Below are 55837 nucleotides of genomic sequence, written 5' to 3' on the forward strand. Positions count from 1 at the left end.
AATCTTTCGCAAAGGATTCGGGAGTTCAGCTGAATCCGAAGTAGTGGTGCATCCCTAGTGCCAACACTATTTCCTATATGTAAAAAAAAAAAAAAGACACACATTTGCCCAGGTGCAGGAACCCATAGCAACCAATGATATGAGCAGTAAATGTTACCTGCTGACTGGTTGTTAAAGGTGATAAGAACTGTAGCAAATATTATTTATTATACTGTATTAGGTATATACCCTGATATAGTGTTAGGTACCACCTAAGGCAAATCAGAAGTACAGTAGAAGTCCTAAACAAATTCCAATGACACACGGCAATGAATGACACACGGCTACAGGACAATACTACTATTTTGAACAGACTCCCAGTCCATTAATTAGTAAGCAATCAATAGTTGATCTTTATCAACCTTGGGCATCATAGTATCAGTAGAACCCCAATTTTACATTTCCCAGGGGACTGTGTCAAAAAAACATCAAATTCCGGTAAACTGTAAAATCCAGGGGGAAAAAAAAGATGCCACGAGATCACGAAAAACTGACGTCCATTCCAGGAATCCATAAAATCCATGAAACCATAAAAGTTCTGTGATCATTTTTACATGGTCTTCTGCCATGTCTGTGCCATAAAACTGCTGCTGCTATTAGAATGTTTGTACATAAGAAAGACTCGAATAACAACGTAATTGCCACTGGAACATTTTAACCCCAGAAAGCTTAAACATATCAACTGCTGTTAGGAGGAACTGACCCATCGATATTTGTACATTTGGGGAGTTATTTATTACACTACGAATGCCAAAAACCTGAAAAATGTGTTTTGTTTTTTTCTTTAGTATAAAATCCGAATCTTTAGTGGAAAAAAAAAACCACAAATTTTTCAGGATTTATTATACCCCGAGGATGTAAAAAGTCCATATCCGGAAATCTGACATCTCAGACCTGCCGAGGTTGCATATAAGTCAATGGGTGAAGTCCCAAAGATTTTTTGATCTGCTCTGGGTTTTCGTGGAATAATCCAAAGATTTCGTGGTTTTCGGGCAAAAATCTGAAAAATTTGTACGGTTTGTTATTTTTTTTTTTTAACAATTTTTTTTTAGGTTTTTTCCTGCAAAAAAAATTACCGGAAAGTGTATTAATAAATAAGGAGAAAAACATGTGCGGATTTGTTTTCAGAAAATATTGAGATAACTTCGGATAAATGGGCATCTTTGTATACAGTATTTTTGGGAAAGGAAGACTGGAATCTAAATAAATCACTCCTATAAATACACCGTGACCCTTGTATACATTGAGCCTTAAATGTATCTCTATCATAATAAACTTTAGTCATAAAATGATAACCCATTCGCATGTCACTGTTAGTTGTGTTGGGAGGACTAACCCTAAATATGTCGCTGCTGTTGCTACTCTCTGGTTGATGGAAAGACTAATTCATCAACACAATGCTTCTTTTAATAAACTGTCCATAGGAAGGGCAGAGTCACAACCTTCACATAGTTTGGGTCAAAATAATCTGCCCATAAACCTTATTGCTTCAGTATTTCAAGTCTTGGCCCAAGAGGGAATTACACTTACAATTATAAATGATCCAGTAGATGTGTACAATAGTCCTGGGTTAAATCTGTTTGATATCGGCAATGGATACACAAATACAGGCCCGGACTGGCCATCTGTGGGTTCGGGCAAATGCCCGGTGGTCCACTTGCTTTAAAATGAAAATTGGCCGCTCACCTAAAAATGCACTCTATTTATCAATAAGTAGTAGTTCTAGTTAACCTTGGGTTTAAAAATATTTATCATGCGTGCGAATACATGGGCTGCTTGGATACTTTTGCCAGGGCTGCTTTTTCCTCCCAGTCCGGCACTGCACAAATACATAAGGAATATGTAACGATATATAGACACTTTGGAATAAACACTCATAGATTAACAAATGCACACACATATGTAAACACCTCTTTGCATAACATTATACATTTTTACTTTTAGGGGGTTATTTATCAAAATCCGAAATTTTCTCAAAATTACTACCAAATTTGCACATACTCCCTCCCCCACACAAACACCCCTATTTATAAATACATTTTCATGAAAAAAATTTTGTCCGGGAAAAGACTCGATAAAATTAATAAAAAAAATCAAAATTGCATGACTTTTTCAGATTATCGCCTGAAAACCACAAAATCTTCGGATTATTCAACGAAACCCAGAGCAGAGATCTTCAATTGTAAATGGTACATCTGCCATTGACTTCTAAATGAACTTGGCAGGTCTGAGTTGGAGTATTTTTTTATTCTGATGTTTAACACCATCGGGGTTTAATAAAACACGACAAAATCGTTTTTCCCTTTATAAGCCCGACTAGAAAAAAATGGGACTTTAATAAATAAACCTTAGGGGCACATTTACTAAGGGTCGAATATCGAATATGAAATTCGACCCTCGAAGTAAAATCCTTCAACTTCGAATATTGAAGTCGAAGGATTTACCGCAAATCCTACGATTGAAGGAAAAATGAAACGAACGATTCGAAGGATTTTCCTTTGATCAAAAAAACCTTAGAAAAGTAATGGGGAAGGTCCCCATAGGCTAACATTGTACCTCGGTAGGTTTAAACTACCGAAGTATGTAGTCAAAGTTTTTTTAAAGAGACAGTACTTCGACTATCAAATGGTCGAATAGTCGAACGATTTTTACTTTGAATCGAATTCGCAGTCGAAGGTCATAGTAGCCTATTCGATGGTACCCAAAAAAATTGAATCCTTCACTCGAGCTTAGTAAATGTGCCCCTTTGTGTTATAAAGTCACACAAAATATATGATTTTGTTGGCATCTGCAAAGTAACAAAATAAGTGTTTTTCCCTAAAAGCAATGTTTAGTGCTTTATTTATACAATCTATTTTGTAATCGGTCCTGTGATAACATCATTATTCATCATTATTTTTACCTGCAAAGAGTCTATAAATTACAGTACATTTGATTTCTTATATAACATTCCTACAGCTGAGAGTGTCCTCTTGAATCAATATCTAATATCTATATCTTAAATTTATATCTAAAATTTCTGTGCCTAGGCACATATTCTTCATTTAAGCCTAGGCAACCTTCATAGAGTACATAGAGTATTCTGGGAGTTGTCATTTATAGGAACTGTTTGGGGAAAACTGGCCGCTTTTTACCCACGTGATGGGAATCTTTGGTCTGATTTAATATAATGTATTAATCTGTGCACATAATTACTCAAAGCTCATTTAGATCACTGGTCGCATGTCATTATGAAAGGATTAAAGCTTTCTTCTCATATATTATATATTTGTATTTCTTTTTTATTTCTGTACACTGCGGGGCAGATTTATTAAGGGTCGAATGAAAATTCTAATTTTTTTTTTTTTTTGGTCAAAACTCTCAAATTCGAATTGTGAATTATCCAAACTCGATTTTGAGTTTTAATTCGAATTTTGAGATTTATCATACTCTGGCCTTTTAATAACTCGAATTCAACTATTTGCCACCTGAAACCTGCTGAATTACTGTTTAAGTTAATGAGGTCCAGGGACCGATTTGGTGATGTTTTTCCGTTTTTTCTGCGCTCCCCTGCGTTGCGCTTTCTTCTGTTCAGCCGCAGAGGAGCGCAGGCGTAGACACACTGAATTATTGTCAAGGGGGCTGTATTCACAGATGCATGTAAGCGGCAAACGCAGGTGGGACACAACATGTTGCATTTCACCTGCGTTTGCCGCTTACATTCTGCACTGAAATCCGTTTCTAAAAAGAGCAAACCGATTTTGTTATATTTCATTTTGAAATTTGACATGGGGCTAGACATATTGTCAGTTTCCCAGCTGCCCCCAGTCATGTGACTTGTGCACTGATAAACTTCAGTCACTCTTTACTGCTGTACTGTGCTGTATAGTAGGTCCCTAAGCTCAGTAAGTGACAGCAGCACAAAGCATGTGCAGTGAATCAGCAGAAAAGAAGATGGGGAGCTACTGGGGCATCTTTGGAGACACAGATCCTTACTACTAAAGGGCCGTGGTTGCCTTGGGCTGGTACTGAAGCCCAAAACATAATGTACAACATTTCTAGCTACTTCTTTAGTTAGGCTTTAGTTCTCCTTTAAAGCTCTGGCTATCAAATGTTGGAGGAAACGCTTCCTGTTGTATGAGAATCTGCACAAGTTTATCTATGGGAGGGGAGGCCGAAGGAAACTGATAGCCCAACTGGGGGCTCACTGTGGGGACTTTTCTAAACTGGTTTTCAACATGTATTTCTGCCTATGTTTTTGCACAGACACAGACCACTATAATCACATGACCTGCGATATCATTCTCATTTTGTTCTGTGATATTTTTATGCTAATTCATTAAAATGCAAAGTTGCGTCCTGGGAGCCGACCGCTGGTGACTTTTCGCTAGCGTACCTTCGGCAGTGCGTTTCATAGCGAAATTACGCTAGCGATCGATTCTGCCTATTCAAACTTACTCTTACACTTAGGTCAATTTGAATAGGGCGGGTACAGTAAAGTTGTATGGACGTCTTTATTAGAGATGTCGGTGCAAAAGCTTGAAGTGGCCACTTATTATTACAAATGTCCAAGGAACCTGAATAAAGACAAAAGAGATCCTCTAATGTCCTACACATGAGCCCACCCTAGAACGAATGTTCCATGAACCTCAAATGTCTGGAGAAAAATGTTAACCCAAAAAAGTTTAATAGTTAGGACATCTGCAGGCAATCAAGTTGCCCAGTTAAGTCCTGCTACTTGCCACCAGACACCTACTTTTTCACATATACAGACAGCGCCGATTCGCCGGCTTACCTGTCGGGAGGGGAGGAAGGAACACTAGTGCAGAGACCGCAATTGCGCTCTCCCGCAATAGTTGAGCCTAATTTCTGTTTCTGGTTTAAAAACCGGAAGTTCGGCTCTTAAAGGTGCAGGAGCGGCTTTTTGCTGCTCCTGGAAACCTCTCTGGTGCTGCCGCCTGAGGCGAGCGGCTCGCTGTATACAGACGTCATAAATGGAGCCTTTATACAACATTGCTAAACACTGGTTTGCAGGGCTCCAGCAACAACTTGGCCCATGACTGATTTAGTAACCCAGTGTCGGACTGGCCCCCCGGGATACCAGGAAAACTCCAGGTGAGCCCAGGTGTCAGTGGAACCTCATGCTGCTAAACATTTGACCTATTTCATGGCCATTCCCTATTTCTATGAGAACAACGAGGCTAAATAGATGGAATAATAGATTATAGTATGTAATGAAAAGAGACTAGGAGAATAGAGGTTGAGTGAGGAGAGGAAGAAAAATAGTACTAAGAGTGGGCCCACGGTCTAGGGTTTTTGAGTGGGCCCCTGGTGTCCCGGTTTTAGGGGAGGGACAATCCTTCTCTGATGGTCAAAAATAATGAGAGAGTTATAAGTGTGTGCAAAATGTGTTCGATGCTGTATGTTTTTCCAAAAGGCTCCACACATCTAATACACTACATTATATATGCCTCCAAAAAGTCCCATTTTGAGCAGGACAGTCTAGATTTTGACAGCTCAGCCGGTAGTCCCGGATTGTTACTGAAATGTCTTTGGGGTATATTTATCAAAGAGTGAAGTAAGAGATTGCCACAGTCTGCTAGCGTGAAATACTGCCTCTCTCCATTCATTTCTATGCTATTTTTAAAGGCGTATTTATTGAAGGGTGAAAGTGAAAGTTCACCATTTGATAAATACGCCTAAAAAACTCATAGAAATGAATGGATAGAGGCGGTATTTTGCAAAGATGTTTAACAAAGTTACAAGATAGTGACCCCCTGTGGCCAACTTTGAAAGCATCAATCATTTGTTTGATTAGGCTTGTGGTGCAGTAAGTTCATGTTTATGTTTAGTATACAAGATACAGCATTTCTAGCCTTATTCTATTTTAGACTTTACTTTCCCTTTAAAGGGCAATTGAAAAACTGTAATAACGTATATAAACCAAAGAAATGTGTTCAAACTTTAATAACCTGCTAAATTTTGTAAAATGAACATGTTAATTAGGGGCATGGCCACAAAAATAGGGCAAATCTTTTTGTTCCTCTCTCTCTATTTCAGAAATGTTCGGAGGTATGTATATAAAAGTAGCCACGACCACTGCTGTAGATGGAGGCAAAGAATCACTGATGCCTCATTAGTTTACAGCATTGATCTATTACTAGTGATGGGCGAATAAATTCGCCTGCCACGAATTTGCAGCGTATTTCTGCGTTTCGCCATCGTCGAATAAATTCATGAATCTCCCACGAAAATTTGCTGGGGAAAATTCGCCGGCGTTAATTTCTGATTTTTTCGTGAAAACGTTCTAATTGCTCGTTTTTTTTCATGAAAACTTATGAATTGCTTGATTTTTCCGTGAAAACGTTAGAATTGCTAGATTTTATAGTGAAAACGTTAGAATTGCTCAATATTTTTGTGAAAACGTTCGAATTGCTCGATTTTTTCCGTGAACTTTCTATTTTCGCAAATTTTTTGCCGTTTCGCAAATTTTGCTCGAAATTAAAATTTTTCGCCGAAACGGGGAAATTTGCCCATCACTATCTATTACTGTGTATCCTCTCACCCTGATTAGGTCCCCAAAGACCTGACATGCTGCTTTCATCCCAATCACTCAATGACTGCCCAGCAAAACTGAGCTTTTCAACAATGTCTTTACATGGCTCTACATATCCGCCCCTTCACTCTCATGCAGCCATGCTGGATTTCTGATCAGAAATTCATAAAAGAACTGTGTTTTTGCGCTGCGCCGCCTGGGCAAGTATGCCGAGTGGTGCTTCACCTCACAGTAGGTAGTGGGGGACCCTGGACAGCAGTTCCGGTGGGCCCCGGGCCCCCCAGTCCGACCCTGTGTCTGTAGATGAGCCCTCTGGTGTACAAGGACTCCTGCTTCTTATGTAATTCTCTAGAAATTCCACTAGAGGTCAAAAGTGTGCAAGGTTACAGAATGCTATGTCTGTGAAACAGTTCTTCCACCTTTAAAAAAACTATTTTGCTCTCAAAACAAATAAAACCTCATAGTTCCAATAATGCTAATGCAAATACAATCAACTCCTTGCCTCCATTAAACCTCTGACCCCACAATGGTTATACTAAACAGATTATGCTGATTGGAGCAAGATTCCATGGGGTTGTTCACCTTTAACTTAACTTTTAGTATGATGTAGAGAGTGGTACTCTGAGATAATTTACTATTGGGTTTAATCTTTTATTATTTGTGATTTTTGAGTTATTTAGATTTTTATTCAGCAGCTCTCCGGTTTGCAATTTCAGCATACCTCCCAACATTTTGGAAGTAAAAAGAGGGACAAAATTTTTTTTCATATGTAGAAAAGCGAAAGGTTTTGGCCATGCCCCTTTCTGTGACCACACCCCCTAATTACCATGTTCATTTTAAAAAATTTGGCAGGTTAGGAAAGTTTGAAAATATTTCTCCTTATCTAAACAGTTTTTTTGTTTTTCAAAATTGTTACAAAGTATCTTATTTGCACCTGTTAGCTGTTCTGTGCTGTCTGCTAACAGCCAATTAAGTGAGAAACTTTTTCTTTTTCTGGCTGTTCAGTGCAGAGAAAATAGGGACTTTCCAGTACAAATGAGGGACTGCAGGTTGAGCTGTCAAAAGAGGGACTGTCCCTCTGAAAAAGGGACTGTTGGGAGGTATGAATTTTCAGCAATCTGGTTGTTAGGGTCCAAATGAATTTAGCAACCATGCACTGATTTGAATAAGAGACTGGAATATGAAAAGGAGAGGGGCTGAATAGAAAGCAGAGTAATAAAAAGAAGAGATCACAATTAAAGTGTAGCCTTACAGAGCACTTTTTTTGATGGGGTCAGTGACCCCCATTTGAGAGCTGGAAAGGATCAGAAGAAAAAGGCATTATTAAACTTATACACAACGTAGACCAATTGCAAAGTAGCTAGGAATTGGACATTCCATAACATGTTAAAAGTTACCTCAAAGGTGAATAGGGTTGCCAACTTTTCCTAAAATTTTTACTGGCCGTGGGGGGCGCGAACAAAAGAGGACGGGCCGTGATGTAAAAGGGGGCGGTGCTGTGACTTAAAAGGGACGGGCCGTGTCACGGAGATCGCCGGAAGGAGGACAAAAGTTAAGTTTCCAGGGGATTGGGGTCGGGCCAAGGGGTCTTGTTAAGGGTATTACAAATTTACTGGCAGCTACATTGCCTTGGCAGGTGTTTTACCGGCTAGGCCGGACAATACCAGCCGAGTGGCAACCCTAAATGTGAACCACCATTTAACCCCAAAAAGATCTTTGTATAAGTCATTCTGAATTGAGAAAGCCAGGCAGATGATAAGCAAAACACCTTTACGAGGAAAAAATACAGCAAGTCCAGTTGATCTGACTTATTACTGTAGAATTACCATGACCTGACCATTATCTTCACAGACGCACAGTAAGGTTGTGTAGGAGACAACTGGAATACCCAGAGGAAACCCACACAGACATGGGGAGAATAAAATACCTGCAGATAGTGGCCAAATTGGCATAGAACTCGGGATCCCAATACTGCTACTGAGCTTTATTACTGAACAATATTAGGGAGCTTTCTATTGAACAGTGTCAGACACTGACGGGCCAATTTATTAAAAAGCAACTTTTTCAGGTTGAGCTTTACCGAAAAAGCTGTGGGGAAAAAAAGCATGACTTCTGGGTTTTATTATGCAACAAAACCGCGACCATTCCAAATCCGAAAATACTCCCGCTAAAAACATGTAGAAATCAATGCAGATGTCCCTCTAACAACTAGAAGATCTTTCTTTGATTCATGGTTTTAGAGGTTTTGTGCAACAATAAGAAACAGTTGTAGTTAAACTTGTGGTTTTCGTGACTTTTTCCATTTGTGCTTTTTCACTTTCAATAAATGTTATGACATTCGGGGAGAAAGTGAGTTTAGCCTCGGCTTAAAAAAAAAAAAAACTAAAATGAGTAGTTGATAAACATGTCTCTTAAGCTGGCCATAGATGCAAAGATCCGAGATTCGTACGATTTTTGGACCGTGTGTGGAGAGTCCCGACATTTTTCGACCCAGCGGAGATCAGCCGTTTGGTTGATCGGACAGGTTAGAAAATTTCTGTCGGCTGCCGATAATATCTCTGCATGTATTGCCGATCGTACGATTTTCAGTGGGAGACTGTCACCAGCTTTGTCTATCGTACGATTGCTGTCAGGGTCATCGGCTGATCTGTTCTTTAACTACTTTATTTGATCTGACTGGTAAGACTTTGATCTGAATGGTTAGTGGTGGGTCGGGAGATGGAGAAGTCCGATCGTACAATGATCTTTGCATCTATGGGCAGCTTTACTGTATCCCTGGCTCATTCTAAGCAGACACATGCCACAGGCCTCTACACATTATTCTGTTTGTGAACACACAAGTCATGTTTTTAAATAGTGATCTGAAAACATCCACTGTGGGAATTGACCAAGAAAAGGTCCAATCCTTATTTTTGTTGGAATTGTCTTTAAAAATTACAGAATGACCAACCTTATAATGTGACTAGGGCCATACTGTGTGCCCCCTGTTGTTTCATCTACCCGGAATTATGGCTGTTAAAAGCCAGTGATAAAGAATTTATTGCCCGTTTGTCACATTCCAGTAAAACCAGTATAACTAGTGAGAATTCCTCACATTGCCGCATCTGAATGCTATTCAACTGTATAAACAGCCCCAATCCATCCTGATTTACTCAGACTCTGAGACTAGGCAAACAGGCTGACACCACAAACACAATTATACATGTATTATCTGCAATTTTATAAAAGCTGCAACATGTGCATTGCTGGACAATACACATAGAGCATACACAACAACATATACAAAGAGGCTAGAGCTGGTCAGAGTTTGTAATCATCATACGGAAGATGGGCTTTTTGGATGAAGCTGGGCTTTATGAATAAATGCACTGATCACCAGATGATACGCTTAAAGGGAAAGTAAAGTCTAAAATAGAATAAGGCTAGAAATGCTGTATTTTGTATACTAAACATAAACATGAACTTACTGCACCACAAGCCTAATCAAACAAATAATTTATGCTTTCAAAGTTGGCCACAGGGGTCACAATCTTGTAACTTTGTTAAACATCTTTGCAAGACTGTGCACATGCTCAGTGTGGTGTGGGCTGCTTAGAGATCATCATAACAGGGAAAAAAACGAAACTGCTTGAGTTCTGCATGGCTGGGAAGTAAGGCGGGGGCTCCCCCTGCTGTTCATAAGTATGATTGTTTCCCTACTCTGCAGTTAGGGACCATCTGACAATTCCTATCCACAGCAGTAAATGAAGGAAGAATTTCACTGCATACAGTCAGGTTTCTTTTAAAAACAGTACACATTTTTTAATTAAAGTATATTGGAGATAGGTTTCTTTTTCATTAAAGAAAGTAAAAATGGGATTTTATTTTTTTTGTCTTACATGCCCTTTAAAATGGAGAAAGAAGGGAGAAAGTAAAAATGGGATTTTATTTTTTTGCCTTTACATCCCCTTTAAAGGGGACCTGTTGGGCAGAAATATCATCAGGCCTGGATTTGTGGAAAGGCCACCAAGGCCCGGGCCTAGGATGGCAGGATTTTAGGGGCGGCATGCTGCCCAACCACACCCACATTGGTTTAGAAACACTGGGGACGTACAGGAGATAAAATAGCTTTTAAAATTTCCTCTGCACCAATCTCTATTTCTCTTTCCGATGATGAAAATTTGTTACCCGGTTCGGGTAAAAATGTCCCGAAGCGGCAAAAAGACCCGAAGTTGCGAAAAACATCGAAGTCCAGAAGCAGCGAAAAGACCCAAAGTTACGAAAGGAGGCAAAGTTGAAGTCCTGAAGCCACGAGTTCAATTCTACTGAACACCAATTTGTGTTTTGTTTTTTTTTAAATCCCCTGGCCACCAATGTATTTTTTTAATATTCTATAGGCCCCAGCCACCAAGGTTTTTTTAAAAAATATATTTTGGGGCCCCAATTTTTTTTAAGTTGTAAGGGGGGCCCTGGTGCCAATGTTTTTTCAAAAAATATTTTTTGAGGACCCATTTTTTTTTTCTTGTAAGGGGGGCCCTGGCACCACTGGTTTTTATTTTTTTTGTGATTTCTAATGGCGGCCCTGGTGGGCTCTATTAGCTGACACCTTTGGTTGGAGATAACATTTTTTTCCCAACATCTCCCCTTTAAACTGTTATTGCATTGCACATTTTAATTGCACACTTGAAGTACTTGAAGGTCTTGTAATCTTTTGGAGCAAACAGTTTTCAGCAAGAAGTTTCATTACATTGACTGAGCGCTGGCCCAAACGATAACATTCACAAACCTTCTTCCACGGTAAAAAGAGGTGGCTAAACAGTGTTTGGGTTTGCAAAAGCTATATTAAGTATGTGCAAAAAAAATTTCTTTGCAGAAAGGCATAACTTTTCGCATTGTGAATATTTTTTCTGTTACTGTTTTTATGACATTCCCCCATAGAGCTGGGTACTTTCTAACTTATCTTCCAAATCAAGTGAAATGAGGTCATAGCAAAAGACAATACTGAAAAGCCCAGTAGATACAATTAATATCCATCCAGTATAGGTGGTAGGATTAAAAATATTACCTGTATTCAAGAAAGCCTTGGGTTGGCCTAGGATCCTTTTGAGGATGGAAGAAAAGAAGGGAACATGGATATTAAAGAGCTAAATTTTGTGATTTGTCATGCGCTTTTCCCTTCTACCTTAAAGCAAAAAAACACATTTAAATAGTTTTGTCATATTTAATTAATAAACAATCTCCTTTCTTCCCTCTCCTTTTGCTTTACAGGCAAGCCAAATACACAATATGCACACATGTCACGTCCCGAAGAGAGAGAAGGTAAATCCTAGGGACAGTAACACAACTGAATAATAAAGCTGATCTGTTTCTTTTTAAACTTCACTTAATATGGTTATGCGGCATAATGGATCCAACGTGTTAGTTTTCCTTGTGAAACTGTTGTATAAACAGAAGAATAAATCTAAGGGGACAAGAGGTGATACCATTTAGGGATATAAAATGGGTGGCACAGTGGTGCAGTGGTAAATGCTGCCTTGCATCTCTATTATAATAATCTCTATTATTATTGTTATCCTTTATTTATATAGTGATGAAACATTTACATATTTAGGGAGATTATACATAATTCACAAACGCCCTTGCCCCATTGGAGTTTACAATCATAAAGTTCCTATGTACACACCCACACATACTATGGACAATTTACTCAAGACAAGAGGTCCTCTGCACACCATAGAGACATTTTGTGCCTTAAACTACTAAAAATGCTTTACCCTTTAAACAAAGCAGGGATTGTTTGTCTATATATCACAATATATTCAAGCTGGCCAACTGCATCAAAGTCATCTCTGGTCTGGCCAGTCCAACACTCAACTTTCATCTGATTCATTAAGAATTCTATTACTAATTGTTTAAACCTAATTCAAAATATATGGCATGGAATCTTTTGGGTGTTTCTGACGCCTGGGGTCACCTTCACAGCGCGTCCATATGTTCCTCGGATCCGGGAGCTTGTATAGAGAGACACTAGCAGGCAGTGAGACTCATAACAAGTTCCCGGATCCGAGGAACATACGGACGCGCTGTGAAGGTGACCCCAGGCGTCAGTAGCCGGTTACCCCAACACTAATGGTTTCAAATTTAGTAGTGAGCACAACTTTCATTTACTATAGTTTATACAGGAGCAGTGACCAGCTCCATGTTGTAGCTCCCACACTTTCCAGCTATAGTCAGGTGATTTCAGTGGTGGCCAAAAAAATGGCAACCATGTTTGGGAGTTTTAACTTTGCAAGCGAGCAAGTTGCAGGTAAATCTTTAGGTGGCCATACACGGGCAAATTAGAGCTGACAATATTGGTCCTTTAGACTGATTAGGCAGCTTATCTGCCCATGTGTAGGGGCATCTGACGTGTCTCCCAGATTGATATCTGGCCAAATATTGGCCTGATATTGATCAGACAGGTCAGATTTTTCCTGCAATCGAGGACCAAATCGTATAGTTGATGCGGTCCTATGATCAGTTGGCGCCCGATTCCTTCGTATAATCCGATTGTTTTGCCCTAGGGCCGAACGTTCAGGTTAACCCGATATTGCCTTGCCGTGGGTGGGCATATCGGGGAAAGATCTGCCGATATTATTGTGTATGGCCACCTTTAGTCCATGTGTAAAATGTATAATGAAGCAGTAGAATTCTTAAAGGAGAAGGAAAGGCTTGCAGCACATGGGGGTGCCAAACGTTAGGCACCCCAAGTGATTGTATTTACTTACCTGAAACCCCGCGCTGGTGCTCCAATCAGCAGAAAACTGCACCAGCCCGGGGTTCTTCCAGCAAGAACAAAGCGATCCTCTTCCGTCTTCCTCTTTCTTTGCGCGGCTGCGCATGCACAGTAGAGCGAAAGGCCAAACTTCAGCTATTTTGTTCTACTGCGCATGCGTCTGCCCCAGGTAATTTGAAGAAAGAAGAAGCAGGAAGAGGATTGATACGTGGAGCTCGGTGAAAGAACCGGGGGTTTCAGGGAAGTAAATACAATCACTTGTGGGTGCCTAACATTTAGCCTAACATTTAGCCTACCAACACCTATAAATTCTATATGTGACTGTTGTGGCTGATAATCATTTTCAGACACTAGTGCAGTCTGTAGCCTAAATCTGAAATCAGACCAGTCCCTAGATCAACTTGTACTATGCGCGATCTTCCATAACCCTGTATTCCCTCACTTGCGAAAAATGAAAGTGTGAAGTAATGAAAATATAATGCACTGTACTTGTACAACTCTATGTTTGCAGCAGATACTCTACAATAGTTTGTATAAACAAGCTACTGTGTAGCCATTGAAGTGGCCATTCAAAGTTGGAAAGGGAGAAAAGGCACAGGACACTCAACAGATAACAGATAAACTCTGTAGTATACAATGGGATTCTTCAAAATGTATCTGTGATCTATTGTGTATCCTGTGTTTGAATGGCTGCCCCCATGGCTGCACAACAGCTTGTTTATATAAACTATAGTAGTTTTTCTGAAGAAAAACACACCCATTTTACCAGTGCAGAGCAACAGTACATTATATTGTCATTCTTCAAGCTAATTTATCAGCCTGTACGACGTCCAATTCTACAGCTCTTAATGTAAACAACTCTTTCTAAATACAAGATGAAGCCTCCTTTCTCCTGATCTCAGTGCATGCCCTCCTGTCTGCTGAAAGGACCTATAATATGGATCATCAGACCAGAGGCCTCCCCTTTAGACTAGAGGAAAATAACTTTTATTTGAAGCAACGTCTGTGATTCCTCACAGTGAAGACAGTGAGGTTGTGGAATGCACTGCCGGGTGATGTTGTGATGGCTGTTAATGCCTTTAAGAATGGCTTGGAAAATTTCTTGGATAAGCATTATATCCAAGAAAACCAGGTACACTGTAGCACGCCACATACTTGAACATTAGTGCATCAAGGTTGCTTTATTGGCCCCAAAACAAAAGTAGATACATACAAGGCAACGTTTCGGATCCCACTGGGCCCTGAGTCATAGTCTCAGCCGATATACCCAGGAGAGGAGGAAATAGACTAATGTTATTGCACAAATTAGAAATGCAATGGATAAACAGACTGGACACAGTATGTATGTAGTAAATAAGGAATACACTGCACCCATGTTCATATACCCAAACGCAGGCATATAGATAATAAAAAGTGACTTTGAATCTGTTTTTCATCTACAAAAACAAAACATTAACCATTGTTCCCCCCCCCCCCTTTTTTCCTTTTCTTAAGGTTATTAAATAGAAGAACGGGAGTTTCTGAGTGCTAACACTGACACCGGCAGGCACATTCCATACAAGGTAGAGGTGCAGTGTAATGAATAATTCAATATGCAGCGTCTCAGAGGTACCCGTTCTATGATAATATAAATATGATGTATATTGTATGAATTATATATTTATTTTTTTCACTGGACACTCACATTGGGAATCAAATGGACTTTTAATTAACAACAATTGACTACAAACATTTTTCCCAAATGGACTTAACATTTTTCCACATGAACTTAATTACCTTAATTGGTTTCTACCCACAACACCCTTCCCCCCCCCTCCCTTTTTCCCTCCTCTCACACTATGGCAAATTTACTAAAGGGCGATTTACTATCGGGTGCTGGTGTAAATTCGCTATTGAAATGGACCTACTCTAGCACTACTTACACCAGGCAAAATTGCGCTATGGCGAAGGGATGTAACTATGCTAATTCACTAACTTGCGGATTTTCGTGAACATTACCTCTTGCGCCAGACTTTACTTCGCCACCTCAGACCAGGCAAAGTGCAATAGAGTAGATAGGGATGGTTCAAAAAAAGTTTAAATTTTTTTCCAAGTCTCAAAAAAACACTGGCGTCTTTTACTTTTTATAGGGTGATAGGCTGAAAAACATAAAAAATTTTTTTAGGGTACCCTCCTTCTCCCCAACATTTGATAACATATGGCACCTAAACTATACAGTAGGCACATGTGTAGGGCATTAGAACACATTTATGTGTAGTGTAATGTGTTTTCTGTTGCAAATACGTCCATTGTACTTTAACTGCACGCCGTATGCAAATTTCCGATCACTTGCGTAACCTCGAACTGCTGATCGTAACATCGCTAGCGCAACTTCGCAAACGATCAGTAACTTGTGCACAACTTCGGATCTTCGTGAATTTGCGCAGTCCTGCCGAATCTACGCCTGGCGAAGTGTGGTGAAGTCAACGCTGGCGCAACTTCGGAGGTAAATGAATTTGCCCCTATATCACTAGGTGTGGTACAGGTCACAGATAAGCATTATATCCAAGGCTATAGTGATACTGAAATCTACAATTATATTGGTACAGTAAATATAGTTCAAGTGGGTGTGTGTATGGACGCTGAGTTTCATTTGGATGGGTTGAACTTGATGGACTTTGGTCTTTTTTTCAACCCAACTTAACTATGTAACTATGTAATAGAATGTAGCTTACAAAGCAGCTGTTTGTGTGTTGCTAAATGTGACCTTCAGTGTGGCAACTGGAATGAATCCAGTAGAAGCCTGCTTGTATAATTACTAACACATTCACAGGTGGTTTCCTTCCAGAACGAGCGCAGCACAAGTCTTCAAACCCAGATTGCACTCGTAAACATCAGACCACACACTACTGAGATCTTTTTTCAGTAGGGCTCTCTGCTGGTTATGGTAATATCTCCAATATACTTTAAAAAATGTGTACCGTTTTTATAAGAAACCTGACTGTATGCAGTGAAATTCTCCCTTCATTTACTGCTGTGGATAGGAATTGTCAGATGGTCCCTAACTGCTGAGCAGGGAAACAATCATACTTATGTACAGCAAGGGGAGCCCCCGCCTTACTTCCCAGCCATGCAGAACTCAAGCAGCTTTGTTTGTTTCCCTGTTATGACGACCCCTAAGCAGCCCACACCACACTGAGAATGTACGTAGTCTTGGTCTTGCAAAGATGTTTAACAAAGTTACAAGATGGTGACCCCCTGTGGCCAACTTTGAAAGCATAAATCATTTGTTTGATTAGGCTTGTGGTGCAGTAAGTTCATGTTTATGTTTAGTATATAAAATACAGTATTTCTAGCCTTATTCTATTTTAGACTTTACTTTCCCTTTAAGCACAGCATTGTATACAAGTGAGTGGGTAAAGCTTAGTGCTTGAAATGGCAGTCTTTCCATTTTGGGAAACACAATACACAATCTTTTGCTATGGACTGCTTTATGTAATTTGTATACAGTATGTATTTGTGTATATATATATATATATATATATATATATATATATATATATACATACACACAAATAAATACTGTATACAAATTACATAAAGCAGTCCATATTTAGTTTCCCTTTCTCCCTTTCAATGATATTTTTGTAAGAAAGCATAGCAATATGTGGAAGTACAGTATGAAGTAAGCAATTTACTTTTCTATAAAAGCATATTATTGCCCTATGGTATGCTGTTATATACAAAGCAATGCAGTGATCTGAGCGTATAATGTAACAAGTAGGGGAAACCATGCAGCCCAGGATCCATATGAATTTTTCAAAATAAGGTCAAATCTTTAATCAAAATATATCCTCTAAAGAGGAACAGGGGACAAGGAGTGCGGATGAGGGACAGGCAGAGCCAATACCATTCAGGCAGAGCAGTACAAAATCAGGAGTCAAGAACAAAGTCAAGGTCACAGGCCGGGTCAAATCCAACAGTATCGCAGTACAGAAACAGGATCCGAGAGAATGGATCTATGAGTAGGAAGAGTAGGCATGTGCCTAGGGCACAAAGCTGGGGGGCGTCAGGCACGTACCCAGAAACGTAACTAGAGGGAGGCGGGCCCTGGCGCAGGACGCGCAGCCGGGCCCCCGCCCCCCTCCTTCCCCCCGGAACTGGCCGGGAATATGCGCCGCACATCGGCACGCGGACTGCCGGGGGGGCCCTGAGGGGGTGCGGGCCCTGGCCCGCTCATACCCCCTGCTCCCCCGGTAGTTCCGCCACTGCACATACCTTCTCTGCCTCCTACCCCTAGTCCAGTCCCCTCTCATGGCAGCTGTTCCCAGTTGAGGACTGTGCGCACGTCTATTCACACACATACAGTATGTGCACATACACACATGAGAGGCAACAAGACCGGCCAGGTTGCCTACAGCTCCTGCCCGGCCTGACCCGACACTGGGTCAATGACAGGCTAAATCAGGAACAGACAAGACAGACTATAAATCGCACCCAGGAACTATAGAAAATAGACCTACATTGGGCAAGGAATAATTGAATATTGTAATAATTGAATATTTCACACCAATCGCAGTGTCGTCCGAAGCAGTGCTCTCCTCAAACCCAGAAACGGCGCTCGTTTCTATGGATTCCTAGATCTTTGCTAGACCTTTTTATTAGATTATCCGTAGCTTTTGAAAGTTCTGTTTATATGTAACTTCTAACTAGGAAGCTGTTAGGATGGTCACTGCTATTTTGCTATATTTGTACCACTCATGTCATTATTATTGGTACGTTTGGAAAAAGGCATCACTGTTGCCCAAAGTAGGGATGCACCAAATCCAGGATTCGGTTCGGGATTTGGCCAGGATTCTGCCTTTTTCAACCGGTTTCGGATTTGGCTGAATCCTTTTGCCCGGCCGAACTGACTCCGAATCCTATTAGGGACACGAGGGAAATTGCGTGACTTTTTGTCATAAAACAAGTAAGTAAAAATGTTTTCCCCTTCCCACACCTAATTTGCATATGCAAATTAGGATTCGGATTTGGTTCAGTACTCGGCCGAATCTTTTGCGAAGGATTCCAGGCTTCGGCCGAATCCAAAATAGTGGATTTGCGCATCCCTAGCCCAAAGCAACACAAACGGAGCATTTACACAATATAAAGTACAATAGATCTCCCATTTTATGTTTTTCAGGAGACCAGAAAAATTTTGTAAAATCAAGGAAAATGTAAAATCTGGGAACTGCATTTTGATTATATATTGGAGGGACTAAAAAATCAGTGTAAAATAAGTAGGAATGCACCGAATCCACTATTTAGGATCCTTTGCGAAAGATTCGGCCGAATACTGAACCAAATCCTAATTTGCATATGCAAATTAAGGGTCGGAAGGGGAAAACATTTTTTACTTCCTTGCTTTGTGACAAAGTCTCTGATTTCCCTCCCCGCCCCTAATATGCATATGCAAATTAGGATTTGGTTCGGCCCGGGCAGAAAGTTTCGACTGAATCCGAATCCTGCTGAAAAAGGCCAAATCCTGGATTTGGCGTATCCCTAAAAATAAGGAAAACTTAAAACCAGGGTAAGTAAAATTGAGTTTTCATTCTCCTTGATCTACTTCTAGTCCATGGTGCCCAATTATTGCTTTCTAAGGGAAACATATCATTTCCTGCTGGTGGCTTTAGATATTTTGTATGGTCCTGGACCAGAAACCTTTCCTTAATGTATTCTCCCATATTTGGTCAGCTAAAAGCACCACGCACCCCCTCTGGAGATTTCTTCCCTGGCTCCTTGCAGTTTTTTGCAGCATTGCGGTTTCTGGGAAAGGAAATCTAAACAAAGTGTAGCGTCTATTTATGTTCTCGTACTTGTAGTAAATGTTATTCCAATAGCACTGGCATAAGTATGATACGTAGGATATTTGTCTGTCTTCTAATGGTTTGTCTTTCCCTTTGACTATGTCAGTCTTCCTGCATATGTTTATTTCTCTATTATTTGTTCTTTTTTAAACAGAGATCTATGGAGGAAATAAAGAGAATTTTCATCATTCAAGTCCAAGCATTAGGTCTCTCTCAAAACAGTGTCTGTTATTGAACTGTGCACAAAGGGGGATTGACAAGAGAGGTGGTGTGCGCCATTGTTTCGCTCAGTACGGCCCCTGGAGATGTGTGTGACAGGAACAAGCTATAAACAAATAGTGTCAGACTTAGGAGAGCAATACTGGAAGGCACAAGAGAAAGATGCTAATGTAAAGTCAAGTATTCCTTCTCCTGCTCATTCAAACACACATATTTTTTATAGAGCAATATTCTTCGGTCCTATGCAGAAGTTTTTGCACCCATGAGCATTCAGTTCAGCAGTATGTTTCTGCTATAAGACAAATCTCAAAAGCATTCAGTTTCTACTGCAATACAAATGAATCAGTTCTGCGTGAGCCCACAGATCACACTTTTATATGGGAAAAGGAATATTTGATTTATTCTGTGGACTTGGCAATATGTTTTAAAAAATGATGGCAAACTGGACTAGAGGAACTACTACTAGTAAGTAGCTTATATAAGGGCCATTTGTTGGAGCTTAATTTGTGTTTTAGCTTTCCTAAATCTTTGTGTATCCAACACTGGGCAAAGTTATGCACCAATTTGTGCCATGTGCAATAATTCTGAGAACGAAAGGTACATTGTGGGTAAAAGTGTCAGTTTGTGCTAGTGTTCAGCACTTTGCGTAAATATGCCGTCTTATTTATACTATTCTGAAATATTAAAGGACACATTAGTGCCTAAAGGTGGCCATAGACTCCAAGATCCGCTCGTTTGGCGACATCGCCAAACGAGCGGATCTTTCCCCGATATGCCACTAAACTGCGTGGCTATATCGGGGGTAATTCGAACGTTCGGCCGTGTGGCCGAACGATCGAATTAGGATGCGCCAAGCGGCTCCGACGGGTCGGTCGGGTAAAAATCCAACCTTCCCGATCGATATCGTGGCCAGATATCGATCGGGAAGACCCGTCGGAAGCCCCCATACACGGGCAGATAAGCTGTCAAATCGGTCCAAACGACCGATATCGGCAGCTTTATCTGCCCGTGTATGGCCACCTTTACTCGTGATACTGGAAAACGGCAAATTAGCCACACTAACTAGTTATGTGTTGTTTAAAAAAAAAGATGCTGCCATTGCTGACAACTCCTGGGGGGAGGGGGGTAACAGATGGGATGAAAATGTGAAACAAAATAAAAATAAACACCTTATGAAAGTAAAACAATTTATTAAAACCAAAATTTATAGTTGTTATAAAGTGACCAGGCCTTCCTTTAGGGCTCTTACACACAGCCGTTTTTTGCCTGTGCTTCTCTTGCGTTACGCTTTCTTCCGTTCAGTCGCAGTGGCACACTGAATGCAAGTTTGTGATTCTTTGCAACCAGGGGGCTGTACTCACACAGACGCATGTATGTGCCGAACGAAGGTGAACTGCAACATGCTGCGTCCCAACCTGCGTTTGCCACTTACATGCGTCTGTAGGAGTACAGCCCCCTTCACAATAATTGACTGCATCTACGCCTGAACAGAATAAAGCGCAACGCAGGGGAGCGCAGGTAACGGCCGTGTGTAAGAGCCCTTAGTGCCATGACATTTGTACCCTATCCACCCTATAGTATGTAGTGCTTTACAGAAGCCACAAGGCCTGTCCATATAAATATATACAATAAACATATTTAATATATACCAAAGTGTATAAATAATGGTATTTAAAGCTATTACAAGTGTGAGTAAGCCAGCCAGCTGAACTGTGTTTTACAAACTGAACCAATTCTTGCAAAAAAAAAAAAAAAAAAAAAAGATATATATATATTGCTCAGGACCTGGGGCTTTCCGGATAACAGGTTTTTCCATAATTTGGATCTTCACACCTTTAACACTACTAGAATATCATGTAAATATTAAATAAACCCAATAGGCTGGTTTTGCTTCCAATAAGGATTAATTATATCTTAGTTGGGATCAAATATAAGGTACATTTTTATTATTATAGAAAAAAAGGAAATCATTTTTTAAACTTCGGATTATTTGATTATAATGGAGTCTATGGTAGATGGCCTTTCAATAATTTGTAACTTTCTGGATAACTGATTCCATACCTATATATGCATGTGTGTGTATATGTGTGTATTCATACCAAAAGTCAGCTTTTAGCATATTTTCTGAGTGATATTTTTCAGTGAATCCTGAATTCCGTTCAAATTCAGAATCAGACAAAATTGCTTTTTCCATGAATCTGACAATTCACTATGCTTAGCTGAGCTCAGTTTTCTACCATAACATCATTTGACAAACAACCGAAATCAGCACATTTTTGTTTTTTACAAGATGTATTATAAAAGATTTTTTTTAATTCAAACATAAGGGTTGGTAATTGGCCAGATATTAGGCTGAGTAACTGGTCTACGAATTATATAAATTCTTTATAATACTAACAACAACAAAAAAAAGTCTGTTGGGCAGAAGAGAGATATTTCTATAGACTACTACATGATACTGATCAGCTAACTGCCAGTTCTTTACTGTGTACAGTACAGTATTCCCTGCAATACAGGGCATTATCCTCCCCAATATACAGAGATGTCTAAATCCCGGGCCATGAAATACAGGGGCCCACTGCAGCGTCCACAAAGTTTTGGCTCTCTCATAACACTGTACAATACAGGGTCCGAATGAACTTTCTATAAAGTAAAATACAAGTGTTGATGTTAAAATATTGTACTGAACATAACCTGACACGAACAGGTAAAAGAGGACTAGCTTATAAATTACTAGCATGATTATAGAAACTCCATTTGTGGGTGTGTAGCACTTAGATAGATGTTCATGTGGGCAACACAATCTGTGAAAGCGGTAAAATAATTGGGCACACAAACAGAATTTTCGGTTAATTTCTTCTCGTGTTAGAAATGTCATCAGAAACTGCCTATTTTTAGTGTTTGAAGTCTCAGCAACTCTTCATCCATTCTCATGTGTAGCTTTGTAGACAGTCCTTGCTCTCTGGTCACTTGCCCCTGACAGGGGGTGTTGCTGATGGATATGGTGGGTTATGCATGTTCCACTATGTGCCCCTCACTGGAGAACTCCAGTCCATTCTTTTTCAATAGAGTTTGCTTCTGCAGTCCCTTCAGTCTTAAGAGAAGCTCCTGAATGAACACCTAGTAAGAACATAAAAAGGTAAGTGCTGTACAGGAACAAAGTAACATGTTTCATTGGTTGCAAAGAATCACAAACTTGCGTCTTGGCTTTTAAAAAAACCCTGGCACACTGAATGCATTATAATGTATAACTGAAACCAACCAATTTCCCTTGGATACCTATTTAAAGGGAAAGTAAAGTCTAAAATAGAATAAGGCTAGAAATGCTGTATTTTGTATATTAAACATAAACATGAACTTACTGCACCACAAGCCTAATGAAACAAATGATTTATGCTTTCAAAGTTGACTACAGGGGGTCACCATCTTGTAACTTTGCAAGACCAAGACTACGCACATGCTCAGTGTGGTCTGGGCTGCTTCGGGATCATCATAAACAAAGCTGCTTGAGTTCTGCATGGCTTGAAAGTAAGTATGATTGTTTCCCTGCTCAGCAGTTAGGGACCGTCTGACAATTCCTATCCACAGCAGTAAATGAAGGGAGAATTTCACTGCATACAGTCAGGTTTCTTATAAAAAAAACGGTACACATTTTTTAATTAAAGTAAATTGGAGATAGATTTCTTTTTCATTAAAGAAAGTAAAAATGGGATTTTATGTTTTTGCCTTTACATGCCCTTTAAATGCAATTTCCATTAGTCTCCACTATAGAAAATGTCCCATGCAAATAGCATCTCCCTCCAATGCTCAGAGCATGACTGTGCAGTTTCTGGGGTCCTGTACAACCCATAAAGGAATGCATTGCCTGGCACAGTTACAACAAGGAGGAAGAACTAAAATCAGCTAAATCTAGGAATTTCCATGAACGTTAAATTCTTTACCTTTTGCGAGAGTTCATTTATGCTTTATTGCGTAACTGTGGTTATTTAAAAAAAAAAAAAAAATAATATATATATTCCTACAAAGTCACCCTCCGGAGTCTCTCCTACCAGCGGCATTTTGTCTTTGACAACTGTTCAGGTAACAGAATGGAATTATGTACAATCTATCCTTAAACGGGAACTATCGCAAACATGAAAATGTAATACAAGCTTCCTCATACTAAAGTTAGAAACTTTCTAAATACAATCAATAGGGATGCACCGTATCCAGGATTCGGTCTTTTTCAGCAGGATTCGAATCCTAATTTGCATATGTAAATTAGAGGCGGGGAGGAAAATTGCGTTATTTTTTGCCACAAAACAAGGAAGTAAAAAAAATGTTTCCCCTTCCCACCCCTAATTTGCAATGCAAATTAGGATTCAGATTCAGTTCAGTATTCGGCCAAATCTTTTGCAAAGGATTCAGGGGTTCAGCCGAATCTAAAATAGTGGATTCGGTGCATCCCATTAAAGATTCTGCATTGTTTCTGAAATAATCAAGTTTATATTCACTATTCCTCTCTCAGCATCTGTTTATATTCATTTTTATTTCATGCAGCAATTGGGTGTCAGATGAATCATCCAATTTACTGTATCTTATAGGGGGCTCCCTTTCCTAGCAGATGTATTAGAGCTCACTCTAGTAACCGATTCCAGTACAAACAAAACAACGGACTTTGCACAAATTCTGCATGTAGAGAGACAGGATTTCTGGTGATATTAATAGAGTGAGCTCTATCTAGGCAAAAGGAGCCCCCCTATAAGATATATTGGATCATTCATCTGAAAAACCAACTCCTGATGCTAAGAGAGGGATACTGAACATAAAACTTAATATTTCGGAAACGGCACAGAATTTTTAATTGATTGTATTTAGAAAGTTTCTAATTTCAGTATGATGAAAAGCTTATATTAATTTTAAATTTTTGCAATAGTTCCCCTTTAATAAGGACAAACAAAGGCTAATTCACTGGCAGATGCCAAATGTTTAGGCACCCCCTTTGAATTAAATGCCTTATTTTCTTCAGTCAGCAAAATGGACGCCTGGGGAAAGTAAAATAGTGGTGCCCTTAGTTTGCTTTCAGGGCTATTGGTTTTTTTTTCCCCTTAAGGGCTATTCCACACGGGGAGATAGCCCTGCGTTTGCGACCGGCGCAGGCGACAGTTTTGTATGGGCGCCTATGTAAAAACGCCTGTGCTAACCACACGAGGCGATGCGCTTTTCAACAGTCGCCTGAAAAAGCCTGGCGAGGCATTTTCAGGCGACTGTTGAAAAGCGCATCGCCTCGTGTGGTTAGCACAGGCGTTTTTACATAGGCGCCCATACAAAACTGTCGCCTGCGCCGGTCGCGGCGACTGGCGCGGCGCTTTGTCGCCGCGACCGCAAACGCAGGGCTATCTCCCCGTGTGGACTAGCCCTAAAGCATCAGCCCAGGAAAAAAAAAAAAAAACTTGTAATGTGGATTCACTGGGGCTGCCTAAAATATTGGCACCCTCTGTAAATCAGCCTTTCCTTGCCCTTTAATCCTATACACCCTATAACTAGCAGTCACTAACAGATTGCAGCTACTGTCTCAGTAGCTAGAAACAATTAGGATATTGGTTGTTAAAAAGCATCTGAAGGGATAATATTACAAAAAGCACAAACCATGTTTTGACACACAAGTATGAATCCACGTCAAATGCTTTTAAGCACAGAACTATACAGCCTCTACAGCTCAGGAAGTGATTTGTGCAAAATATAGAGTAACTATCAGAGATTTTAAAAGAAAACAAGTAATGGATCCATTTCATATAGTTTAAATTCAATTGTTGCCAAAGCAATATTTAGGTTTGTCATGTCATCCAACGTTATAGTGACATTTTTTTGTTATTGTCCTAGTTGGAGCACTTCTCAGTACTCCCACCCCCTTTTAAAAAATTATATTTCAAAGGGATTGTGTCATGATTTTTATGGTGTAGATTTTATTTCTAAATTGCACTGTTTACATAACAAATCCATTTATTATATAAAATTTTAATGTTGAACCAACTAATTATTTTATTTTTATAGTTGTAATATTGGTGTGTAGGCAGCCATAAAAAAAAGAAAAAGAGCCAGATAAGCCATTGTTTCTTCTACTCAATGTAACTGGGTAGAGTTACATAGCCGAAGGGAAGGAAGAAGACCTGAAGATTACCGAAGAGAAGAAGATGGCGCCCGTGAGCTCTGCCGCACTTACTCTGCAACGAGGGGTAATTTACAAGATTAGCGGCAATTACTGGAGTTATCACCTGTGCGGACGGGAGCAGGGAGGAGAGGGGGGGGACTATGTAGTGTAGGGGGTAATGGATTTTATTATATGGAGGGGTTGAATTCTTGTTTAAAGGACCAGTAACACCAAAAAATTAATGTGTTATAAAGTAATGAAAACATTGTGTAGTGTTGCCCCGTACTGGTAAAACTGATGGGTTTGCTTCAGAAACACTACTATAGTTCATATAAACAAGCTGCTGAGTTGCAATTGCGGAAATTGAAAAAAGTCTATATGACACAGGTTAAATAATGGATAACAGAGAACACCATTATGTTCTACAGAGTTTATTTGCTGTGTAACCTGAGCCTTTTCTCCTTTGAATAGCTGCCCCCATTGCTACACAGCAGCTTATTTATATAAACAATAGTAGTGTTTCTGAAGCAAACAGCAGTTTTAGTGGCACAGGGCAACACTGCATTATATTTTTATTACTTTAAAACAATTTCATTTTTTAAAGTTACTGGTCCTTTAAGCCAGCTAAGAGTTGCTCATGCAAAAACTGGAAAGGAAAGAAATAAAAGCTACAATGACGTCATTAAGTTAACTACACACATTGCAAAATGGCCACATGGTTGGCCAGTTCAGTTTTCACCCAAACTGACTGAACACGTCTCGGTGTAATTTACTAAAATGGGGGCTAAACAGCCTATAACAAGTCCAGCTGCAAACTGATTGGTTACTGTGAATAATTTAGCAACTATAATGTAAACACCAGTCTAATGTTTGCCCACATTTAGCAACCCTTAATTCCATTGGTTCCATTGCACCATGCTAGAAGTTAAAGTGCGGTATCGGCAAACTTAGAGCAGTGGCCACATTTCTCCAAAACTGCCCTCCATGCCAGTTGTTTGGTCAGAGTAGGGTTCTGACACAATGTTATTACAAAGTGGTACATATAATAAGAAGTGTGCCATTACTTTTACGTATTGTTTTGCAGCTTTCTCTATCTGTGTTGGAACGAGTGGACAGATTATTGGGAGGGGCTGGGGAAGACCCAGCGGTCTTGGTACACATAGGTACCAATGACAAAGTTAGAGGAGGTGGTGAAGTCCTCAAAAATGATTTTAAAAAACTAGGTTCAAAGCTGAGGGCGAGGACTTCCAAGGTAATTTTCTCAGAGATATTACCTGAGCCACGAGCAACGCTAAGGAGACAGCGGGAGCGTAGGGAGATTAATGCGTGGCTGAAAGATTGGTGTAGGGAGGAGGGTTTTGGGTTTTTGGAGAACTGGGCTGATTTTTCAGTCGGCTACAGGCTCTTTGCTAGGGATGGGAGGCACCTCAATGATGATGGGGCAGCTGTTTTGGGAGAGAAGATGGCTAGAGGGTTGGAGGAGATTTTAAACTAGGTGTGGGGGGGGGAGGGTTCAGTAAAAGATTCAGTGGTAGACAGGTTAGATGAGATAGTGGGCAAAGAAAGGGAAAATGGGGGAGGAGATTTGGCTGGGGATACTGTTAAGGATAGGGAGGACCACATGTCATATGTTCAATATGGTGCCAGTATTAAATGTATGTTTACAAATGCAAGAAGTCTGACTGGTAAAATGGGAGAGCTGGAGCTGCTGGTGATGGAAGGAAAATATGATGTGATTGGTGTGGCCGAAACATGGCTGAATGAGTCGCATGACTGGGCAGTAAATATCAGTGGCTATACTTTGTTTCGGAGGGACAGAGGCAATAGAAAAGGAGGAGGGGTATGTCTGTATGTTAGGCAGGATTTAAAAGCTCATATAAAGGAGGAGGTTATGTTAGAAAATGAGGGGGCAGAAGTCGTATGGGTGGAGTTCTTAACCAATTGTAAAGAATCCAGCAAATTAATTGTAGGCATATGCTATAGACCCCCTAATGTAAGTGAGGAGGAAGAGACAAAGCTCCTAATGCAAATAGAAAAGGCTGCTAGTTTAGGTAAAGTAATGATAATGGGGGATTTTAATTACCCAGATATTGACTGGAGCAACGGTACTGCTAGATCAGTTAATGGGAACAAGTTTATAAACTTATTGCACAACAGTTTTTTAGCACAGGTTGTTGAGGAGCCTACCAGAAAAAATGCTATTCTTGATTTAGTGATCTCAAATGACCCAGAACTTATAGCAAATGTGCAAGTCATTGAACCCCTGGGTAATAGTGACCAAAATGTTATATCATTTAATGTCTGGTGCAAAAAACAAAAATATACTGGGGCAACAAAAACCATGAATTTTGCAAAAGCTAATTTTAGTGCCTTGAGGGCTGCCCTACAGAGCATTGATTGGGGCATTAGGTTTTCAGCTAAAAACACAGAACAGAAATGGTTGTCCTTTAAAATTATATTAAATCATTACTGTTCTCAATTTATTCCCTTAAGGACTAAACGTAGAAGCTCTAAGAATCATCCTGTGTGGCTTAATACAGAAGTAAAGAAGTTAATGGGAAAGAAGAGAAAGGCATTTAAAAACTACAAATCTGTAGGGACAGAAGCTGCATTTAATGAATATAAACACTGTAATAAATGTTGTAAATCAGCAATCCGGAAGGCTAAGAAAATAAATGAAGAGTTAATTGCGGTGGAGGTGAAAACTAACCCTAAAAAGTTTTTTAAATATATTAATAGTAAAAAGATGCAGGTTGAGAGTGTTGCTCCATTAAATAATGGTACCAGTATGGTTGTAACAGATACAGATAAGGCAAATGTGTTAAATCAGTTCTTTTCTTCAGTGTATACAATAGAGGAGTCTGGGTTCACAGGCTCACTTAATAACTGCACGAATGGTTCAGCTCAATCTAGTCTGTGGCTGACTCAGGATATGATTCAAAAAGCTTTAATACAAATTAATGTAAACAAGGCTCCAGGGCCTGATGGCATACACCCCCGGGTTCTAAGAGAGCTTAGTTCAGTTTTAGACCAGCCCTTATTTCTGATTTTCTCAGATTCACTGTCATCTGGTATGGTGCCTATGGATTGGAGAAAAGCTGATGTTATTCCAATATTTAAAAAGGGATTACGATCTCAGCCTGGCAATTATAGGCCAGTAAGCTTGACATCTGTGGTGGGCAAATTATTTGAAGGCTTGTTAAGGGATCACATTCAAAATTTTGTCCTAATGAATGGCATTATGAGCAACAATCAGCATGGCTTTATGAAGGATAGGTCATGTCAGACGAATTTGATTGCATTTTATGATGTGGTAAGTAAGATTCTGGATAGTGGGGGGCAGTAGATGTGATCTATTTGGATTTTGCCAAAGCGTTTGATACTGTGCCCCACAAACGGCTGCTTTCTAAACTAAGGTCTGTTGGGCTTAATGAAGTCGTTTGCACGTGGATAGGAAACTGGCTACAGGATCGGGTACAGAGGGTGGTTGTTAATGGGACATTCTCTACTTGGAGTAAGGTTCTTAGTGGGGTCCCCCAGGGCTCAGTATTGGGTCCACTTTTATTTAACTTGTTCATTAATGACTTAGGGGAGGGTGTTGTAAGTAATGTATCAGTGTTTGCAGATGACACAAAATTATCCAGCCCAATTAATTCCATCCAGGATGTGACATCCTTGCAACATGATCTTGATAAACTGGCAATCTGGGCAGCTAAGTGGCAGATGAGATTCAATGTTGATAAATGTAAAGTCATGCACCTGGGATGTAAAAATATCCAAGCCACTTATACCCTTAATGGGACTGCACTAGGCAAATCCATTATGGAAAAGGACCTTGGAGTCCTTGTAGATGATAAACTTGGCTGTAGCAAGCAATGCCAGTCAGCAGCATCAAGGGCAAATAAGGTCTTGAGGTGTATTAAAAGGGGCATAGAGTCAAGGGAGGAGGGGGTCATTCTTCCACTGTATAGAGCACTTGTAAGGCCCCATCTAGAATATGCCGTACAGTTTTGGTCTCCATCACTCAAACAGGACATTATTGTATTAGAGAGGGTACAGAGAAGGGCAACTAAGCTGGTAAAAGGTATTGAAAATCTTAGCTATGAGGAAAGACTGGCCAAATTGGAGATGTTCACGCTGGAGAAGAGGCGCTTAAGGGGTGATATGATGACTATGTATAAATATATAAGGGGATCATATAATAATCTCTCTAATGCTTTATTTACCAGTAGGTCCTTCCAGCTGACACGAGGTCACCCATTCCGATTAGAAGAAAAGAGGTTCCGCCTAAATATTCGGAAGGGGTTTTTTTACAGTGAGAGCTGTGAAGATGTGGAATTCTCTCCCTGAATCAGTTGTACAGGCTGATACATTAGATAGCTTTAAGAAGGGGTTGGATGGCTTTTTAGCAAGTAAGGGAATACAGGGTTATGGGAAATAGCTCATAGTCCAAGTTGATCCAGGGACTAGTCCGATTGCCATTTTGGAGTCAGGAAGGAATTTTCCCCCCTCTAAGGCAAATTGGAGAGGCTTCAGATGGGTTTTTTGCCTTCCTCTGGATCAACTGGCAGATAGGTAGTTAATAAAAAAAAAAAAAAGGTTGAACTCGATGGACATGTGTCTTTTTTCAACCTTACTTACTATGTTACTATGTATGAAGCCATGGTATTTATGTTCTTTTTTCTTTTTACAGTAAAATATAATCATATGAAAGGATATTTATATGAAGTTTTGAATCTTAAGCTCCCTGCAGTTATATTTTACACATAATACACAAACAGGAGGACGGCACTCCGGTAAAAATGCAGGTTTTTATTGCAAGATGCTGCAGAAATACATGGCCTTGCGCGTTTCGGGTGCATAAGGCCATTGCTTTTTTACCGGAGTGCCGTCCTCCTGTTCGTGTATTATGTGTGTATTATATGTTGGCAGTGGGGACGCTGCGGACTGAGCACCCGGGAACACAGGGGAGCAACTAAGGGTGGTGAGTTTGGAGCGGTCCTAATTGGTTTTGGTATATTTTACACAGCCCTGGTGCATATTTCACAGAGAAGCATTAGTCAGAAATATAAATTTAACAACCGAGTTCACTGAGAGGTGACTAACCTCCTGGCACCCAACCCAAGCCAGGTATATTTTACACAGCCCTGGTAAAATATACCAAAACCAATTAGGACCGCTCAGAGATCACACCCATCATCCTGTCCATATCAGGAAAAGTTCTGCAGTCTCAGTGAAAGGAGGTGCTTTACGGGCTAAAATAGACAAATACTGTATATCTCTGCCAGCAAAAGGGAAACGGACATGCCAAATTATACAATGATGCAGCATTTAATATTAGGAAAACATGGACCTTTAACCGCTAGAAACATGCAGACTGTGAGTTAGTTGATGTAAGCCCTCAGCCTACCTGCTGGCTACTGTGAATGGTGGGAAATGCAGATGATGAGTTCATATTTGGCTCACTTGGTTAAAGATACACTACGTGGACAATTATTAAGTCATATTTCGGTCACTACCGTGTGAGAAATGTCACCATTTGTGTTAGGGAGCAATGCCATGGGAGCTGAGGCTATGTTAATCTTTAACAGACAGGGCTGGCTTAGTTGTATGTAAATTTGTATTTTTCCTACCTTAAGGTGGCCATAGAAAATTTTGATTGGGTGCCTTTTGTAAAAACCCAAACATCGGCTATTGTTAGCGCTGAATCGTCAGATACAGGTAGAATTCTATTGTTTCTACCTGTATATCCGACGATTCAGCTCTACACGCGTGTATTGAAATGAACGATCTTTCTTGGCAAAAATCTTTTCCAAGAAAGATCGTAATTGTTACGTCTATGGCCACCTTAATTCTGAAGTACCAGGAGGAATGAACAGTGTAGCTCACACAGTATGTTACTTGTGCAATACAACATATTATGAAAAATTAAGTGTTATGCAAAGGATGCTGCAATTATATACACATTATGCAAAACATGTTGAACCCTGCAATAAACCTCGCAACATATTTATGTACATATTAGGAAAAACAATACTAAAGCCTGACAGTATAGACTCTATCCCCTATCTAGCTGTTCACTATTTATTCCAAAGGCTGTCGCTTCATGACTGATTTAGAACAAAACCAGGGCTAATGGCAGAGAACTGAAATAAACCATGTAAAATATGCCTACAGCTTAAAGGACACAATTTTTTTGACCACGCCCATTGTTCTTGCCACACCCCGTAATTACCAGGTTAATTTTACAAAATTTGACAGGTTATGAATGTTTGAACATATTTCTGTGATTTTTTTTTCAGTTATCACAGTTTTACTAATGAAGGTCAATTGCCCTTTAAGCAAGGGACCTGTAATCTTATATTGTTACAATTACTTAATTGCTTATCTCGAAATTTTAACAAAAGTATCTTATCTGCTGCTGTAGCTGTTCTGGGCTCTCTGCCAAAAGCCAATTAAGTTAGAAACATTGTATCTTTTTATGGCTGTTCAGTGCAGAGAAAAACAGGACTTTCCAGTACAAATGAGGGACTGCAGGTTGAGCTGTCAAAAGAGGGACTGTCCCTCTAAAAACGGGACAGTTGGGAGGTATTTAAATGCACAATTCTAAAGGTGGCCATACACATTTAGAGATCCGGTCATTTGGCGATGTCGCCAAATGAGCGGATCTCTCCCCGATATATGCCTACATTGAGGTGGGCGATATTGGGCTGATCCGATCGTGGGCCCAGATCGATAGGACCTGAATGGAGGCCATTCAGGCGGTCGGATTGTATCAACGAAAAGATGCGGCCGCGATCCGAGGGGAACTTTCAGCCAGATATCAATCTGAGACGCCTGTCGGATTGCCCCACACACAGCCCGATAAGCTGCAGACTTGGTCTGTCGGCAGCTTTTATCCGCAGCTTTTATTTCATCAGTTTATGTCTGCAGTTTTTGCTACAACACAAGTTCCTGGTTCTTACAGTTTCAGTGTAGGATTGTTTTTACCACATAGGCACTTGTGGTAATTGTGTGTGTGTGGGGGGGGGGATGTGGTATTGAAGGGGAAACATTTGTTTTAGAAATTGTCCAACCCATCCTTGGACACTTGAGGCTTAATATGGAGGTGGAGGGGTAGGGTACTTGGATCCCCCTTGATTGGTGCATGAGCAGCACAGCAGGACCATCTGAGCATGTGTCAATAGCTGGACAGGCTACAGTGTGGTGCTGCCTAAATTTGGGATGCACCGAATCCACTATTTGTAATTCAGCCGAATCCTTAGTGAAAGATTCGGCCGAACACTGAACCGGATCCGAATCCTAATTTGCATATGCAAACTAGGGGCAGGAAAAGAAAACGTGACAAAAAGTCACGTGATTTCCCTACCTGCCACTAATTTACATATGCAAATTAGGATTCGGTTCGGCTGGGCACAAAGATTCGGCCGAAATCCTGGCCGAATCCCGAACCGGATCCTGGATTCGGTGCATCCCTTGCCCAAATACAGCCCAGAGCAGATGCATATGAAAAGCAATGAATGTGCATCTTTTAGTTCATCCTTGCCAGGCACTAACTGTTTGCTGTCGGAATGCTAAAATATCCAGTATTTGCAGGGAGCTCCTACCCCTCTTTCCTAATCCACCCCAGCTCAAACTTTGCCTCCTGTGTACAGAAGGGGTAAGCGGCTGTGCTTGTCAGTGCAAGTGCATGCATTTTTTAAATACAGAGTTTCTGATGGTAAAATTGGTAAGCCACCACACAACATCAAGGTAAACCTCCATATGGTGGTCCTAACTATCTACCTCCAATATCGATCTATCTGCATATTGCACTTTAAATTGATAGCTTTCATGCTACACTGATTTAAAGGATTTAGCTTGCCCTGTACTGCCTTTATGATAAATATATGCTGGAAATCTGAAATTAGAGGAACAAATTCCTGCAAGAACAGAGAGAAAAAAAGTGAAATTCTTTATTGAATAACATTGAAAATGTCACTTGCTAAAAAATGAGTTAGGCTCACCTCTGTGTTGTTAGTGCAAGACTTCAGGGTCACCTGCAGAAAGAACAAAAATATGTGTTTAATGGCTACACCGTTATTGTGACAGTGAAAATAAAACACAGACAAAAGATGAGAAGGCATTCTTAAAGTGGACCTGTCACTCTGACATAAAAAGCTGTATAATAAAAGTTGTTTTCAAATTAAACATGACATATTTTTTAAAGTCATAGCTGTTGTAAACGCTTTTAAAAATTTCAGCTGTCAATCAAATATTACCTGCCCCTCCTCTATGCCTTAGGCATAGCGGTGGGGCAGACAATTACTTTCACTTTCCATTCAGCACTTCATTGCGCTCCCCACATTCCCCCGTTCTCTTCAACATTTAATTGTGTAGCCAGTGCATGGGGACATATCAGGTCCTCCATTCTGGTCCACAAAATGGTGCCTGCCTGCTTGCTATAATTATGAATTCCCAGACTGAAGGAAGCAAGATTCAAATAATTTATATCAGTGGCGATCCTAGAGGGGGGCGGGCCCTGGTGCGTGACGTGCAGCCGGGCCCCGTCCCCCTCCGTACGGCCGCATTTGCCAGCATTTTCAGCAGCAAACGGACTGCCGGGGGGCCCTGAGGGGGTGCGGGCCCTGGCCTCAGTTACTCCAACATGACTGTAGTCATTCCAAGAGTTCATAGGGACACAAACTCATATGCATTAAAGGGATACTGTCATGGGAAAAAAAATCCATTTCTCAAAAGAGCAAACAGATTTTTTTATATTCAATTTTAAAATCTGACATGGGGCTAGACATTTTGTCAATTTCCCAGCTGCCCCCAGTCATGTGACTTGTGCCTCCACTTTAGGAGAGAAATGCTTTCTGGCAGGCTGCTGTTTTTCCTTCTCAATGTAACTGAATGTGTCTCAGTGGGACATGGGTTTTTACTATTGAGTGTTGTTCTTAAATTCTACCAAGCAGCTGTTATCTTGCGTTAGGGAGCTGCTATCTGGTTACCTTCCCATTGTTCTTTTGTTTGGCTGCTGGGGGGGTGATATCACTCCAACTTGCAGTACAGCCGTAAAGAGTGATAGAAGTTTATCAGCGCACGAGTCACATGACTTGGGGCAGCTGGGAAATTGACAATATATCTAGCCCCATGTCAGATTTCAAAACTGAATATAAAAAAATCTGTTTGCTCTTTTGAGAAATGGATTTCAGTGCAGAATTCTGCTGGAGCAGCACTATTAACATTCATTTTGAAAAAAAAAATGTTTTCCCATGAGAGTATCCCTTTAACTTCAACACAAGATGTGACTGTACAACATGAGAGCAAGTTTCTATGAGATAAAAGTAGAAACAGTACCCTTGATTGTTTCGAATTATACCCACTTAGTTATAGCAGAGGTCTGACCGGGGTCAGTGTAAATTGATTTAAAAAGAATCTATAGAGAGAAAGGAGAAAGAACCCCACATAAACTAATAACTAAACAGTTGGTCACACCAAAATCATTTATTTCTCCCCGTCTACTAAATATCCAAGTTTGTGCGGTTGGTGATTAATAATAAGTACCCCACCAGGGTAACGATTCTGCTCTTTACCACCAGTAAAAATAAATACAATAAATATAATTAATTAGTGGAATTGATGCTCAACTTCTTATCAATTGAATAAGGTAACTGTGAGGACAATTATTGCCTTATATATTAGACCATTGGCTCCAAGTTCATCAAAATGAAGTGCAGTGATTAAAAATAAGCCAATAGTATACTGGACAACTCAAATATAAACTTAATTAGCTCCCAGTTCGTAAAACTAAAGTGCAGTGCAAATTGGGTGAGTTTCTGTTACCAAAAGGGAGACAGTGAAACACAACTCTGGGGTGAGGGCAGGCCCGGACTGGCAATCTGTGGGTTCTGGCAAATGCCAGAAGGGCTGCTGTAAGTTCCCATAGAAAGTCAGTATTTAGTGGGCTGGTGGGGGCTGATTGGGCCTCTTTGTGGGCTGATTGGGCCTCTGTGTACCTGAAATGCCAGGGCCTATTTTAATTCTCAGTCCGGACCTGGGTGAGGGCACGAGGGAAATTCACTTATGGACTCCAATTTTATACATGGAAGCAGCCAATCAGAACATAGTCATTGCCACAAGATGCTGCACATTTGCTTCTTTGGTAAACCCTACCTAAAAGACCTTTGGGATATCAGGGTGGGATTGAGTTTAGAAAGAAAACATGGGTGTTTAGCATGGCATGAAATAGGTTCATGAACCCCAACAATATTCTAATTCCGAGGCCCCCTTCACACAAAAACTGATGTAATGATAAGATAGGCGACAATGAGTTGGATGGACATACAAAATAGGCGATATGCCACAGAAAGCACTGAGTCCTCATTAAATAGTGACACAATCTTAAATGTGTTTGTACTTTGGCGTGGGAACAGCTTTAGGGAAGAAACCCACATGAAAGCAAAATTCTTTCTGAGGAAATTAATAGCGGAGACAGAATAATAAAATCTTTAGACTTCTCTCCAACTTTTTAACCAGTAAAATTCCACACAACGTCTATGTCCAACAGGCTTACCCTTTTGCTAGTGTTCTAATGGGCACAAACTACATTTTCTAAAGTTTTTAGCTCAGTTGAGAAAATGACCTGGTTATGGCTAACAAATTTAAAATGATTAAACATGCTAGCCTTTACAATTTTATTGCTGTTTGAACACCTGCATGCCAAGCCTGTCAATGAAAATCTAAGGATATAAAAGCAAAGTTTTTAAATAGTCAAGAGACTCCAAAGTGACTTCTAATATCCTCATAACCGACATTCATTTTTATAAATTGAGGTTATTACTGATGACATTGCTAAGCAATGGCTCTTTGGTATTAAAAAGATTTATTCAACATGGTATTCGAGGCTCCTGTACACAAGACAAGACAATAACAGATCCTTTGCATTTTAATACTAAACTGTAAAGTGGCTGTGGATGGCAAAGTACTTGTGGGACCCGGGGCTCCCTGCTGTATATATAGTTACACCACTGAATATATTGTAATATATGGACAAAAAAAATCCCTGTTTTGTTTAAAGGAGAAGGCATTTTAGTAGCTTAACGTACAAAATGTCTTTATGTCCTGTATATACAGGTATAAGACCTATTATCCAGAATGCTCTGGACCGGGGGCTTTCCGGATAATGGGTCTTTCTGTAATTTGGATCTTCACACCTTAAGACTGCTGGAAAATCATATAAACATTAAATAAACTCAATAGGCTGGTTTTGCTTCCAAGAACGATTAATTATATTTTAGTTTGAATCAAGTACAAGCTACTGTTTTATTATTATAGAGAAAAAGGAAATCATTTTTAAAAAATTGGATTATTTGTTTAGAATTGTGTCTATGGGAGATGACCTTTCCATTATTCTGAACTTTCTGGATAATGGGTCTCCAGATAACAGATCCCATACCTGTACTAATAATGGATAAGTACAAAGGACCTCTGGTTTTTGTATGAATTTTGTGATCACCACCACAATTTAGAGGTGGATACAACTTTTTTGTCTTGAACACAAGAGCCATAAATTACCTGCAAAATATATAGACAATAATGAACCCTTGCTGTATAGTAGTATTGCTATTGCTTGCCGTATAATAATACTATGTCTATTATTTAAGGGCAAGTCCACACTGGGCGTTTTGCGGAGATTTGGTCGCCTGGCGACTAATTGCCTCGTTTTTGTGGCGACCAATCTCCCCAAACGCCTTCCCTGACTCTGCGCCGGCTTAAAATGAAAAAAACGCCGGCGCTCATCACATGCGGAGGTTCGTTTTCCGAAGTCGCCTGAAGTTGCCTCACGAGGAGACTTCGGGCAATTTCGGAAAAAGAATCGCTGCAAAAACTAGGTGATTAGTCGACAGGTGACCAAATCTCCCCAAAACACCCGTCCAAATTGTTTTACAGTTTTGCATATTTATAAGCCAGCAGGGAAACTCGGAAATTCGCAGCAAATTCACGTCTGGGGAATATATTTGCCCATCACTACCCATAACATCTGGCAACCTAATACTCTGGCAGAAGGGCATAAATGAGCTTAAAGGCGAACTATCACAAAAATTTACTATAAGCTTCAGCATACTGAAATAAGAAACTTTCCAAATACAATCAATTAAAAATTCTTACGGTTTCTGAAATAATCAAGTTTCATTATTCATCTCTCTGCATCTGTTTCTCTTCATTCTGTCTTCATGCAGCAGTTGGGTGTCAGATATTCATTGACAGTTAGATCCAATATATCTTATAGGGGGGCTCCTTTTGCCTAGAAGATGTATTAGAGCTCTCTACATGCAGGATTTGTGGAAAAGGCAGTTATTTTGTTAGATTTTGTTAGTAATGGAATTAGTTATTTGAGTGAGCTCTAATACATCTGTTAGGAAAGGAAGCCCCCCCCTATAAGATATATTGGATCAAACGGCCAATGATTATCTGACACCCAACTGCTGCAAGAAGACAGAATGAAGAGAAACAGATGCTGAGAGAGGGATAGTGAAGATAAACTTGATTATTTCAGAAACAATGCAGAACTTTTAATTGATTATATTTAGAAAGTTACTTATTTCAGTATGATGAAGCTTATATTGAATTTTCATGTTCGAAATAGTTCCCCTTTAATGGTAAGCGTCTGTCATTATCAAGTTTTGGGGGTCAGTCCTCATTTTCCAAAGTTGTAGAGAAGGCAGTGGTACGAATACTTTTTATGGCTCTTCTAGACACCAACAGTACTAATGGCAGCACTCTAACTCAAGAGCTCCTGATGTAAAAAAGCACTGAGTGACATGTTTGAAGGTTAAGGTGGCCATACATGGAGAGATCCGCTCGTAGGGCCCAACGATCGGATCCTAACAATGCCTAACAGGCGGTCGGATCGCGGGACCGCATCAACGAATAGATGCGGCCGCGATCCGATGGGATTTTTTGTCCCATCCGATCGAGATCTGGCCAAATTCGGCCAGATCTCGATCGGTGAAGCCCGTCGAGGGGTCCCATACACGAGTCAATAAGCTGCCGACATGGTTTGTCGGCAGCTTTTATCGGTCCATGTATGGCTACCTTTAGTCTCATACAGAGAAGTACTAATGGCAGAACATATAATTTGCTCATTACCTGCAAGCTCCGTCTTCTGTCTTCATCTGTCTCCAAGTCCAACAGATCATCAATGTTGACCTCATCTGGCATATCTACTTCCTGAAAGAGAAAAGGCAATAATTAGCCTTGTGCTATGGATTTATTGGTGCCGTCCTTGAAATATAGCCACACTTCCTTCCTAGGAGCAATGTGCTTTGCGGTTTGCATCCAGGAAAGGGTAAGTTGATCTTTAATTTCACTTGTGTTTAGAAAGCTGCAGAAGAAATGTGAGACAGATGGATGGTTGGTCTATCCCAGGAGAGTTATAAATCTGTGTGGGCTTCAGTAATAAGGTTCTTACTTAACAATTACTAGGCTTTATTGTTCCTGGAATAAAAGAGATGTAAGCTGGAGGGGGTGGGGTTACTCTTTGTGTGAAGAACTGTCTGCAAGGAGGAGAAAAATGACCTTCTGAATGACGATCATATTGGGGTTAGTGTCAAGAGAAAAAAAAAAAGAGGTCTATAAAGCAGTGCTTCTTAACCTTTATCAGATAGGACCCTGATTAAGTCCAGTAGTCAGCTTTGCAGCCAAAGTTTGTTCAGAATGATATTCTTTTAATCAGTCTACGAACGGAAATATTTAATTGTTTTGTAAGGAAAGTCTTACTCATTAAAGTATAAGGAATTCCTTTAAGCCATCTGATGTGCGCAGATGTGTTTAAAGCCCTAACCAATATGTTAATAACCTCTGTATTAAATGGAAAATAAGTAAAATCTAGATATCTTACCCATGTTATTGACTTTCTTAAAGGAACAGTAATACTAAAAAAAAGTCTCTTAAAGGAAGGGTTTTAAAAATTGTTTAAAAGGAAAGACAATATAATGTACTGTTGCCCTGCACTGGCATGTTTGCTTCAGAAACTTAAATAGTTTACTTAAAACAAGCTGCTGTCTAGCCATTCAAGCACAGGATACACAGTAGATAAGAGATCAAGTTCTGAAGAATCTCATTGTATACTACAGAGCGTATCTATTATCTGCTGTATATCCTGTGCCTTTTCTCCTTTTTCAGCTTTGAATGGCTGCCCCCATGCCTACACAGCAGCTTGTTTATATAAACTACAGTTGTGTTTCTGAAGCAAACACACCAGCTGTACCAGTGCAAAGCATTATATTTACACTACTTTAAAACGTAATTTTTTTTGGCGTTACTGTTCCTTTAAACTGGAGCTTTGGGGTAAGTTTACTAAGCATCGATAATTAGCCAGTGACGGCTTTGCAGCCATCGTAATACTTCACCAGATGAAAATTCGCTCAGACAACGCTAATTTACTAAAATGCAAAGTTGCGTCCAGGGCGCTGAATACTGGGGAATTTTCGCTAGCGTTACTTCGCCAATCAAATCGAAGATGCGCTTGTGTTCAATTATGCCTAGCGAAATTTTGTAAGAGGTCTTCGCTCAGGCTAATTTACATACGTCGGGAAATGATAACGTTGAATGGACGTATGTGTTGCAGCAAATACATTACACAAGCTTAATAAAGAAAATAGATGTTATAATGCCTTACACACGAGCCCACTGTATAGTTTATGTCCCATATGTTATAAAATGTATGGGGGGACCCGGTTACCCAAAAAAAATAAAAATGTAAGGACTTTTGAAGGCTATCACTCTGAAAAAAGAAAACTTTTCCACTAAAAATATGATGTAAGTAATAGAAGATTGAGGAAGATCTATGCTCTCAGTGCACTTTGCCTGGTCTGAGCTGGCAGAGGGAAGTCTGGTGGAAGAGGTAACGTTTAGTAAAATCTGCATCTTAAGTCAATTTGTGGAGTAACGTCCATTTGCCAGAGTGAAAATTCGCCTGGTGATAAGAGTGTGAATCACCGCAAGCGTCTCTTTCACTAGCGTAGTTATGCCAGCGTTACTCACTTCGCCCTTTAGTAAATCTGCCCCTTGGTGTTTTCGTGGTGCCTCATGCTACCACCATACCGCAAGGACCATTATCTTCTAGGGACTTGGGAGCCATGAAAGACCCAACATACTAATCTAAAATGAACGGTTTCCTGGCGCCTTGGGTGGGTTAAAAGATTAGATTTCAATCTACGGAGCTGCTCATCCTTAAATGTTCAGGAGAGGATTTATAAGAAAATGATCAGGTCAGTAAACCACACAAAAATAATTCATCACTGGTGTGCCAGGACCCATAAAACTCCCATGGAATATTGCATCTTGCAATCTCTAGTAAGACTTTTTTTTGGTTTAAAGGACCAAAGCCCAAGCAGCAATTTATTGCAAAATGATTTTATTCACACCACATGTTTTGGGTGTAGAACCCTTTTTCAAGTGGCTGGACATCCTGTGAATGCATGCAGTTCTCCACAGTTTTTACAACCTCCAAATTGCAAGAAGGCTCCTTTGATTTCCATTGTGCGACATTGCTTCTGCAGGACTGGTTTACATTGGATCCTAACAGATAATCTCTTTTCCATATTGAAAAAACAGACCAGTCCTGGGTTAATCCATTGGTTGCACATAAAGGCGATGCAGCATGCGGCCACCAAAATATATAAATGAATGAAGATTTGCCCAGTTAAGCGACCAGATGTTTGAATGGGATGTTGGATCAGTCTCATAAAAAAAAAAAAAAATATCCCATCTGTTTCTTTTCTAAAAAGTGCTGACATACCGATTAGTTCATACTGATGGAGATCATTTTAAAATTAAAAGGGTGGTTTCTTGTTATGGGTAAAGGAACCCAAACAGTATGACATCATTTGACAGAAGGAGCCAGGTGAGCCCCAGCTGTTCTATCACCAAATAATGAAGCAAGGGTGCTGGGAGAGACAGGCAGAAAGGGGGAGGTGCAGTATCAGGGGACACTGATTAATGTCACAGTTGCCCTCTGTGTCTTTTCTAGATGAACGAGTAATGACCGATATGCTAGGAAATTCCTATTCCATTAGGGATCCAATTAATTATTAATGTGTCTGCAACTCTCCATGGCTGTTCCACAAATATGATTACAAGCACACAAGCTCCTCCCTGCCCAATATTTTGCTCTGAACTGCCTTTTAGTAGCACATCCAGCCATGAGCTGCTTCCTCCTTAAATTTTCAACATCCCCTCACTGCTTAATTCCACGTGGAAGTCAAAGACACAATTTCACATGTATTTGACAAGCATGCATATTTTAAACTGAAACAACAGATACAGCTACTGTTCCACAGAGTAATTTACAGCTTACAAAAATATATATTTTAGCTGAGAATATATTTTAGCTGGTAGATCTGAGAACAACACTCAATAGTAAAATCCAGGTCCCACGGCGACACATTTAGTAGGAGAAACAACAGCCTGCCAGAAAGCAGTTCCATGCTAAAGTGCTGGCTTTTGAATTATTTGCATAAACCATGTAATTTAGAAATAAAAACTACATCATACAAATCATGACAGAATCCTGTTAATAGTTTTGCAACAGTAAGTGATTTAGACTGTAAATAAGGCTGTTTGGGTGTGCGTAGAGTAATACGCAGCCAATAAAGCAGGTTTTTGTAAGGATCCATGAAAAGAGCCCTTCCTGTTAGTGCTTATTTAGCAGTACTTGTGCCCCTGCGGTTGTAGTGCTCTGCACAAATCGCCGTATAAAACAATTCAGCACTCGCAGTAAGCAAAGTCGGGAGATGCAGCTCAATCCTGTCCTTACCAACTACCTTAGGGCAAGTCGTAAGAAAAGGTTTCCAAGCACCTTCTTCCTACAAGGTCTATAGGTGGGACGAGAGTACCAGTAACATCAAAAAATGAAGTGTTTTAAAGTAATAAAAATATAATGCAGTGTTGTTGCCCTGCACTGGTAAAACTGCTGTGTTTGCTTCAAAAACTACTATTGTTTAAATAAAAAAGCTGTTATGTAGCAATGGGGGCAGCCATTAAAATGAGAAAAGGCTCAGGTTACACTGTAGATAAGCTCTGTAGAACATAATGGTGTTATCTGTTATCCACTATTTAAAGGGATTCTGTCATGATTTTTATGATGTCGTTTTTACGTCTAAATTACACGGTTTACACTGGAAATAATTCACTCTACAGTATAAAATGTCATTCCTAGACCAGCAAGTGTATTTTTTTAGTTGTAATATTGGTGTGTGGGTGCATCTCAGGTCATTTTGCCTGGTCATGTGCTTTCAGAAAGAGCCAGTACTTTAGGATGGAACTGCTTTCTGGCAGGCTGTTGTTTCTCCTACTCAATGTAACTGAATGTGTCTCAGTGGGACCTGGATTTTACTATTGAGTGCTGTTCTTAGATCTACCAGGCAGCTGTTATCTTGTGATAGGGAGCTGCTATCTCGTTACCTTCCTATTGTTCTGTTAGGCTGCTGCGAAAGTCAGGCAGATGCTGATCGGGCAGGGTAAAAAATCCTGTCGGATCACAGCTGCATCTTTCCGTTGATGCGGTCCCGCGACCCGACCGCCCATATGGCCTTCATTCTGATCCGATCGTTGGGCCCTAGCGCCCATGATCGGATCAGCCCGATATCGCCCACCTCAAAGTGGGCATATCGGGGAGAGATCCGCTTGTGTGCTATAAAAGATTTTTCTCCGCTGATTTAAAAAAAAAAAAAAAACTGCCCCTGCCTATTCTCAATGCCTTAAAGGGACATCATACCCCCTTATAAACCTCACAAGAGCCAAACATGGTACAGTGACAATTTACCGGTTTGACCTATGAAGCTCAAGAAATAACCAAAAAAATAAGTTTTTTTTTAATGATTTAAACAATAGACCTAAAGTATGTTCAACACAAGTCCTTTTCATTGGACTCTTTTTGAAAAGAGGATATATACTGCCCATTTAAAGGGCAAACCGTAGTTGTATGACTTAAAAAGGCACACACTCCAGTTGGGGAAATCAATATCCCCCCCCCCCGTGAGTGCTAAGCCACCCACACTGGGGGGCAGCGCCCAATGATGAACGTCTTTGTTGGTTGACTATGATTGGGGCCCTTTAAAGTGGACATACGCTGCCAGATCTGCTGGAATGCCGACAGTCAATTTGGCAACAAACACACAGGGCCAAACTGGGTATATCCAGATATATCTGGGCCCCTAGTGTGAATGCTTGGATCATGCAGTGGGGCCTACAAAGGACAGTCAAATGTGTATTGTTGATATCAGATTGATTTTCAGACAGATATCAACTAGTCCAGGGGTGTCCGGACTTTGTTACCCTAGTCCATCAGGGACCCCATACAGGCAGTTACGCAGTGAAAAGCAGCCTGGCTCACCACTGCTGAAGAAAACAGAACTCCAAGGAATCATTTTAGACCCCATACTGTCAAAAGTTCTAAACAATAATTGCATGCCTGCATAATCCAGTTATTTACCAGTTTTTTTTCAGTGCTTGTCATTTCAGGTCACAAACACTACTCTGTCTACATGTTTTTGAAACAGTAGCAGAAATGTATGGCATGCAGCAGAAGCACTGCGGTTCCTGCAGTAAAGAAAAGCCTGCGAGATATCTGTACTACAGATGCTAGTCTGACTGGGACTCTCACACAGACCCCATTCCACTCTGTTCTTCATCCCCCTCCCTGAAATCTGCTTCAAACAGGGAATTGTCACCGAACAGGGAATTGTCACCGCATCCTGCTGTCAATATAGATGGATCCTGCTGGGTTATGGTCTGGGAGGTTAAGTAGGAATGGGTTATACAAAGAAGCAATAACACTCATCCATTTTGTGCCTTGGGTACTTGTTACAAAACATTTACCTCCAGCATAGAATAGGACGTTTATTTTGGCATATACAAGCAAACTTAGCATTTAAATTGCGAATTGCAGTCCAAAATAACTGGAGAGTCAAAGGCCGAGGATCACGGAGCTCTAAAAAGTATTTAAACTTTTAGTATGATGCAAAGAGTGATATTCTGAGAAAATTTGCAATTGTTTTTTATTTTTTTATTATTTGTGGTTTTTGACTTGATTTGGCTTATTCAGCAGCTCTTCAGTTTGCCGTTTCAGCAGTCTGGTTGCTAGGGTTCAAATTAGGGATGCACCAAATCCAGGATTCGTTTCAGGATTCGGCCTTTATCAGCAGGATTCGGATTTGGCTGAATCCTTTTTCCCAGCCAAACCGAATCTGAATACTAATTTGCATATGCAGATTAGGGGCAGGGAGGGAAATCGCATGACTTTTTGTCACAAAACAAGGAAGTAAAAAATGTTTTTTGCAATGCAAATTAGGATTCGGATAAGTATTCCGCTGAACCTTACGCTAAGGATTCGGGAGTTCGGGCCGAATCTAAAATAGTGGACTCGGTGCATCCCTAGTCCATATTAACCTAGCAACCATCCATTGATTGGAATAAGAGACTGGAATATGAATAAGAGAGGGCCTGAATAGAAAGATGAATAACAAATGTGCAGCCTTACAGAGCATTTGTTTTCAGATGGGGTCAGTGACCCTCATTTGAAAGCTGGAAAGATTCCGTAGAAAAAAGGCAAATAATTAAAAAAAAAAAAAACTATAAAAAGTAAATAATGAAGTCCAATTGAAAAGTTTATTATGTTTGTCCATTCTATAACATACTAAAAGTTAACAAAGGTGAACCATCTTTTAATATATTTCAATTACATGTTTACGTTACAATAACTACTGTTCAGTAGTTTAAGTGTAAACGTTTTACAAATGACTATCAATAAGAAAGTTCAAGCTGCTGCTCTAAATATCACTGGAGATAAGCAATGCCTTCTGTCCCCCCTATTACCCATCTGTGCTGTACTCATTCTATTCTTGTGTGACCCCCCCCCCCACCACCACCCATCTGTGTTGTGCCCCTGATTCCATTCCAATTTTCTCTCTCGTTTTAGGTTTATATATTGTATGTTTCAACAAATGTGTTGTATTTCTTGTAAATTACTAATCTTGTAAATAACCCTGAATCAGCTGCCACTTCGTATCTGTGTTTCATTGTTCTTCTTTATCTGTATGCCACAGTTCTTTTATAAATATAATGTAAAAACTGGATTAAATTGTCAGGAGGAGGATAAAACCAATTGCCTCAACTGTAGGGATGTGACATAATTGGCAGGTCTCAATGCATTTAGCATTTAGGGTAAGGGCACACGCTAAGATTCGGGAAGATTTAGTCGCCCGGCGATAAATCTCCTCTTGTTTAGGGTGACTTATCTGCACGAACTGCCTCCCGCCGGCTAGAATCTAAATCACCGGCGGGATGGTACTCAAGATCGATTCGTTTTCTGAAGCAGCCTGAAGTTTCCTTGTGAGGTGACTTTGTTAAACGAAACGTTTTGAGTGCCAACCCGCCGGTAATTAACATTCTAGCCAGTTCGGGGAGATCAGTCGCCCATAGAAGAAGAAGCGATTTGTCGCTGGGCGACTAATCTACCGAAATAGCATCGTGTGGCTCTGCCCTAATAGGGTTGGCTCCCCATCCTTTTAATTGGAACATAGACAAAATTCACATGCAACATAATTAAATAGTTACAATGCAAAGCTACAAGCAGCAATGCAAAAAGGAACAAATGCTGCTTTAGATTAAAATTTATGTATCTTGGAAAGTTGCTTAAATTAAATTTTCTTTTACTAAACAAGAAAAATTAGGGTGGAGCTCCCATTTAAAACACACAGGCAATGGTTTGAATGACTTGAAAATTTACATTAGAGCCCTGAACAGAAAGTAGAACTTAAAATAGTTACAAAAACCCAGCCTTCACACACAAATATTTACTTAGGTGGCCTTTCCTTTTTCTCCCTCTTTTTTTTTTTTTTACCAATTTGAGTTCTTTTATTTCCTTCCTATGTCATGCTACACGTAAGATATGTTTAAAAGCAAATAGAGGCAATGGGGGATAGCAATCGTTAACTTTTCAAACTGGAGATCTCTTTATCATTAGTGATTAGTCTCCTACTGTGTTGCTTGTGAAACTGTACTAAATCAAGAACATAATAGAAACAGAGTCCAACACAGCAGGAATCCTGGTTTTAGTGAGCAACAGAGTTTCTGCTTTCATTATCCTTACTGCATTCAATTGATATAGGCTAGCTGCTGATTTTAGGTTACTGCTGTAGAAACTGCACCTGCTTTGTGAATTACATTTATGGGTCTTTTTTGCGCATTTGATGTGCAACCAAGATGCATGCGGATCAGACCAAACTGCAGGTGCAATGTGATACCATGTTCTGTCAGGTTGCATTAGAAAAGCATTTAAGCACAGCTGTTTCATTGCAGTATTTTAAATACATTTAAAGGACAAGTAAAATCCATTTTTTTAATTAATTAATTTATTTTTTAAATTCATCAGTATACAACGGAAAAAAAACACAAATGAAACTTTGAAACCGCCAAGTCTTTAATTAATAAATAACTTACCGAAACTCCGCTTGCTCTCCTCTTAAGAAAAGGCGACGATCCATTGTGCAACACTGGATTTCTCCTCCCTGGCTATCTTAACCATAAGGAAGGCAGGGAGGAGAAATCGATTGCCGCACGATGGATCGCTTTTCTGAACAGGAGCGCAAGTGGAGTTTCGGCAAGTTATTTTTTTAATAAAGACTTAGCGATTTTAAAGTTTCATTTGTGTTTTGTTTTTTCGTTGTATACTAACGAATTGATAAAAAAAAATATGTTACTGGTCCTTTAAGTGCACTAAAAAAAAAAAAAACTTGTGTGCATTTCAAATAAACATGCAATATTTTGAGTTTTAAGTATTGCATGACCCATTTTTGTTATAATTTAGTGCAAAGTGCTATATAACATGCTGGCGCTATATGAATAAATGATGGTGATAATATGAATCTAGACAGGTTCAGCAAGAATTATATTAGGTCCACATTTAAACACTTATACATAAGGGGCAGATTTATCAAAATGTGAGTTTAAAGCTTAATGAAAAAAAAACCTTACATTCTATTCATACCTATGGGATTTTTAGAATTGTATTTATCAAAGCGTGAAAGTTACAAATCACCCACTGATAAATACAATTCTAAAAATCCCATAAGAATGAATATGGGTGAGTTTTTATTTATTAAGCTCTAAACTCACATTTTGATAAATCTGCCCCTAGGAATACTAAGATACTAATGGGTTACAGCCCTTTGCATGACAAGGGTTTGTAGTAGAAGAAAGGTGTCAGTTAAGCAGCTGCAAGTTTATAGGGCAATATAAAACAATCACGCCTTGTGCTGTTCCACTTTACCTAACAAAATGCGTTCCCATCTTTCTTGGTTAACCAGTGCACCACATGTTATTCCAGTACATGTTACTCCTCACATACCCTTTGTGTTCACCTTTATCATCCACAGTGCCCACACATTAGCTTCCCTTTCTTCCATGCACCTTCTCCATCTTGTACCCCATCCTCCTTCTTTCCTTAGCAGCCTGCATCTCTCCAGTCTTGTAACCATCATTGAGGGTCATTTTTTAACACTGGGCAAATTTGTCCATGGGCAGTAACCCATGGCGACCAATCAGATTGCTGCATTCATTGTTCTACTTGCAGCTGGCTTTTAAAAGCTAATCACTGATTGTTGCTATAGGTAACTGCCCATGGGGTAAATTTGCCCAGTGTTGATAAATGAGTCCCATTGTCTTACCACCACATTTATATATCGAGTGCCCTTCCCTCTCTTTCCCTCCCCATCTCCTCTTTTCCTTTAACCACCACCATGTACCCACTGCCTGCGTCATTTCCCAGCATGGGTGTCCACAGTAGGGGGCAATTGCCCCACCCTGACTTCTCCAGCTAGTTCCAAGGAATTGTTTGCACATTTAGTTCCCAACAACACAAAACGTTTTTTATAATTCCCACCCCAAGCAAGTCTTCACTAGGTTATCTTCTGCATTGTCTTGTATAGGTTCATCTTCAGTGCGATGCTCCCCTATGTGATATTAGCTTACTGCCCCCCCCTCGTAGAAAATTTTCTGTGGACACCCATGTTTCCCAGCATCCACCAAACTCTCCTCCTGACAATTTCCCTTTGTTATTTGCCCCGATGCAAACCAATCATACCCTGCCTGCCTGATCACAGGGCTTTGGCCAAAGAATGTTCCCCACCGACCCCTTAGATATCCCCTTTCCTCCGTCTATTGACTAAAGGTGGCCATACACAGGCAGATTAAAGCTGCCGATATCGGTCCTTTAGATTGATTCGGCAGCTTATCTGCCCATGTGTCGGGGCTCCCGACGGGTCCTCCTGATCGATATCAGGCCAAAAATCGTCCAGATATCGATCGTTCAAGTTTGATTTTTTTTTTGTACAATCCAGGACTGCGTTGGCTAGTTGATGCGGTCCTGCGACCTGTCAGAGCCCATTCGTACTATTGGAATCGGATCGTTTGGCCCCAGGGCTGAACGTTCGGATTCATCCGATATTGCCCAGCCATTAGTGGGCATATCGGGTTAAGATCCCCTCGTTTGGCAACCTTGCCAAATGAGCGGATCTTATAATATGTGGCCACCTTTACACATGCCCCAGCACCAGGGATGTAACTACAGCAGACCCTACGGCTGCAGGGGGCCCATGCGATATAGGGGCCCCATATGAACCTAATTTATATACAGTTTCAATAAAGGTCAACCTCTAGCCATTTTGGGGGCGTGGATGATGGGTAATATACTAATATGTAGTTAGTCCACTGGCTAGCACTTACCCTTCCCAGGTAGAGCTCCTCCAGCTGCTCGTCTATCCACTTCTCCACATCCAGGCGCTTCTGCAGCTCTTTGCGATCATACTTGACAGTGACCCGCGCCTGACGCCTCTGGATTCCTTGGTTCGAATCCCTTGTCTTGGACGGGGAATGAGGCTTATTTGTGAGCCTTTTGCCGACCCTATTAGCTGCCATTGTTGGGGGGGTTCCCGGACAGTGAGACGGGGACCCTTGTGCTGGCGAGCTTGTCAAACGCTGCGACAGTCGCGGGTAATCGCGCGGCCAATCAATAAAACGCAAATCTCCAGCTCCAGGCGGAGATTAAGTGCAGCAGTGAGCGCCCATTAACAACATCAGCCGGAGAGTCTTCAGTCTGTACAATCCCTGCTGCAGGCACTACAGCTCGGCGGTGTTTGGGATGTCTCGTTCATATAATATATTATATATAAATACTAAAGAGGGAGAACCCGGTGCAGGTGATTTACTGACCTTCCAAGAAACTGCACAGATTTTCTCTGGTCCAACTAAGAGCAGCACACGTGCCTATGTGCAGAGTCTGGGCTTTGTGCCCATATACACCGCCCCTCCTCCTCCTCCTCCACACACAGAAGGACACGCCCCTTTCTGTTAGAAATTGATTGATCTAGTGGTGCTGCTACTTTCACCCAGGTGCACCTGCCAACCAATCAGATGCAGGTAAAACTTAAGGAGGCTATACACAGGCAGATTAAAGATACCGATATTGGTCCTTTAGACTGATTCTGCAGTTTATCTGCCCATGTGTGGGGGCTCCCGACAGGTCCTCCTGATCGATATCAGGCCAAAAATCGGGCAGGTACCGATCGGTCAAGTTTGATTTTTTTTGTACGATCCAGGACCGCATCTGCTAGTTGATGGGGTCCTGCAACCTGTCGGAGCCCATTCGTAGTATTGTAATCCGATCATTCGGCCCCAGGGTTGAACGTTCTGATTCATGCAATATCGCCCAGCCGTTAGTGGGCATATCGGGTTAAGATCTGCTTGTTTGGCAAGGTCCTTTAGCCCCAGCCACCTACCTCATCAATTCTATTATCACCCCATGAACCTTACCTACTAGTGTCTCTAGCATCCCTAGTTTCACAGCCTTGTGTCTGGGAATCTGCTTATCAAGGGAAACTTTGGCTCTGGCGTGGGTTCGTTTTTTAACAAGCAAAAAGGCTGTTATAGTTTAAAAAATCCTGCATCTGTGCGTGTACGCAGTCCTGCGATCCAACTGCCCCATTCACTTCAATGTGGGCATATTGGGGAAATATCCGCTCATTTGGGAACATTGCCAAACAAGCGGATCCAGTGTCGGACTGGCCCACTGGGATTCCAGGAAAACTCCCGGTGGGCCCAGTTGTCAGTGGGTCCTCTTGCTTATAACCATTTGGCCTATTTCATGGTCATTACTTATTTCTTTATGAGAAAAAATGCTTAATAATGGAAGAATATAGTAAGTAGATATGAGGAGAGGAGGAATAATAGTTTAGAAAATGGGCCCACGGTCGAAGGTTTTCTGTTGGGCCCTGACATGCCAGTCCGACACTGAGCGGATCTCCATGTCTATGGCCGCCTTTAGACTGGTACTTGAGATTTGTAGGTTCTATTATGAAGTAGCTAAGGCTGTTGTGTAAGTGGGGGGGCTCTGTCCTGCTCTGAAAGAGTGAGCTTTTTGGGCACACACTTTATGCAAATTGTTCAGACCCAAAAGAGCTGGTAGAACAGACAGTGTTGGACTGGGATGCCAGGGGCCCACCAGAAAACCTTAGACCATGAGCCCATCCTCCAAGCTAATTTTCTTGCACTTCTCACTCAACCTTTTTATTTTCTTAGTACTTTTCTTTACATGATATACTCCATCTATCTGGCCCCTTTGTTTCCATAAAGAATTAGAGAATGAACCTGAAATTGTTACAAATGTTTAGAAGCAGGAGGGCCCACTGACCCCTGGGCCCACCGGGAGTTTTCCTTGTATCCTGGTGGGCCAGTCTGACACTGAATGGTATCAGTGCAGGTGTGTGATCTTAGGGCTCAAACAGAGACTTGTGCCCACAGCATTGGTACATTGTGCCAGCAGATTAAATATCCAAAGCAAATTGCACAACATACTGTAGCTCACATGGGTTCAAGGGAGCCCTGTACTTAAAGGAGAACCAAACCCTTGCTACTAAAATCATCTACCCCCTACCCTACATAGACCCCCCTCCCTGCTCCACCTCCAGCCTAGGTGATACCTATGCTAAATGCCCCTAACTCTTTAATTACCCCTCAGTGCAGATTCAGGGCTTCTGAGTTCATGGCAGCCATCTTCTTCTCTACGGTAATCTTCGGGAATAGAGCGGCATATTGACGCATGCACAGTTGGAGTAATTTTCTGTTTGACGACAACTGCGCATGCGCCGGAAGTCGCAGAAATTGCAGAAGCACCAGAAAAAAAGACCCGAAGATTACCGAAGCGGCTGAAGATGGCGCCAGTGAACACCGGGGAGTAGGTAAAGAGTTAGGGGCATTTAGCAAAGGTACCACCTAGGCTGGGGGTTGAGCAGGGAGTGTTAGGGGGGTAGGGGATTTTAGAAGAAGGGTTTTGGTTGTCCTTTAATGCCTGTTATAAGGCTCCCTAGCACTTTACATCCCGCTGCCCACCCCCCAATGTTTTATCCCATATGTGCTGTTTAGCAGGTTTTTTTGTCCAAGTAATGTAAAAGGTATATAACAGTAATGTCTGCATATTACAGTATTTTCAGTAGCCATTTATTTAGATGGATAAGGCCAGGTAGCTGATAATCAGCATGTACGGGTGGAAAAACAGTGAGAATTGCTGTTCTAGCTCAAAATATGTGCTCAGGAGTGAGGAAGTACAGGCAAGGCTCTATGATCAGCTTGGTAAAAAACCTAGGAAAGATTAAGTGGAATCATCTCTGTTATTTCTGCTTAAGGTCCCTGCTAATCATCAAGTTAAAAAATAAGCAGTTAAAGTGTATATCATTGTCGATATCAGCAAATAAATCAACTAACAGTGGTGTGTCTAGAAGTGTCTAGAAGTGTCCACAACCATGTTTATGATATCTAGCTCCATCATGGGGCAAAGAATGGTACAACATTGAAAGAATTGCTTTTATATCAATCTGTAAAGGTGGCCATACACAGGCAGATTTAAGCTGCCGATTCAGGGCATTTAGACCTGTTCAGCAGCTTATCTGTCTGTGTATGGGGACTTCCAAAAGGCCTACCCAGTCGATGTCTGGCCAAAAATCCTCCAGATGTCGATGGGACAGGTTTGACTTTTCTGTCGGATTGAGGACCACATCTGCTCATTGATGTGGTCCTTCTCCAACTTTTTGTATCATCTTCATTGTAATGCAATTGTTTGGCCCTAGGGAACATTACCACAATATCACCCACCCAAGGTGTGCCTGTCGGGGGCAACTTCGCCAAACGAGTAAATCTTACAGTGTATGGCCACCTTAAAACTTACAAACACTTGGAAATATTTCTGTCTTTTGCCATAACAAACTATATTTGAGATTATGTTCCACCCTTGCCCATATAATTGCCCATATTATTATGACCAAGATGCATGCAGAAATTCAAGGGCCAAGCAGAAAATACAGGGCTCCCTTTATACACTGCATCTGCTTTCAAAATCACACACAAAGGGCATCTACTTCCACAAGCCAAAATGGCTGATATTTTTACACAGTGGTTTAACTAGAATGAGTTAAGGTCCACAGCAATATATTTTAAGCACCCCAAAATCTTTGAGAGATGGCCTCAAAAGTATAATATTATTATTAGATCAATGTGTTTATAAAGCATTAACATATTCTGTAGCTCTGTACAATAAATGGATGTATCTACCAAACATACAGCATTACATTCAGCTTACAAAGCAGCCAATAACAAATACAAGAGATTTAAAAATATTTAAATCATGCATGATCTCATTATTAAGTGTACGCTCCTGGTATACCCAACAATCACTGGGTGTGCTAATTATATATCAGACTTACATACGTCATGTTTCACCATGATTTTAGGGAGAGAATGATTTTATGTGATTACTAATTCTGTGAGTGTTCAATAATGCCTTGCATATATATTTTTGGAATGTGAATGTGTGTCATTTTATCCCCAACATGTCTATGGAAATTCTTATCCAGGTCATGATATACAGTATCTAGTCGGGGAATTCCCTACCACTCAGTTGAACTAAAGAAGCCACTTAGACGAGGGGTGACAAATTTTCATGAAAACTCAGAAAGTCCAGTTGCTTAAGGACCAGTAACATCAAAAAAAATGTTTAAAAATTTGTTAGTGCACAACGAAAAATAAACACCAAGACAAATGAAACTTTTAAATAGCAAAGCCTTTATTAAGAAATAACTTACAGAATGTCCACTTCCTGTCCTCTTCAGAAATGGCGAAAAGGCGACCATCCATACAGCAGAAATCGATTTCTCCTCCCTGGCTATTCACTGACAGGCATCGTCCTTCATCCTCCTCCCAGTGTCCAGCAGCAACAGTGTCACGGCTGTCCTCTGCTGCAAGCGCAGTAGTCTTTCTCCCGTACAAGTGAAACTATGAAAACTCCTTTCGGACCTGAGCACACCGACCAAGCCAGTGCTCTGAAACTTAGTCCCTCAGCGAAGACAGCTGGTGCGTTTGCGTCGCCGGCCACAGACATTATCCAGCATGTAACTACTCTGAAAGCTTCCGGTCTCCCGTAAAGTTCCCCGGCCAATCCCAGGCGCATCTGCCGATTGAGGGGGTGGTGAACTCCCGCGGCCGCCTGCTCGTGGATTGCAGGGAAGAGAGGGTGCCTGACCCCCTTCGGATGAGCATAGGAGCCAGTGGAGCCGATGAACATGCTGTGCTGATGATGATGGTGATGATGGGGGGAGCCGGTGGCTGGGTGCTGCTCCCCTAACATGGCAGAAGTGGTCAGTTCCCTCCTGAAGATGAAGTCCCTGCTGGTAGAGTAGCCCGAGTGGGGATGAGCGACGCAAACTCGGAGCTCAAGCTATTACTGGCCGCTGCACTGATGATATGGGAGAAAGACTACTGCACTTGCAGGAGAGGACAGCCTGTGACACTGCTGCTGCTGGACACTGGGAGGAGGATGAAGGACAAAGTTTCATTTGTCTTGGTGTTTATTTTTCGTTGTGCACTTACAAATTTTTAAATTTTTTTTTTTTTGATGTTACTAGTCCTTTAAGAACCCACTAGATACTGTTTATCCCCAACACTATTCTGTTTACTAACCATTACACTGTTCTAAGCTGCAAGCACAGATTTTATATTTCCATAAAAATAAACCACTATGGATTTAAAGCAGAAAGGACCAAGCCTTTATATTTTGAAGCTCAGCCTTAAGAAGCTGACAGTAATAATTTTTTGAGCAGATGTTCTAATTTGACAGAAGGTTATCTGTTGGGATTAGATGGTGATGTTATCTTTATCTTAAGTGTTTACATGTGTGCTCTGCAGGGTTTGTTTTAATCTTTTATTTAAATACTATATTGGTTCCTTTTTTATTAATTTGTCTCTCCATGCATTGGGCGCTGCTTATTCTAGTCTGGAGTTTTATGAAGATTTATGGAGAATTTTGCAACTGGCTAGAGAGCCTACACTAGTTGGGGGACAAATCTATATTTGCAGTCTTCTAAGTTGTCTTAGTTGGTTTATGTTTTGAACAGATGTTCTAATTATGACAGAATATTTTTAGTTGAGTAATTACATGCAAGCATCAGATATTTGTTTTTAAACAAATGACCTGTAAATGCTACCTGCTGATTGGTAGCTATAAGTAACTTTATGTGGTATAAAATTCCAGTTTTATTGCAAATGAAAAATAAACAAGCACACAAGTAGTAGAAGTGATACCTATAGTGGCTAACTATAAAAATACATTTCAAGCTTTCGGAGCACCAAGGACACTTCGTTAGGCAAAATTATATGTGTTCCACTGGAGGCATATACATTTAAGAAACAGGGCAAAAACTATGAACAAGGATGAACCATCACCGATATAAGATCAAGATCAAAGCATGTCATACACCAGTGGGGCAACATTTCTACAATCAAAATCACAGTCTTCAGGACATGCATATCTTTCATACTATGTGACCTGACTGAATCCAGACCCCGGGACTATTTACAACCCATCCTAAATTATCTCTACAAGTTATTTCTATTGGTAACTTCCTAATTTATTGCCAGTATGTATGCTGTGCCTTTTCAGCTTTCATTTGTATTTTGCCCAGCATCAGACTGGGAAGACCAGGGCCCACTGGGGCTGCTGCCTCGGAGCCCACCACCACCCCCCAGATGCAAAGTGCCCTCTGCTCCCCTATAATTTCTGCAACCCCCCCCCTCCGCGCCTACCTTCTTTTTGTTTCAGCCGCTCTACTTTCTTTTTCTTTCAGGGAGGGAGGTCGGAAGCCGCTTGCGTGCAAGGACCGGGTCTGGGCCGGCAGGGCCCACGAGGGCCAAGCCCAATGGGTTTTTTCTTGATGTCCAGCTGGCCCAGTCTAACACTGATTTTA

At 40.7% G+C, this 55837-nt stretch overlaps 1 protein-coding gene across 2 annotated transcripts; it reads right to left on the reverse strand.

The window, feature by feature from the left end:
- Window positions 1-21672: 21672 nt before the first annotated feature.
- On the reverse strand, window positions 21673-49845 carry ppp1r14a.S (protein phosphatase 1 regulatory inhibitor subunit 14A S homeolog). Of its 2 annotated transcripts, none has more exons than XM_018233290.2 (4): window positions 49275-49845; window positions 38637-38717; window positions 33509-33541; window positions 21673-22492 (listed from the first exon to the last, which is right to left on the reverse strand). In XM_018233290.2, the coding sequence occupies exons 1-4, from the start codon at window positions 49464-49466 to the stop codon at window positions 22382-22384; spliced, it is 417 nt and encodes a 138-aa protein (XP_018088779.1). In that variant the 5' UTR covers window positions 49467-49845; the 3' UTR covers window positions 21673-22381. The 2 variants fall into 2 exon arrangements, with proteins under 2 accessions (XP_018088779.1, XP_018088780.1); XM_018233291.2 differs by lacking the exon at window positions 49275-49845 and adding an exon at window positions 47912-48058.
- Between the last annotated feature and the right edge of the window lie 5992 nt (window positions 49846-55837).

Source organism: Xenopus laevis, chromosome 8S (genome assembly GCF_017654675.1).
Source record: "Xenopus laevis strain J_2021 chromosome 8S, Xenopus_laevis_v10.1, whole genome shotgun sequence".
Classification (NCBI taxonomy): Eukaryota; Metazoa; Chordata; class Amphibia; order Anura; family Pipidae; genus Xenopus; species Xenopus laevis.

What these genes read in the sequence shown, in the direction of transcription:
- ppp1r14a.S (XM_018233290.2), bottom strand. Translation starts at nt 49,466, where the DNA reads ATGGCAGCTAATAGGGTCGGCAAAAGGCTCACAAATAAGCCTCATTCC. An exon ending in AGGAGCTCTACCTGGGAAGG is followed by an intron (nt 38,718 to 49,274) that starts GTAAGTGCTAGC and finishes TTTCTCTTTCAG; the next exon opens with GAAGTAGATATGCCAGATGA. An exon ending in CTTGCACTAACAACACAGAG is followed by an intron (nt 22,493 to 33,508) that starts GTGAGCCTAACT and finishes TGTTCTTACTAG; the next exon opens with GTGTTCATTCAGGAGCTTCT.